A 72,089-nucleotide genomic window follows, 5' to 3' on the forward strand; every position below is an offset into this window, starting at 1 on the left:
TGAACCATGTAAAGGCCAGAGGCAGGGACCCTATTCAGTGGCAATATTTGAACTAGGGCTGTCAATTAATTGCAGTTAATGCATGCAATTAATGCAAAACAAATTAACTAGATTTTTAAAAATAGTTGCAATTAATCACAGTTTTAATTGCACTGTTAACAATAATAGAATACCAATTTACATTTATTATAAATATGTTTGGATGTTTTTCTATGTTTTCAAATATCACAACTACCACACAAAACACAAAGTGTACAGTGCTCACTTTATATTATTATTTTTATTAAAATATCAGCACTGTTAAAAAGATAAACAAAAGAAATAGTATTTTTAAATTCACCTCGTACAAGTACTGCAGTGTAATCTCTATTATGAAAGTGAAACTTACAAATGTAGAATTATTTTTTACATAACTGCACTCAAAAGCAAAACAATGTGAAACTTTAGACCTACAAGTCCACTCAGTCCTACTTTTTATTCAGACAATTGCTAAGACGAAAAAGATTGTTTACATCTATGGGAGATTATGCTGCCCACTTCTTATTTACAATGTCACCTGAAAGTGAGAACAGGCATTCACATGGCACTATTGTAGCCAATGATGCAAAGTATTTACATGCCAGATATGCTAAACATTGTATGCCCCTTAATGCTTCGACTTTTAAGCTCTAAAGTTTTACATTGTTTTGTTTGAGTGCAGTTATGTAAAAAATAATAATAATAATTCTACATTCGTAAGTTGCAATTTCACAATAAAGAGATTACACTACAATATTTGTATGAGGTGAATTTAAAAATACTATTTCTTTTATTTATCTCTTTTACTGTGCAAATATTCGTAGTAATAATAATAATAATAAAAGGTGAGCACTGTACACTTTGTATTCTGTGTTGTAATTGAAATCAATATATTTGAAAATGTAGAAAAACATCCAAAAATATTTTGTAATCAATTTAAATGGGTATTGTATTACTGATTAACAGTGTGATTAAAACTGCAATTAATCACAACTATTTTTTCTCGCAATTAAGTGCTTTTTTAAAATCATTTTGACAATCCTAATCTGAACCCCAAAAATTATGTGATAGTGCATTCTGATTCATAATGGAGAAAAAAAACTACATCCACAACTTTATGGTCATTAACAAAAACGTTGCAAATTACTAGGGAAGAAGGAAAACCATTTTAAGGCATAAAGTGATGCAGGTAATTCCCTTGACATAGCATGTCAGGGACAGTTTCATAGCAGTAAGTGAAAATATCGACCACCTAATGAGACTCCAGTTTCAGGAGATACAGTAGGAGAAATAAAAACAAATTTAAAATAAAAGCTCCAAGAATTCTTTCAACTGAAAATAAATGGCTGATGGGACAGAAGAGTCCATAGTGCGTAAAATAACAAATATTTCAAAACTGCTGACAGCAGGGCTGGACTGCTGAGATGACGAATACTCAGGAAGCTGTACAATATAAACTAAAACGTGTTTTAAGTATCCCAGAGAGACTCGATTTGAGAGAAACCTCATGTCATTCCAACCTCTAGCTGCCGGTGATTAGGAGCATCTCAGTGGTAGATGATGGAAAGTGCATTGGCCAGTTACAGTCAAGCACCCTGGAGGCTCTTACCATCAAAGGATACCACAGAAAAGGCCTATACTAAGAGGCCCCAGTCAGCATTAATTGTTTTGTTAGCATTTGGTTTACTGGCAAGAATTTAAGCCAATGTCAAATAGACACCTGTCTCCTTGCAAAGAGAGCTATTATGGTGTTTGCAGTGGCTAAGCCACCAAACTGAGGGTCAGCACTATAAATATAACACGAGATATCACAGCATGCACAATAAAACAGACCCCAGATTGAAAACTTCACAAGTCATCTGTGTAACTCTGGAAACAGGAAGCCCTAAATCAACACAATGTGATCACTGAAGAAAATAAGATTAGGAAGAGCCATGTGTTGTACCAGATAAACTAACTCATTATTAAATCACTGTAATTTAATAATCTGTACTCATCATAACAGTATCAAGCATCACAAAAATAGCCAAAAGTAAAAAAGATTAAACAATGATCAGCAGACACATGCAAGCTCAAAAGTCTACAAAGAATCTGACTCACATAGGTGAATCAGAGGACAGCCTCAAATAGGTCTCTACAAGGAAGGTGCTGATAAAAATTGACCTACAACAATTGTAATGCAGCAACCTTTTCCACAATCTTTGAAGCTACTGAAAGCTAAATGATAAGTAGAAAAACACTTTTCTAGATATTATGATTTAAATTGTTATCAGAACAATATTAATACATAACCGAAAAAGAAAAAATTAGATTAATATTTTGGTAAGTAAATACTACAAGAGGTCTTAAAAAACCTTTTTAACTAGAAGTCCAGTGAACGGATGTTTGAACACAGCCTCTTCATAATACGTCAGTTCCTAATACTTCCTACAGAAAAATATTTATACCTTTATGAACATTATTTAAAAAAAAAAAAAGACCAAGGGGAAGCAACGGAGATCAGCTAAGCATAGATCTTTTGAACATGACAGAAAAAGAATTCAGAGGATCTGCTTCGACAAACAAGTTAAAAACATTCAGAGCAAGATTTGAAACTTGAAACACATTAAAGGGACTTAATTTTCAGAGGGTGGGTGCTTGGCACTTTCTCAAATTGAGAAATTGGCCTCTTCAAGGTGTCTGAAGTTTGGGCACTGAAAAAAGGAGGCCTCCAAAGTCACTAGTCACTGCTGAAAAATCTTGGCCGCAAAAATTAAAAAGGCATCCAAGAGTTCTGAAAAAGGCAACATGCTGTTTAGTTCTAGTTAATAATATTATCCTTATTCATATGACCCCCAGAACTATGAACACAGCTTTCCCAGAATACGAATGGACAGTCGGATGAATGGCATGCAGCCTATTCCTAGTCAGTCATTTTCCTTCATTGTTTTCCTTAGATTACTTTAGAAAAATTGATCTCCATATTCTCCAATAGGCAACTGCATTATTACCACTGTCTAAAGCAGAATTATAGGACTTGATTCTGTGCCGATATACAGCTTGTGCAACCCAGTGATGTCAATATAAATCAGCAACAATTTCTCCACAGAGATCAGCTTGAAAGAAACCGGTTTTGCATTATGAGAGGGGGTGAGAAAGAATGAACAAGAGACATGAGCAATATGCTACTATAGTCATAGAGAAAAGATAAGAACTATTAGAAAAATAAATTTGAAAGAGTTCTGCTCAGGAAGATGTATATCATAAAGCAGGAATAACTAATAAACACTCACTAATGCATTTGGGAGCTTTTTCAAACAGGAAACAGCATCCAGTTTTATTTTAAGGCTTTATGTTTTGGCAAATACGTGCAATGCATATCATGAGTCTTTAAACAATGTTAAATAATGGTTTGCAGTACATGTTTACTATTTTGATAGGAGGCAGCATCTACACTTACACCGTGTTTTCCTGTGATCAACAGCCATAACATAAACCTGCGTATTGCCTCCAATGAATAAGGGATTTTATAATCAAACATGATTCATTTTGTCTGATATGTCTGCCTAATCTGATTATATAATTATTTTCAGAGCTTAACTGTTTTTGAAAATCTTGGCCTTAATAGGCCAGTCAGCTTTCCAGCTAGGTGTCATTGTTCTTATTATTGAAGCCAGGAGAAACAAACGACTAGGTGTCCCTGTGCTAGAATGATCCATTATCTAATAAACCTTACCTTGTGAGAAAGATGCGCTTCTTATTCTGCTGTGTCTGCTGGTGTATATACGATTCCTTATCTCAGATCAAGAGAGAAGGGAGCAATTTAGAAAGGCTCACTTTTAAAACAACATTAGGTCCACTGAATATACCTAGCAATATTCTCTTTTTTTCAATAGAAAATGCTGGTAAGGCACAGGACTTCAAAGTAGGTGGAATTTGGCCACTATAACTATTTTAGTTCATTTCCATGTCCCCAGCAGGAATCTAATTGGGAGGAGAGAGAGAGCTATGTGGTTTTAGGCTTAGGTTCATTTTGCTGCAAGGGAGAAATTATTTCATCTAATTGTGCGTGTGACAGCCATGCTGTCAAAATAAATTTGTTCAAATGATCATATTTCTAGACAAATTGTTCATGAACACACTTTTACAAAGCAGCCAATGAATCAAGCTACCTTTTGCGTGGCTCAAGCTTCCAGTTCTCTCCCTAGACCTACATCAGACGTCTGGCCTATATTGTAGCCATATAGAGATGCCGAAATGCTGCATATCTGCATCTCCATGCCACTGTGGAAGACAAGGCAGGTGGGTTGTGGTCCTGTGATTTTTTTTTTTTTTTTTTTTTTACATTTTTCAACCAGCTCTAATGATCAAAGAGAGAGATTGTGAATATTTGTGAGAGTCAAATAGCTTAAAGCCTATTTTCAGTTAAAAAAAAAATCATACCCTGCAGTCCTCACTGAGTTTGGCTTGGTCTTTACCCAGGCAACACTAATTGAAGTTAATAGGCCTAACTAATCCTGAGAGATACCGAGCACCTGTACCTCCCAGTAAGGTTAACAGGAGGTACAGGGGTTTAGTACCTTTCAGGCCAAATGGCAATTTTGCCTGAATAAGGACTCAATAAACACTAAGGCATAGAGCCACAACAGGATTTAGGTGCCTAATTCCCATTTTAGGTGAGTGAATCCAAAATGTAGACATCATAGAGATCTTCAAAACCCCTGTTTAGCCCCTGTAGTTGCCTAAAATCCCTTGTTGCTTACATTTTTCCTGTAAAAGTCCCCTACGTGCCTAAATGTATGGGGTATGTGCAATGCTGACTCACTCCCAAGCCTCAGTGTGAGCCTTAAACTAGGTAAAGTTAGGCTTTACCCTGCCTATCTTTCCACTGGGCCTGAAGCTAGCAGTTGTGCTCAAAGCATGCCTTACTTCACACAAAAGGAGGGAGGGCGGAGAGGAGGAGGTGGAAAAAAAAAAGCTGTTTCTTTAGCCCAGTGGTTAGGGCACTCAGTCAGAAATATTTTCAATCAACTCTAGAAGCAGCTATATTTAATCCTTTGAAAATGGAGCTTGAAATATAAGTAGGCTAAGAAAATAACACGACCATATGTAGGTTTAGTATATTGGAGCTAGTGGAAACATTTTTGATAAAAGGAAATTTTGTTGAAATATGCTGTTTTGTCAAAACTGAAACGTATCAGTTTGGACATAGTTTTTGTCAGAAATGTTCTTCTGAGGGGGTGCAGCAGGAAAAGAGGTTCTCAATAAGCTGATGGTTAGGACGCTGCATTAGGATGTGGCAAACCCAAGTTCAGATGTCTTCTCTGGTTGATGCAGCATGATCTGATAAAGCAGGGACTGGAATCTGGATTTCCCACAACCTAGAGCAGCATGCTAACTGCCAACTTCCTAAGTTGAAAAACTCAGATTCTGATCTAAAAATGGATATTTCAACACATTATTCTTTGCAGGAAAACATCTGAAAGTCTTTGGTTTCATGCCAGTCTGGAATGAAAACGAATTTCAAAACTTCAAAAGTTGCTATGAAGCAGAATTTGTCAATTTTATTTAGTACACACAACATAAACTAATTATATGAAGATAGATAATATTTAATCTATTCATGAACCATGGGCACCGTTAGTGATTGGTGAAAAACCAATAGATTTGTCTTGAGATTTATAGTTTCTCTTTATAGATATTCCATCCATACCAAATAAAGGTCCCCATTCAGGATAGCAATTAAGCACTTGCTCAATTCCTATTGACTTCAAAGTACATGCATAATTGCTGTCCTAAATAGGGATGCTTTCCTGAAATAAGGCCTAAACTGAGGGATCTCCTTTGTGTTTTATAAATTATTTTTTCAAAAGAAACAATCTTTTTGAGATGTAACGTTCTTAAAGCAAGTAGGTGAATGTAGTACCCCATTTACATAGTGTTAGCATTGTAGCAATGCATAAAGCTAAATGCATTAAGCAATGCGTTACATCTTACAGTGGTAGCTGTAATTAAAGAATAATCTTATAAAGCCACTAACTATACCTAGTAATACCTACTAAGCCACAAGCTTGTACACATTAGTGAAAGGTATGCATCTCTTGGACAAGTTAATTTGACAGGCATGCAGTTAATGCCACAAAACTCATACAAAGAGATATTCTGTAACTACTTCAATCTATATGTGCATATGAGATTACATACTACTCCTCTGTGCAATGCTTAAGTAAAACAGGCATAGGCTTTTGCTGATGTTTTCAGGATTCTGGGCAGCAAATTAGTCACAGATGGATGCACTGAGTTGACAGGTCATTCACGACAGCAGTTGCCCTGGGCTCTCATTCATCTCCTGGCCTGGGGTCTGGGAAGTCATTTGGCTGGTCTGGTCTCTCTTCTTTTCCCAGTGTCTCTCAAACTGGGCAGAGCTGGATGGGCTGTTTCATTGTGCTAGCGCTATGAATTACAGTTGAACTCAGTATCAAATGGGAAGCAGAGAGAGAGAGAAAAGGAGGGAAAATAATAGGGCAGAAAGGAACACACAAGAGATGGGGGAACAGGGCAGGATCTCACTTGTCTCTGACTGGAGTCTCCACTGGTGTGATGGTGATAACTGATGCCCTCACTGAGGGCTTCACAATGATGTGATGACTTTCAGGATGACAGTGATGACAGTCAAGGACAAAGTCCCTGCAGTGGAGCGGAGGCCTGAGTTTCTTTCCCCTCCTCAGTCAGGCCACACTTCCAAGCAAAGGGCTCTGTATCTCAGGGTTTAGTCCTCTGATAAAAAGCACATTAATATCATGTTCTTCACACTGAGGGTTCTTCCAACCTGCAAAATAGGATTGCCTTAATTTCTTATAATACTCAGAAATGCTCTGTCCTTCCTGCCAGGCTGTTAAAGAATCCTTAAATATACCATATTGCTTTCTCAAAGGAAACACCATTAGTTTCAAATCCTGCTGACATCTGCTCATAGAAAGAACATCCACTCTGTAACCTGTTCAGTAGAGATTTGTTTCAATAACCATATTTTATCCAAAACTGGATCAAATTCTTCAAAGTATTCTCCACAATAGTTAAGTAGGAGTAGACAATGGTATCTGTATCAACTGGATTAAACTTTCTCATCATTTATCAAATTTCCTTGCTTATCAACTCAGGGTTGCTTTTACTCACTACCTCTCTAATTACCCCAAGAGTGCCTGCTTCACACTGTCTGCTATTTTATTTTGGACTCTTCTCCGTGGCACTCAGTACTTTGCTTCCATAAGAAATAACTCAGGGTCCTGAGTGCACTTTTTGATATAAAACAGTGCTCATAAAATCATAGAAATGTAGGGCTGGGAGGAACTGTGAGAGGTCATCCATCCCCCAATATTAAATCGGGACCAAGTAAACCTAGACCATCCCTGACAGGTAGCTGTCCAACCTTTTAAAAACTTGCAATGATGGGGATTCCAAAGCCTCCCTTGGAAGCTGATCTCAGATCTTAACTATCCTTATAGTTAGAAAGTGTTTCTAATATCTAACATAAATCCCTTTTGCTGCAGCCCATTACTTTTTGCCTTACCTTCAGTTGACCTGGAGAACAATTGATGACTGTCATCTTTGTAACAGCCCTTAAAATACTTGAAGACTGTTTTCAGGTCCCCCCTTCTAGTCTTTCCCTGAGACTTTTTCTCACAGGTCAGGTTATCTAAACCTTTTATCATTTTTATTGCTCTCCTCTGGACTCCCTCCAATATGTCCACATCTTTTTTAAAATGTGGTGCCCAGAAATGGACACAGTAACCCATCTGAAGCCAAACCAATGCTAAGTGTTCTATTAGCCTTTTTCACAATTATGTCACGTTAACTCATATTCAATTTGTGACTCACTGTAACCCCCAGATCCTTTTCAGCAGTATTACCACCTAGCCAGTTAGTCCCCACTTTCTATTTGTGCATTAGGTTTTTCCTTCCTGAGTGTAGTAATTTGAACATATCTGTATGAATGTTATCGTATTGATTTCAGACCAATTCTCCAATTTGTCAATGTCATTTTGAATGCTAATCCTGTTCTTCAAAGTGCTTATAAACCCTCACACCTTAGTGCCATCTGCAAGTTTTATAAGTGCATTTTCCACTCCATTATCTAAGTCATTAATGAAAATATTGAATAGTACCAAACCCAGGAATGATCTCTGTGCGACCCTATTAGTTACATCCCTCCAGTTTGACAGCAAACCATTGATAACTATTCTTTAACTATGATCTTTCAACCAACTTTGCATCCACCTTGTAGTAATTTAATTTAGACCTCATTTCCCTAGTTTGCTTATGAGAATGTCATGTAGGACTGTCAAAAGCCTTATTAAAATCAAGATATATCATATCTATAGCTTTCCCATTATCCACTAGGCCAGTAACCCTGTCAAAGAAGGAAATTAGGTTGTCTTGGCATGATTTGTTTTTGACAAATCCATGCTGGCTATTCCTTATAACCCCATTGTCCTCTAGGTGCTTACAAATTTATTGTTTAGTAATTTTGTACAGTATCTGTCCAGGTATCAAAGTTAAACTGTCTGTTCTATAGTTTCCTGGTCCTTTTTATTCTCTTTTGTAAATATAAGTACTATGTTTGTCCTTCTCCAGTCTTTTGGGACCTCACTCATCCTCCATGAGTTCTCAGAGATAATCGCTAATGGTTCCAAGTTTGCTTCAGCTAGTTCCCTGTGTAATCTCAGATGAATTTTGTCAGGCTCTGCTTACTTCAATACATCTAACCTATCTAATATTCTTTAAATTATTCTGTCCTTATTCTGGCTTGTGTTCCTGGTTGTTAATATTAATTGTGTTAATTATCTGGATACCATTTACCTTTTTAGTGAAGGCTGAAGCAATATAGGAATTAAACATCTCAGCCTTCTTGGTGTCATCAGTTATTAGCTCTCCTTTCTTGCTAAGTAGACCTATACTTTCTTTCAACTCTCATGCTCCTAATATATTTAAGAAACTTCTTCTTATTGCCTCTTATATCCCTTGCTAGGTGTAACTCTGCATTCTTGTACTATTCCTTTGTACTCATCCTTAGCAAGCTCAGACAGAATTCTTTACCTGTTTGAAGGGAAATTAAACAAGGGTCTTGACTTAGCTTTTTTTTAGCCTGATCCTGTGCAAGTTCCCAGAACCACTTCTGTTGTGCCTTGAATAGTTTACTGAGAGGACTGGCAGTCCTGGCATATTCTGGAATCAAAGTGCCTCTAGTAATGACGGACTCCCAGAAAACTACATACTTCTGACCCATTAGAAGGGGTTTTCAAATTAATCAGTGCTTGCACTTTGCGATCATGGGATTTTAGGACTTCAGAGCAAAATTAAAAGCCTAAATAATTTACCCATTTTCTGCCTCACTGACTTTTTGCCAGGTACTGATAAAGGAGGAAAAAGCCTCCAGAGTTAATCACAAAATTAAAATTAATTCCCTCAATGTGGTTAAAATGGAACTTTTACTATTATTTCACTCATTATTAAACCAAGCTAAAACCCCATTGCCAACAGATGTTGTAATAATTTAGATAGAATATATGAGCCCAAAGAGTTAAAGGTTTTAACATGACCCTATCATTGTCTAAAATTAAACAGCATTAAATAAGATTTGGGGCTTGGTATACAGAGACCTCAGCCTGGTTAGTAGTATCACAAACACACCATTAAAAAGCCTTTAAAACCTTTCATTAAAGATACAGAAAAGAAGGAACCTGTTAAAGCATTTGAAGTGTAAAGTATTAAGTCATTCTTTCATTTTAATCATCTCCCTTGTCTCTTTTCCCTTCATTTGCAGATGAGTCTTAGAATGAAAAAAACCCCTTATTTGACAATCTTTATAGATGATATAAAAATGGCAATGTCTGGTTTTTTTGGGGGGAAAAAAGAGTTGGTTGAGTTGTGTTGGCGCTGTTGTTAAAATCTGATCCCATTTCCTAGAGATCAAAACAAGACAAACACACACGAAAGTTGAGAGAAAAGAAAAAAAAGATAGAAAATAAAGCTTTTGTCTCTGGTGCTGACTTGTAGGCTACGTCTACCCTTAGAGCTAGGAGTGTGATTCCCAGCTCATGTAAACATGAGCTCTCATCAAGGTAGCATTGCTAAAAATATTATTGTAGCTGTGGTAATCCAGGAGCAGCAGTACAAGCTAGCCATCCCAAGTACATACTCACAGGGTCTGAGTGAGTTTGTATTTAGGGCAGCTAGGCTGTGCTGCTGCTCACCACTCCCTGTGTAACTGTGGCTGTACTGCTATTTTTAGCATGCTAGCTTGATGAGAACTAGTGTGAGTATGTCTAGGCGAGCTGGGAGTCACATCCATCTCTCCTAGGCCAGATGTACCCGTCAGGCTATTTAAGGCATTGCCTTTAATTTCTTCTTTCTGGTCATGACACAGCTCAACTGTGGAAAAGTGGATAAAATTCAGAAAACGTTTAAATTGCAAATTATAATAACTGTTAATGGGAAAAGGTGCAAAAGGGAAACAAAAAGACTTAATTAGTCTAAACGAAAAGGCCTCCTGATATAATTCAAGAACTGTGGTAAACAACAAAAATGTGAAACTGAAGATAAATGAATGAAAATTGGTGTGTTGAATGTTAGGTCTAATTGGTAGACAAAATAAAAACAGGATTGGTTATTCCATCCATCGCTCCTTTTTGGCATCCCTAAAAAAACAACCACTACCACCTTGTGGGGGAAAATAAGAAGGAAACAACTGCTGACTGAAAGAAATGGAAGGTGCTTCACCATCATGATTGCCACCCTCATCATCTCCTGGGACGCACCATACCATCACTGGGCAGTTGTTGTCCTGATCCTGAGAGATGTCCTGAGCAGACTGGGCCAGGGAGAGGGACCCATATGACATCATAACCTCCACCAGCTCTGGCTAAATCCCAAATACCATCTGAATGTTAGACTTTGTTGTTCCCTACCCATTTGTCCTTTTCCTCCCCTACTTTATTTCTTCTCTTTCCTATCCCTCTCTTTTTTCCTTTGTCTAATCAAAGTCTGCCTTAGCTGGCCAAGACCGTATATTTTGCAACACTGTGACCATAGAATCATAGAGTTGGAAGGGACCTCAGGAGGTTATCTAGTCCAACCCCCTGTTCAAAGCAGGACTAACCTTAACTAAATAATCCCAGTGAGGGTTTTGTCAAGCCGCAGCTTAAAAACCTCTAAAGATGGAGATTTCACCACCTCCCTAGGTAACCCATTCCAGTGCTTCACCACCCTCTTAGTGAAAAACTTTTTCCTAATGTCCAACCTAGACCTCCTCCACTGCAACTTGAGACTGTTTCTCCTTGTTCTGTCATCTGCCACCACTGAGAACAGCCTAGCTCCATCCTCCCTGGAACCCGCTTTCAGGTAGTTAAAGGCTGCTGTCAAATCCCCCCTCATTCTTCTCTTCTGCAGACTAAACAAGACTAGTTCCCTCAGCCTCTCCTCATAAGTCCTGTGCTCCAGCCCCCTAATCATTTTGGTTGCCCTCCACTGGACTCTCTCTAACTTCTCCACATCCTTTTTGTAGTGGGGGGCCTAAAACTGGACACAATACTCCAAATGCGGCCTCACCAATGCCAAATAGAGGGGGTAATCACTTCCCTCGATCTGCTAGCAATGCTCCTACTAATGCAGCCCAATATGCTATTAGCCTTCTTGGCAACCACGGCACGCTGCTGACTCATATCCAGCTTCTTATCCACTGTTACCCCCAGGTCCTTTTCTGCAGAACTGCTGCCTAGCTCATTGGTCCCCAGTCTGTAGCTGTGCATGGGATTCTTCTGTCCTAAATGCAGGACTCTGCACTTGTCCTTGTTGAACCTCATCAGATTTTTTTTGGCCCAATCCTCCAGTTTGTTTAGGTCCTTCTGTATTCTATCCCTTCCTTCCAGGGTATCTACCTCTCCCCCCTAGCTTAGTGTCATCTGCAAACTTACTGAGGGTGCAATCTACCCCATCCTCCAGATCATTAATAAAGATGTTGAACAAAACCAGCCCCAGGACCGACCCCTGGGGCACTCCACTTGTGACCGGCTGCCAGCTAGACATGGAGCCATTGATCAGTCCTCATTGATCCCTATGCTCTAGCCAGTTCTCTATCCATTTTATAGTCCATTCATCCAACCCATACTTCCTTAACTTGCTGATAAGAATACTGTGAGAGACCGTATCAAAAGTGTTGCTAAAGTCAAGGTATATCAATTCCACCGCTTTCCCCACATCCACAGAGCCAGTCACCTCTTGATAGAAAACAATCAGGTTGGTCAGGCATGACTTTCCTTTGGTGAATCCATGTTGACTGTTCCTGATCATCTTCCTCTCTTCCAAGTTCCTTAAAATGGATTCCAGAAAGGCAGCTCAAAGCAAAGTCCTAAATAGCTCAATGGTTCATGTTTGCCACATCTCAAAGTGGCTGATAACATTGTGTGCTGAACCTATGTTTTTCCAGCAGTGAGACTGCAAGTGAAAGTCAGCACCAAAGACAGAAGCTGTATTTTCTTTCTTTTCTCTCTCCTTTCGTGTGTATTTGTCTTTTTTTCTGAGCTAGGAAACATTTGATATTCTCTATGTCAACCAGCTTCTAGAGGGAGGGGCACAACACACATTTTTTCCCACTGACTTACACAGCTATTTGCTAGACAGGAGAAGAATGTTGATTCTTAGCACTGGAGGGAATCTTGTGACTACAGACAGCACAGCTAAGCACATACATTAGGCATATTCATTGTGAAATGCAGTATGGATAAATGGTTGTGATTTTGCCATATTAGCAACTAAGGTTCTGTTCCCACTTCCTTTGTGTATCCTCTCAGCTACTTTATCTTTAAAACAGGGGAAAATAATGACTGCCTGATTTCCAACATAGGGATTTGAGGCATCTCCCTCATTGCTGCAAAGTGCACAGGATTAACCCCATTCACCAGAATAGCTGAGGCTAGAGTTTGTGGTCTCTTCATGACTCTAGTCCAGTGCACCTTCCCTTAGTCATGAGCTGCTGCTGTTACTGTAGTGCCCAGTGGGAGCTCTAGCTTTGTATATACCACGGAGGAGGTTCAGTAGGGGCTGGGAGCAGTTGGCCTGTAAAGAGGTCCATGAGACTGGAGCATGCTCAGTGCAGATAGAATATTCAGAAATTTTAGCATCAAGTCTCTAACAAGGTCTACTGAAAACGTATCAAGGTTTATAACTCAGCCAAAATTAGTGAAGGCACCTCTTTGATCTCAGGATTATGCACCTTTACAAAATTTCAAGTGCATGTTCCAAGGTATAGAGGTGCTAGAGCTCGTCAATGAATTAGTTGGGAAGAAATTTGTAACATTGGCAAAACTACCATTTTCCCCTTTAACCTCATTTTTGAAAGGAGCTGAACCATTTTCAGTGAAATTTAGAAAAAGAAAATCAACTAGAGGCAGAAAGCACACATGGAAAATTTCAGCCCAAGTAGTTAGTTTGGCAGTTGTAAACTGAAAACAGAAACTTATAATGGAAAGTGTTAGAGAATCATAATTATAGGCATCACTGCCAGCTTTGCATATAATGTAATTTATATAAAAATAAACTATAAAAGGCTATGGTTGCTGGGTTAGCTTTCTGCAAATTCTTGTTTAAAATTCCTTCAGATTCATTGTTATGTTCATTTAAGATTAAGATTCTGCATGAGAATAATATTAAAATGAACATGTATATATAAAACAGTGGCAGATATTAACAAAATTAAAAAGTTTACCTAGACAGAATTTAATCATTCCCTTTTCATATAAGTAAGTAAATAAATGTTGAGGCGTGGAATCACAATTTTAACTTGATTTAAATAATTCAGTTGACCTCTGGCAGTATCATCAGTTTATCTATAACTTTCTGTTCCTTTCTTCTTATAACAACATTTCAACAATTTCAATGTTCATTTTTATGTATTACTCTTGTACAAGATCTGCCCAACTACTTTACCGTGATTTGAAAAGTGCTGCCAAACTTAATGAACACTTAATGTATTTTCTAGTAACTCTAACAGTAAACTAAAAGGATAGCTCCGGCACTAAAACAATTATAAAAATTAACAGCCCTGGATCATCAGTACTAAATACTGCATATCCATGACTCTTAGATTGTAGAATCCTCTTGTTTTCACTGTACACCTTGTCTTTGTTTGAAATTGTTCTATTGCAAGGGGTGGTAGTTTGTTAACTGCAAATCAGTTGATAACCTTGGGCCAAAATCTGTGTTAGTAACATCCACGTATTTCCACTAAAGTCAATAGGATTGCACCCATGTTAACAGTGAAATCGGCCATTTGTCTGCATCCTCCATCAACAGACTTATAACAGTAATAATTCTTTTGATTATTCCTGTATGTCTTTCATCTTTAATCGTCCCAGTTAACTTTTCCAGTATATCTTGGAGATTAGTTTAAAAGCAGAAGGAAAGTTAAAGTGGCTATGCTATACAAATATCACAAACCAGCCAAGCATGCATGAACTTGACAGTCAGCATCTCACCCTGCCTGTGCTAGATGCAGCTTTTGGACACCCTGTCAACTCTTCCTGAAACACTTTGCATTCTTAATGTTTGCTGCTATCAGAACATATAAAAAGCTAAGATTTAACAGTTTAGTTTGAAAATAGATTGTGTTAGACGAAATCACCTTCTTTAGACACTGCAGGTCGATGTAGTATGTTATCAAGGTCAAGGACCAAAGCTAGCTATTTTTAATGTCTCAAGTTTAACTCCTGTCACACTGTAAGTAGTCTTGAGGTCGTCTTAAATAGATTTAAATAGATTTAGACGACTTTTAAATCTAATTCACTCACAGAAGCAGATTTGTTTAATCAAAATATTTTCTGGCTTCTGCTGGCTTCCACTGGCAGAATCCAGGATAAGGGGCCTCAAGAGTTGGGAATTCTGCCTGAAATGTGTGTGTGTGGGGGGGGGAAGAAGGAGGAGGGGAGGACAGTGATGCAAGACTGATCTAGCTAGCTGGCCAATGAACCCGCATTAGCAGTTATGCTGGCTAGTTAAAGGAACAGAGCCAGGCACCCATGTGTACTGGGAGAGATATCTCCTTATCAGTAATGCTAGGGGTCAAGCTCCTGAACAATATGAATGATCAATACACCTTGTAATTGAGACATACTGAAGAATCTGCCATAGATGGCTCAGGAACTAGCGTGAGGAAAGTGTAGTGTTAAGGACTGATGGGAAATTAGTTGGCCCTCCTGAGATTTCATTCTGAATGACCTTTGCAAGACTTAGCATTTTGCAGTGTAGGAAAATAGATCCTGGATGTTTTTCTTCATCAAGTTGCATCAGTTAGGGCAGTGCCTGCTCTCAGGTTCATATGACATATCTTGGCTCAGATATCCAGCTCTCTCTACCTACACAAAACCAACTGCAGAACATTACATATCAGAATCTTGACATCCATAGTTTTGCACATGCACAACAGCAGTTTACCAGAGGATTAGAGAAGCATCATACCCTTACTTTGTAATTTACTCCATACAACAGGTCAAATCCTGGAGTTTCTATGTAGAAATTTGGCATAAATAAAGACTGAGAGCCAGATTCCGAGATCCTTAGTCATGCTGAGTAGCACCTTACTCAGGAAGTAAATACATTTACTTCAATAGGGTTGCTTCTGGAGTAAACTGCTACTCAATGTGAGTAAGGGTATCAGAATCTGACCACAAATAAGGATTACATCAGGATCAGATTCTGATATCCTCCATTTCAGTGAGTGGTGCCTACTCTGCAAATAGTCAGTGACTTCACAGAGTAATGGTATGACTTAAGGGGGTAGATTTTGGCACCCTTTACTCATACTGACCTTATTCAGCAGCAAAGTTTCCCACTTTAACTCATATTGAGTTACTCCATGAGTGGCCTCATTGACTTGAATTATTATTATTTATTGGGACTATTTACAAAGTAAGGTAATACTCAATGTGAGTAAATGTGGCAAAAGTGTCTACCCCAACAAACAAAAAGCTTGTTTTTCTCCATTCACCATGTCTGATTATACGAAAAAGCCTGTTTCTGATTTGACTGTCTACTGGCTGGGCATTTATTTCAGCTTCACTGACACACTGTATGAATCACCAGGGCTATTTCCATTCTAATAATAATTGCTTTTAAAAAGTTTAGTTGGGTATGCTGCATAGTTGTTTTAAACTTTGATTTTGTTTTAAAACTACAGCATGACTCACTTTGAAAATCACATGAGTCTTGGAAGCCTGAAAAATATTTTTAAAAACCCCCCTAAATCTTTACAGTACATTGTTACCGTGCTATGGGTGATGCTTCTAGGCACACATACATATTCCTACTTCTCCTTTTAAGCCGTTATTATGGCTATGTCCAAGAACCACTTCATATGAGGCAAAACACTATGATTAATGTAACAGCATTAAGTTTATAGGGCCAGGCGATCCTTTGTTGTATGTGTGCACTGGACAGCTTTTTCCAGGGCAATCAATGCATTCAGTAATAATGGGAAAGGGGATTTTACTGAGACACTTGCTTTTCCCATTACTCCTTGGCCATGATTTATTGTCATTTCATGTTCACTGTATTGAGATGACTGAGGTGTAGATTGTTTCTTTTGTCCTGGAAATTTATGAGAATTGACTGGGATACATTTGTTTGGGGGGTCAAGCCTTTCAGAATGAGCAGGAAAATCTGCATAACTTCTTCCCTCCTTTCAAAGCTGTTGCAAACTCAGTTCAAAAGCACTTCTCATTTAAAAACTATGGAATGTATAGTTAATTATATTATGTGTAAACTATGAAAACTATTTTATAAATGTAATTTTCTTGAGTCTTCTGTTTCTCCAAAAGTATAAAGACTAAGTCTTAAAGAATCATTTTTATATTTGGCTTTTATAGCGATAATCTTTCTTTACAAATGTCTTATTAAATTCTACAGCTTGCACTTTATCCTGAAATTCTATCCAGTTATAAATACTATTCATGTATGCTACAAGATAGTTTTAAACTTTGTAAGTTTTAATCCCTTTTAGTGTACTGTATATACAAATAAATATACATATTGCATAAATTTGACATAAGGCAACATTTTCTTTACACTGTACCCCCAAACAATATATTACATATCAGAAGTGTGATCTAAACATACACCAATTTTTCATAATTGTAGATATCAATTAAATAGCATAAAATATCTCAGTTATGGGGGGTAACTCCTCAACTATACACTAATGAGAATTATATGAGCAAATCATACAGACCTCAGACACACTTTCATAATTACATCCAGTCCCCTGCCTAGTGGATATATACTGTGTGTTAATTTTATTTAATTCTTTCAGCATGACTGGCCCGTGAAACTTGTACTTTGATTTACATGGAGGTATCTTGATCCCACCCATGAGATTCCTACTGAAGTCAAGCAGGATGGGACAAAATGCCATTATGTTTATAAATGTTGCCATCACAGATTTACTATGGACCTAGGATGATGTAGTCACAGTCAGGTACAGTTCCTGGCATTACTACAAACTTCCTGTGTGACCTGGGGAAGTCACTCAAATACTTTTGAAAATCTAGCCCTAAGTGCCTAAAGATGCAAATAGGTGCCTAATGAGCTTTTAAAAAGCACCTAAACAGGTTAGATTCAGATCTTCAGAGTTATTTAGGCACCTAACTCCCATTACCTTTGAGAATCTGGACCTTAGTACATAACTCCGACAGCATAAAGAAAGGTTGAACAAAATTTATCAAACTGTTTTTGAATTACACAAATTTAAAAATTATCCCAATCGGAAAAAAATAAAAGCACCCTAATATATATTGTTTTGTTTTCCACTTGCTATCTAAGAGCTTGTTATCATGCATTCAAAGTGTTCGTAGGGTTAAATTTTCTTGAAAATGTGTGGGTCAGCTACATCTGAAGAAAATATGTTGCAATTAATCAGTTATTATATAATGCTTTATTATAGACCATTTTGGGTCCAACCTGTCCCTCATTGATTTCAATGGGAGTTTTTTGGCCATTGACTTCAGTAGGTGTTGCATGTGCTCAGCATGTCTGAAAATCAGGTTCCTGTTATTTAGGTGATTAAATAAGGATTTAAGAGTCTAACTTTAGGCTCCCATGTTTGAAATGTTTGGTCATTGTTAGCTTCATTTTTCAGATAGGCTAATTAAAGCACAGAAAAGTGCTATGACTTGACAGGAAAGCACAGTAGCCTACTGCATTAGACACAGGCTGCCGAACCAAGAAGATGCATTCTAATTCTAGGTCTGATACTTATTTGCACTATAGAACCAAGAATATATAGTTTAGTCTTGAGTCTGATACTTTTGTGCACTTCGATCAACCTATGGAGTGGGCAGTGAGGCCCATGCATGCATGGCTAAATTTAACTGTCTACGGAATATGCATATGATGTCAAGTGTGCATTGAATGATGCAGAGCTCCATGGGAGCTTATTAGCTTTGCTAGCGTCACTTGCATTTAGTCTGATTATCCATAGCATCACATCCATTTAAAATTTGCCTACACAAAAAGAAAGTGAAAAATGTATATATGAGGAAAATTCCAAACCAAAAACTCTCTCTTAAAAAAAGTTAATATTGGTAAGTGGCAACAGTGTATTTACCTATCACATCATTTACAAAATTCAAGCTCATAAATGCAAAGAAATAAATAGTTATGACCACACAATAACTAAATACTTTGGGTCAACTCCCAGATAGTGTAGATTGGCACTGATTATATAAATGTATATACCAGCTGAGGTTCTGGCTCAACTGAATACATAAATTGATTTGGAAGCCTTTGCTGGTATGTACACTGACTGATAATGTTTAAACATTAAGAATTGGTCAATATCTTAACCTATGACTACCTGTATCATCAGGAGAGTTCATGTAATTTTTGAGCCATATACAATAGGCTGTATAATGTCCTCATGTTGTATTTGCTCACCAATTCCTTTGAGCTTTATAGAATGACAGTATCTATTTAGTACTTTCTTTTAAATCTTATATTGCCTTTTTGTGTGTGTGATGTGTCTTTCAGTGTGATGATCTCCTTGTTGCTGATTGTGTCTCCTGTTTGGAGAGTTTTAACTTTCGGTTTTTTAAAGGTTTGTATTATTCTCTGAAAACTAACACCAACTTTGGTCATTCAGCATACTTTCACACCAGTGCATGTTTGCAAAAAAATTGGGGTTATATGATCATACAGCTCATATGTACACATACACCTCTGTGTACTAGGGGATTTCTACACATAAGATGACTGTACCCAAATGTGAATCACACTTTCGTGCATGCCCATTTGAAAATGTGCTCCATATTTAGGAATAGAAACAAGAGCAGGTAAAATACATCCCAAAAGGCATGGTGGATCTTTATTTCCATGCTGTACAATCCTGATCAATCCTGAGGACACTCAGGCAAGCATGGGCCCTTGAAAATCAATGGATCTTCTGCCTCAAAGCCACTTAGTGCTTCTGAATATCCTGCTCTGTTTGTATTTGCTTTTTTTTTTAAAGACAGATTACTTCTCTAAAGTTGTGACTTTTGTGCACCCATATCCATAATGCAATAAATGTCTATGGATCTCTCTGAGAGATCATCATAAAGACTACATTGCTAAAACTGACACAAAACATAGCATAGGTTAAAAATTAGCAAGCAAATGTTTCTTCAACTAGTGTGTGTAAATAGCATACATTTACACTAAAATATAAAACTCTGGCATCTTGTGATCTGTACAGCTGAACTGAGATAGTTTTTCTTTTTTGTAAGAAGGATGTCAAACAAGTCTGTTTTTCTGTTTTCAGATCAGATAGTAATGACAAGCTATCGCTTCCCCAGAAAAAAATCAGGGCCTGATTTTATTCTTTAATTAAAAATCTTGAAAACAACCTAAATCAAGAATAATAATTAAAAAATTGCTCCATTTTCTTTAAGTGAACAGATGAAGCTGAGAGGTACTTAAATTACGTTATGTACATTACATATGGATTTCTATAGGCCGTATGACCATAGAATCTTACTGTTTTCAGAGGTCATACTTGTCTTCTGTTATTGTTTTGCACAGACCTAATCAGTCTAATGATAATACTATACACACACATGGCTCTGCGGTACTTAGGCACAATGTGTCTAAGATACAAACTATGGCACTGACCCAAGTAGGGGGTACTGCAGAGCTTTACCATCACATAGGGAATTTGGGGAGAAATTTTGCCTCAGGGATGTAAAATCCCTCCCTGAGCAGTGCAATGAAAATGGTGACTGCACAAGATGGTGCAATCTGCTCCCCTCAGTATGCTCAGGCTGCTCTTTAGGTCAATGTGGACGAGGTAAGGTCATGCCCTCAGGGACCGCCATTCTGATAGGCCCTATACAAGCCTGCAGTGGGCAGGGTCTTGTCTGTTTCACCCTGTCTACGTATCTGCATAAGAGCTAATCACTATTTGGCCCTGAATGAGGACTGCAGGTGTGGGCCCTCACTAGCTGTCTTATTGATGGAGAAGTTAATAGCCAAAAAGTAGGGATCACTGAGTTCTTTTTCATTGTTTTTAATCACACATTTTTCTTGAAGAAGCATTGTTATTATGTATTGTGTATCTTGTATCCAAAATGCACTGAGTAACCTGCAGAAAATTATAAAAATAAACAGAGATATGAGGCCCCAGTCCTGTAATTGCCTCCGTATGGGTGATGTGGGGAGGTCCAGCACCTGTAGAACTAGGGGCTAAGACCTTAACTCTGGAAAAGACATGGGTCCCTGGAACCTGCAAAAGGCTCTAATGAACTTAGAAGAAGTCCAAGAGGGACTAAGGGTCCACGCAATGAATACCACTGACAATTTGGGGCCTCAGAAGAAAACAGATGAAGGTAGGGAAAGATAGGATGCAACAGCAGGTAGTGTTCAAACAGAGAAATCAGTATGCATCTTATTAATGACCTGATTTTATGTATATTCTTTTCTTAATACCTATATTAACATCTCTTTCAGAAGAGAACTAGGTTTTCTACACCTTTCTGGAATAAGGAAGAAGGATTGGGAAATCATAGCAATGTGCTTTTGATGGAATTCTGCAAGCATGAAGATTTTGCTATCAACTAGGAAAATGTTTGGAGCACAATCTTCCATTCTTCATACAACCAAAACTCTCACTGGTGTCACCGGAAATATTGGGTGAGCAAGTAATAAATAATCAGATGATTTTTTTTTATCATTACAGTTTATATATTTATTTGCATATTTTTTCTTTTTTCGACATAAGTTTTTACTGCCTAAGGGAAAAATAAGGGAGTTATTTAGTGTCCAAAAATAATATTTGTAAATTTCCATAAATGGTAACCAAAGACTGTACAGAGAATTGGATAAAAGTGCCAAATCCATATTTCAAAGCTAGAATATTGATTTCAAATCTTTTTAAAAGTTGTATTTTTATTAAAATATATATATGAACATTTCCCCAGGATTACAATAATAGAAAAGTGGTAAAAATTAATCAAAGGAATAAAAGGAAAAAAATCTTATCTATTATATTTTAATGGAAAACAGCCAGATTATAAAAATAACTGTTCAGCCATGATGTAAAATCTACAAAAGAAGTCATATTTCAAAAGTGTTAACTATTTAAAAGATCAAGGTAAATACATTTACCATTGATTCAGTCCCCTCTCTTTAATTCAGAGCTTTGATGTGTGAGGCCACAATTCTGTAAGAAAAAAAAGCACATGCCTGACTTCAAATATGTGAGAAATCTATTGACATGGTGATTCAGCGCCTCAGCTTTTGAACCTTAGAAAAGGCACTACATTAGATCTAACTGTGAATCATTCAGTTTGACCACTGAAGTGGCTGACCATTTTTCATACAGGTGTTTCTATAGATACATCATGACACACCTGAACTGGTTTTCAAGTGCTGGATTTTTTGAAAAAAGGTATTAAATATTTTGTATCAGATGAAGATTCTCCCTTGATTCTACAACAACACCTCATTTGTTAGTGCAATTTGTATCCTGGGGTAGGACAAGATTTTCAAAAGCACTCAGCAGTAGCCTAACTCTGCTTCCACTGAAGATAATGGTAACATTTCCATTGACTTTAATGGGAAGACAGTCAGCTCAATGCTGAATGATCCTGTAAATCCCACCTTTGGTCCTGAGCTGCACTAAATCAGTGATCATCCCAGATGATGGGTGGTGGAGGAAATATGATAAAGTTGGACCAACTGATTTAGGTAAAATAAGAGTCAACTCTTCCCACTTCCTCTCCATCTACTACACCTTTCACCCACACACAGAACTCAAGCCTGAAATGAACTCCTTCTGAAGTTTTAAAAGTCTGGTAAACTGTTGTTTAATGTGTGTTTCAATTTTGGATTGACAGCAACTGGTGCCAAAAGGGTTGGCAGCAACTAATGTGTTGCTTGTTCTTACCGAATAAGAGACGTTATTACTACAGTCATGCAGGGTCAAACAGCAGCAGGCCGTACCAACAATTGCAGCAGAAATCCTGTTCCTGAGGGATTTCCTTTGGAAAACTCTAGAGATTTGACTAATTTGAGATAAAGATCCAGACTTTTAGGTTTACTTGGCCAAGCCAATTGCTAAACCTTAAGTCTCATTCATCAAATACATAAGACCAGCTCAAACGACGAAGATACACACATGTATCAGAAATGGTCAAAATTTTCCACATTTTGATTTTTTGTCACTTTTTAAAAAATCTACTTTCAAAATTTTGACAAAAAAGGAATTTTTAAATATTTGCATTATTTCTTACTCCAACATTTTGACCAATAACTATAAAAGATCAAAACAAGCTCCTTATTCTCCTAAACATTTTAAACCATGAGCCCCAGGTTCTGTGTGTGAAATTTGTGACCATTCACCAACTCATGAATGCAGTATTGTCTTAGAAATATACTCACATATATTAGAATCAGAGTGTTTAAGGCCAGAAGGGACTACCATATCATCTAATCTAAGAGCCTGTATATCACAGGCCACCAGAACCATCCAGCACCCACACACTAAACCCAACACCAAAATGAGACCAGAGCATTGCGGCCCACAGGAGACTATACTATTATGTGCCACAGGCCGAGAATAGGGAAGACTGAGAAGCACTAATTCCTGAGACCCTCGCAACAGGAAGAAAATGATTAAGTGAAATAAACCTAGCTAATCCTGGCAAGTGACCCACATCCACATGCTGCACAGGAAGGTAACCGCCGCTCCACTGCCCAAGGTCACTGCCAATCAGACCTGGGGGAAAATTCCTTCCCAACCCTACACATGGTGATCAGTTAGACCCTGAGCATATGAGCAAGAACCAGCCAGCCAGGCACCTGGGAGAGAGAATGATTGATGCCACCTCAGATCCCTGGCTCACCTTGTCCAATGTCCCATCTCCAGTGGTGATCATCCCTGTGGATTCAGAGGAAGGAGATAAACCAAACCAAACCAAGAATACATTTGGGGCAGGGGAGGGATATCCCTTGTGGCCAACTGAAACCCTGAACTTTTAGGAACATAAGACATAAACCAGAAGTGAGTCCCAGGTTTGCTGAGCCTTACCCCTTACCATCACAAACAACCCTGTTGTACATTCACACTCATAAATTTTTCCACCTCTCTCTTAAAATTAATTAAATTATTTGCTCCCATAACAACTATGGGGAGGCTGTTCCTGAACCTCACCCCTCTGATGACTTGAAACCCTCTTCTAATTTCCAGACTGAATTTGTTCATAGCCAATTTTTATCCATTTGTTCTTAAGAGAACACTGTCCTTTAGCTTAAATAGCTCTTTACCATCCCTGGTATTCCCCCCGCCCCCCAATGTATTGATAGAGAACAATTATATCTCCTCTCAGACATTGTTTTGCTAAATTAAACAAGCCAAGCTTTTCTAATCTCCTCCTGTAAGATAGGCCCTCCATTCCCGATTATCCTAGTAGTGCTTCTCTGCACCTTTTCCAGTTTTAATTCATCTTTTTCCAACATGGGTGACTAGAACTGTACACTGTATTCCAAATGAGATCTTACCGATGCCTAGTACCGTACAATGGCATTCAGACTTCACTATCACTACTGGCAATGCCTTGCCTGATACATTTTAGGATCACATTTGCCTTTTTCTCAACTGCATAATATTGGTGACTCATAGTCATCATATGATCAGCCCACACACCCAGGTCTTTCTCCTCTTCTATTGCTTCCAGTTGGTAAACTCCTAGCTTGTAGAAGAAATTCTTATTATTAGACCCTACGTACATGACCTTGCACTTTATACTATTCAATTTCATCCAATTTCTATTACTTCAATCTTCAAGGTCATCCACATCTTCCTATATAATATTCCAAGCCTCCTCTGTATTAATGATGCCTTCCAACTTTGTATCATCAGCAAATTTCATTAACACACTCCTGCTTTTTGTGCCAAGGTCATTAATAAAAATTTTGACTGAGATAGGTTCCAAGATCCATCCACTAGTAACCTCCCCTTCAGCCCAATAATTCACTTTTCAGCACAACCTGTTGCCTTCTCCCTTTTAGTCAGTTCCTTACCCACCTAACATTTCTTGTAATGATCCCCATCTTCCCTAATTTAACTAATAATTTCCCATTTGGTATTGTGTCAAATGCTTTGCTTAAGTCCAAGTTTATTAGATAACCACACTTCCCTTATCTAAAAATATCAGTGATTCTCTCAAAGAAAAAAATCAGGTTGATCTGGCATAGTCTAAACTTTAGTAAACCCCTTTACCATTTACCTCATGAAGTTAATTATTCTTTCCTTCACAATATGTTCTAAAGCCTTGCATGCCACTGAGGTCAGAATAACAGGTCCATAATTGATCTGATCACTTTTCCCCCCCCCTTTCTTAAATAAAGGTACAATGTTAACTATTTTCCAGTCATAGGTTACTACTCCTGAATAGATAGATTCCAGAGGGGTAGCCATATTAGTCTGTATACAGCAAAAACAATGAGAGTTCTGTGGCACTTTAAAGACTAACAAATTTAATATTTGCAGGCATAAGCTTTCGAGAGACTTCAGCTCTCTTCTTCAGATGCAGTAATACAGAAAATACAGAACTCTCATTGTTTTTGCTGAATAGGTAGAGTTATTAAAACTCTTTGCTACTTGAGTAGCAATCTCATGTGCCAGTTCTTTCACTAATCTGGGATGGAAATTATCACCTTTCCCTCAGCTTCCCAAATTTGAGCACATTTAGCTCTTTACCTTTTTCTTCCACCTCAGATGTGGTAATGTCCATATCTAGACACTCATTTCTGTCTACTGTACTGCCTGTATGCCCATGTTCCATATTATTATCCTTATTGAAAACTGAGGGACAGGATTCATTTAGTTTTTGGGCCACACCTAGATTATCTTTAACCTCCTTCTGATCCACACTGCATAACGGCTCAACTTCATCCTTCCTCATTTTCTTTTTATTTATATAACTAAAAAACCTCTTATTATGTATTTAATTTGCTTGGCAAGAGCTAATACATCTTGACTTTTAGCAATTCTGACTTTATTCCTACATTGTCAAACCTCCATAATGTTACTTTTTTTGTTGATCAACCCCTTTTTCCATTCCCTATAAGCTTTCTATTAACTCCTAATTACCTTTTTGAGGTGGTTATTCGTCCATTTGGGTCTGGAGTCTTTCCTGACAATTTTTTCCCTTGCTTGGGATGCAAAATTTCAGATAGGTTTTGTATAGTTGACTTCAAGAAATTCCAAGCCTCCTCCACATTTAAGTCATTGAGCTCTTCAGTCCAGTTGACTTCTTTAACTAAATTCACTGAATTTCCCAAAGTCTGCCCTTTTGGAATAAAAAAATCATAACTGATGAACTGATCTGAATTATCCTTCCATTCCTAACTGAAAGTCAACTTTTTACTTGCTGCTTTGATTGTGGTTGTGTATTCAAAATCTGGGTATAATGAAATGGGGACAAAATCAAAATATTGAATAATCCCATATTTGACTGTGAGTAAAAGACTTTGAACATGAAAACGTATCTAAAAGAAATGGAGCAGGAATTCCAAGAGAGCTGTTACAAAACTGCAGCAGGATGGCTCACCCCTTTAAAGGGTGGAGGTCTGTTGCTAGACAACCTGATTACAGAATGAGGCACACCTGGGCTGAATCAGGTACTTCCCTATAAAAGTGGCTGAAGTGAAAGGGGAGGCTCAGGAAGCTGTGGTAGAGTCTCAGAGAGTGATGAAAGGCTCCTGCAGGGAAGATCCTAAGACCAAGGGAGTTGCCTCAGGCAGGAAGACCTGAGAGAGATCCTGTCCAAGCAGGGCAGAGAATGGAAGGGTCCCACGCAGGAAGAGCTGGGTGGAAGAAGAGAAAGCTTGTGCTGTGTGGTCTTAGGAATTGACTTTATTTGGGGATTTTGAGTTTTATTTGCAGTTTTATTTTATATTAATAAACGTAGTCCCCAAGGAGGGGTAATTTTGACCCAGGAAAAGCCTAAAGGGAAGTTTTATTTGAACATTCCAGGAGGAGAAAGTGAGGTGGGCTGCCTACAGCTTCACCCTAGGCCACAAAGTGGTGCATGGGAGGTCACCAGCCCTGTTTCTGAAACCGTATTCGGTAAAATGAAGATTGTGTCTAATAATGTGTTATATTTTCTCCTCTTACTTCATACTAAATATGTTGTCTTCAGCCAGCATCAGTCTGAATTATCATGAAAACATGAAAGAAGTTGATTGGAAAATATTTTTATTATAAAATGTACAGTATACTGACCTTAACATTATAAAACACAGTAATGTATCAGAGTCTTTTAAAGACCAATAATTTATAAAATGAGACAGAGATCATTGTTATTCTTTCTAGTCTCAGTCTGATTTAAAATTATATATAAAATATATAAAGATTGAACTCAATTGGAGCATTCTTAGTGGCTGGAAAAGGTTAATTCATTACATTAACTAATGTCTGAAAGTCCTTGATCAGAAATAGATCACTGTTATTTGCTAAATTAATCTTTGATCTGGAAGAGCAGATAGAAGAGTTAATAGAAAGGTTAGCAATCATATTCTATAAGGCGAGGTTATGTAAAAGCACTGCAGGGGACAAAGAAACTGATGTCTCTCCAACAACATAACAAAGCACTTTTATCACTGTCACTCATTTATTACAGTTAATACTTCTTTGGTTTTTTTAAGGTGCTTGTTAAGAAAAGGCATAGTTTTGAATTATCAATAGGAATGTGTACAGTACATTGTTCTCAGGTGCTGTGGAATGCCATGAGAAATCATGTTATATCATGTAAACAATTTAGGCACTTTCTCAAATGTGTTAGTCCCCTCGTTTAGGTATTTTTGTTGTCTATTTCTGCTGCAGGATCACGTTCATTTTGAAAGCAATTGCTTATGAAAATGAGCTTTACAATCCCACTTTTCTGCCCTCAGTACTCCGGCTTTGCTTACAAACAGTACTTTCCTTGCTGCACTTTCTTGGCAGACTGGGCATTTGTGTCTAGTCAAAGGAGTTTGTTTGAACTTTAGAATATGTGAAGATAGGTCGTTTTTGAATCGCTGCCTAGTATATTTTTAGCAGTGCATTTGTAGAAGCCTGCATCCCTTTGTGTAGATTGCTGGATGATTAACGACCCCTGAGGGTGAAGGAATTTGTTTCCGTACAGACGGGACTGCGGTCCTGTTGTCAGACGCGATTTGTCTGGGAACTCCCATGTTATTTCTGCTTTGGGAATTCCAATGGCCATGCAGTTCAGCTTAACTGCATTGCCATGCCTGGCGTAGATGACTGGTGCTGGCTCACTGGTGATCCGAGGAGGGTAGGCTATCACTATGACTGGGACATTCATAATAGAGGTGCCATACTCAGTCACTGCCTTACACAGGTAAGTGCCCCTGTCAAATACAGAGGCATTGCGCACGGTGAGTGAGCCATTCTCTAGGAGGGAGAAGCGGCCTACAGCTTGAGGGCCATCCAGTACCATCCCATTGGGCAGTGTCCAAGAGATGTGTGCCCGATGGTTTGGCTGGGTGATGCAGTGGAGCTGCAGAGTCTCCCCATTGATGATGCTCACCAAGTTGTTGTACTGGTTGCTGATTTCTGGCTTGAGACCCACCTTCAGGAAGACAGTCCTCTCGGCATAGCCGCCCGAGTTCCTGGCTGTGCAGCGATAAGTCCCAGCGTCCATTGCAGAAAGGCTGCTGATGTGCAATATCCCATCCCTCTTGTGATAGAATCTCTGCAGGTGGCTGCCGCTCTGCAGTTCAGTGCCATTGGGAAGTATCCAAGATGTGCTGGGCTCAGGGTTCCCATGCACTGAGCAGTTCAGATTGATACTGTGCCCAGCCGTGGCAGTGATCCTTTCACTGACTGGGTCCCTGAAGGAGGGTTTCTCCAAATGATCGGTGACCAGGAGCTGCACAATCAGTCTAGCCTCTCCCCCTTCGTTCCGCCCGATACACACTAGCTGCACTGAGTCTGTCTGCCTCACTCCCTTGATGTCCAGGGTGCCATTGCGGTGCACAGTAATTCTGTTACCATAGTAGGGAGCAGGCAGGATCACCCCTTCTGGGAAAGCCCACAGGACCCGTGGAGCCGGAATGCCTTCAGCTTTACAGTCAATAAGTTTCCGGCTCCCCCTCATGGCTGTTTCCCTCACAGATGTGATTGGGTTGGGATGCCCATTGATTTTGGGAGGCTGAACATTGACATGGATCCAGACTATTTTCCTATCTTCCCCAGCACTGTTCCGCACCAGACAAGTATAATTGCCACTGTCAGATCTCTGGGCCTTTTGGATGAGAAGGGTGCCATCACCATACACATGATATTTGTCAGACAGGAGAGGAATGGGCCTGTTGGTTGGAGAGAGCCATATCACCCTGGGGGTGGGCTCACCTTTGGCTTCACAAGCTACAGTGACAACATCCCCATAGGGCACATTGATAACAGAGAAAGTTTTGTTTCTGATGGTTGCAGGCTCAGCCACCACTTTGACCCGTATTCTCATCTCATCCTTCCCAATTTGATTCTCAGCATAACAGGTGTAGTCCCCTTCCTCTCTCAGCCCCACATCATTGAAATATAGTGTCCCATTGTTGAAGACCACATATCTCTTTGCTCGGTTTCCACTGTCGTCTGACTGCATGAAGGTGTTGATCATGCTGCCATCTGGGAGGCCCCAGGAGATCTCGGGGTTTGGCAGACCAGTGGCTACACAGTCAACTTTCAAGTCCCCACCAAACATGACCTTGTGGTTATTCGCATTTTTGTGTTCTATCTTGGCAGGTCTCATCATCACGTTCACTTTGAGAACCACATAGTCATCTCCAATCTTATTGCGGGCCACACACAGATAGTCTCCTGCATCCTTATCCGTGATTGCATGGACAACCAAAGTCCCATTTTCAAACACTTTGATTCTGGTCTCCAAGCTAATTTGGGGAAAGAAAAGAGAATGTGATATGAGCTGCAAAATCAGTTTTAATTCTTTTATTATTTACTGTAACTGGCAGAAAACCCCATTAAAAATGCCAGTTATGTTAGGCTACTGTTATGTAATTAGAAATTTTAACAAATTTTTACCAAAAAGCAAATACAAAAATAATTCTGTTCAGTTGCAACCAGACAACTTTCTCTGAACTTAAATTGACCCATCTACTGACTTAAGGATTTTTTAATTTATTCTATGACTTTTAATGGGGAGTGCATCTACAGAACTCTGTAATATTCAGACCTGGTAACTCTGAACATTAAATTATATACACATGGATCTAAACATGTATAACTATGGGGAGACAGGAATGCTATATCCACGTCAATTATGAATGAATGTGTGCTACTTCCTAGGGATTCCCATACAACATTTTTAAACCTTCAGAACAATTTCAAGTAATAAATTTTTAAAAGTTATATATTGGTACACAAAATGAATCACCTTATCATGGATCTCTTGATGGCCGGGGGGAGAGACTTGTTGTTACACAAACTATACAAAACGCCATTTTGTTGCTATAGCTAAAAGGTATAAAAATATACTGGGGATAGCGCTCACAGCCTGCCTAAATATTAAATTTGTCAACATGAAATATACTGAGATAAACTTATTCACTAATCAGGAATGCTATTTGCAAACTATCTGCCATTATCAGGCAGCAAGCACATTAATGCCAACATATCTCTTCTCACTCTATCAGTGGATCTCAGTGAATGAATGAGTGGCATTTTACAGATCTGTGTGGAAAATTATGTTTTGGGGAAAACACATTGGTATTTATTGCAAATTTTGAGGGAGACTATGGTAGTGGAGGTGTGATTTGACCTCATGAGCAATATAAACAGATTTCTCTCATGAGCACCTACATAGAGTTGTATTTGCACAGGTCTAGTTACAAGCCATTATTAATGCTAAAATGACAGTACTTATTTAAATAAATAAACGTAGGAGGTTTTATTTCTCCAGTACTGAAATTGTGCTAAGGTCATTTCTGTCCAATGGGTCACAGGGTCAAAATGTAATGGCTCACAATTGAATGGGGATCATCGGATGGGGGCCAGAGCAGAAGAGAAAAATGAAGTAAATGAGGTCAGTGTATATACCTCCCTCATGATGTTCAGAGACCCCAGAATTTGGTCAGAGTAATCATTTGGGATGTGAGAAACCCATGTTCAAGTCTCTGTTCTCCCTGCTTCACAGCAGGGGCTTGAAGTTGGGTCTCCCACATCCCATGTGACCATCCTGTGTAAAGTCACTCTTGCTCTGGTCTACTGACTAGTTATTTATTTATTTAGACAGAGTGGAACAGTTCCAACAGCGGGGAGGAGAGTAAGAAGACTGACTCAATAGGCTGGTGGTTAGGACACTTATCTGGGATGTGGGAGACCCAGCTTCAGGCCCCTAAACTGCCTGATTTGGAGCAGGAAGTCAAACCTGCATCTCCCTCCCCTTAAGTGAATGCTCCGACCACTGGGCTATTGGCTATTCTGGGGTGGATCCCTATCTCCCACTTTTTTGCAAAAAAAAATTCAAAAGGTCTCATTTTTGTTCCAAAGGAAAATGAAAATAAATTCCAAAACCCTGACATTTTTCATGAAATGACATTGTTGTTTTCCAGGTAAACCTAGGTATATGTGCAAACACAGGAATTAGTGTAATGGATACAAACAACTTGATTTACAGAAGTTCTGAGCATCCACAGCTCCTTTGGAATTTGACTGAAGTTGTGGGTGCTCAGCACTTGTAAAGCGAGGCCCAAATATGCTCAAATGTACCAAATTAGACCTGTTCAGTGATTTTACAGCATAACGTTACACCATATATTTTCAATACCAGGAAAAATGGCCAGTTTTGTAAAGATGTACCTATATTTACACCGCCTATCTTTTTCCTAAACCTGTGATATATTTTAAATACTAATATTACATATAATATTTGGGAAAGATCTATATTTTCATAAGGGAGTTAACAATGCTCCATTTAGTCTGGGGTAATCTTGTACAATAAGAACTCAATGGATCTCCCCTTCCAACACAGAACCATTTTATAACAGTCTCCCTCAAATCCATTAGTCTCTCATGTACCAAGAGGAAGGACTTTTCTTTGACAAACGGGTATCTATGCAGTACTAGGCAAACTCCAGGTATGCAATTAGATGTCACTGAAATGCTGGATGACACAGGAGAGACCTATATAAAAACTCTTTTGCTGCCTGGCTCTCTAGAACACTGGCGGTGTGATAGTAACACTGAGTTTAACAACTGATCATTTAAATTGGACTTTTTTTTTCATTTTATTAGTGTCATTATTTTAAAGTAGCTTTTGCTTTGGAGTTGTCTATCAAGTCAATAACAAGACTCCTCTTTATTTCAATGGGTTTCAATTCATGCAGGGCACAACAAATAGCAATCTACCTGTGCAGAGAATCAATCATCCTTTTTGAAGGCAGCCTCCATAATATCCAGGGCCAGGGATCCCCAGAAGCACTGCAGTCCAGCTGCAGGGTGCTGCCATAGGTTACATCTGTTCTTTGGGGGGAACTCGCAGTGATCTTGGCATTTGAGGATTGCTTCTTCACATAGAGCCGAACCGTTCTCCTGGCTGCCCCCACCATGTTGGCCGCAATGCACTCATAGCTTCCACTGTCCTTGGGGGAGACATTGCGTATATAAAGAGTTCCATTGGGGAAGACAAATAAATTCCCATTGACAAACTGGGAGGGTCGGATCTGGGTGCCATCAAAGAGCACCCAGCGGATGCTAGGGAGGGGTGCTGCTTTGGCAGTGCAGTGAATGTTAATGTTGTGACCAAATGGCAAGGAAATGTTCTCCTGTTTTTCCTGCTGGATGATCGGGGGTAACGCCGCAATGTGAAGTCTCACAGCTATGCTGTCTGCTCCTGCAGCATTGCTAGCTATGCACTTGTACACTCCTCGGTCCAGAAAGGTTACATCCTTGATAGACAAAGTTTGATTTTCATGGAGCATTATCCTGCCCTCAGCAGCCGTTACTGTCTGCAATATCTTCCTGTCAGGTAAAATCCATGAAATATGTGGGCTTGGGATCCCACTGGCCTGGCATTCCATGGCCACCGCATCTCCAAAATAAACCGTGGCATCTCGGTAACGGGAAACTAACATTTTGGGCTGCTGAGCTACAACTGTCAACAGGACAATCATTTTATCAACCCCATGCAGGTTCTGAGCAGTGCACAAATACTGCCCACGGTCTTGGAGTTGAATATTTCGGATAACGAATGTGCCATTTTTCAAGACTTCAAACCGTTGTATCCTTGTGTTTGCTGTCATCAGAGCTCCTGGAAGGATCGGATGAAAGAGAGAAAATTGGAAGGTTTTGTTTTTCAGACAGACAACATTTCACTGAAAGGCATTTATAGAAATTTCTCTATTTATTTATTAAAAATAATGAAGTAGAATCTAGGAGTGAAGTGAAGGGGGAGAACAGACTCCCCAGTTAAGAATGATCCATATGGCCCACATTACGCCTTCTGATATACTCCTGTGGCTTTAGTTGAAGAATTTGGCCATTTTGTTTTTGTTATCAAAACTAATAATTCAAAAAGTCCAGGACTTAAAAGCAGTGGAAAAAGGTTCTCAGAGTACTATATGCTCTTAATAATTTGGGGCATCAGTTAACCTCTCACATGATTTCCAGGAACATTTTACTGAAATACCTAGACAGATGACATAGAACTCTGAAGCACTCTCCTAACCAATCACTGCCCCATGGTTCCTCTAGCATAAATTCCAACCTAGGAGAACATGCAAACTTGGATGCCTCGACCTCTTAAAGACAATTTTGTTTTCTTTTGTTACACCCCCCCCCCCCCCCCCCACGCGCACACACACACACTGTACATTTTTTAGAAGGGGGTAACTTTTAATATTAAAAAATGGGTAGCCCTTAAGAAGAGTAAAATATCCTAGTGGTCTGAACTATTAACAGGGATAAAAGTGTTATACAGTGTTTTGGATCATTACTGTACAATACAATACTATTGTGTTTTTTTATATGCAAACTATTGTATTTGTCCTCTTTTACAGTTATATGGGAGATTAAATGTTTAATTAGCTTACCTGTGGAGACTTTTGTCCAGGTAACAGCAGGCTTGGGCTCTCCTACTGCCTCACACGGGATAACAGCATCTGTTTCAGCAAGCATGGATAAGCTGTGAGGACCTTTTGTGGTTATTTTAGGTTTTTCACCGGGTGCCCTGAAGTTAGTTGAAGACTGAATTACACTAGAATTGTTTGGCATAATTTTTTCCAGTTTAGGCACAAATGGGACTTTTTGATTAGTATTATAAAGGACACTTCTGAAGGACTGAATGGTAGAGGATATTTGAGATCTGATGCTTTGAGAGATGAATGATGGAGGAGTGCTCTTCAAAGTAGTTGTGGCTGGTCGTGTGGTACTCAAGGTGTGGGACAATGGAGGTACTGGGACAGCTGTGGCTTTTAGAATGGTGCCTTGCAGTGTAATCCCAGAAGTTGAGATTTGGATGGCTTTCTTCGCATTTGTATTTACTGGGGCAAGTGGACTAGGCACCATTGGTTTAGGATTCACTCCTAAGCGTGACAATGTCCTGGTTCTGTTAAAGACAAAAGTGATTCGAGGGTTGGGGTAATATGGGATTCCGTGACTTGGTAGACCCCCAGCTGTGCCTCTGCTATCAGGAATATAGTTGTTTCCAAAAACTCTGGAGTTAACATTGTATTTGTTTTGTCCCTGATTGCCAAACCTGCTTGGAGCAAGTGGGTTAGGTCTGTATAATGGAGTGGCTGTGGTTGTAGTGATTGGCTCTGTCTGAAGGGCATAGGTTTTTCTGTCCTGAGATGTGTGCGCAGCATATGCTGTTATCTCTGGTTTGTTGGTATACTGGAAGGGCTGTTGAGTTATAAAATGATTAAATGATCCTGGTATTATGGGATGTTGTGGCCTTATTGTTCCCCTCACTGGAGTAAGCTTTGGAGGTCCCACAGCCAGTTGCTGGTTTAAGATCGGTATCATTCCAGCTGACTTATGGGGAAAGCTTGGATTTAGCAATAAACTATTGTTAGGTCTACTACCAAATGTCTCTTTAAATTGCTCTTGTTTGTGTTGTGCATTAATCCTGTTCTGGTTTGAATAAGAAATGGAAAATACATTTTGTCTTGTGCTGAGTGTGGTTCTTGTACTGTCAGTTTCAACTCCTTTGGTTTCTGGAAATCTTATTTGATTGAATGTGGTATTTTCCTTGGTAGAAGAATGAATAGACAAATGCAAAGTGCTTGAAACTGATGGAGGAGGAGTGGCAGATTTTGTAAATGGAACAAAATCAGTGGTTGTAATTGGAGATTCAGGTTTTTCAGTTGTGTATACAGCAATTTGATCATGATCAAATGCATGAGAGTTGGTTTCCTTCTTGTCCCAGAAAGATAATACTGTTTTTGTCCAAGTTTGTACAGGAACAGTAATTTGTTTCTTTGTTTCTGTAGGTATGAAATGTTGAGATCCCATTGTGCTGTAGGGAAAGGATACAGTCATGATTTCTCTTTGCTGAGTTTGTGTGGTTACTGTTGCTGTTTTTAAAGATTCTGAAGGCTTCTGAAGTTCATCTGAAATTGACAGGTCCTTAAAACTTTCCACAGTGCCAACAGGAGCAAATGAATGCAGCGCAGTGGGAGGTATTGGCTGAGATACTCTTGGGCTGATTCCATTCCCTCCAACTTTTGATGCAAGAGGGAGGGATTCTTCTTGAAATTTTGGATTCCCTGAATAACCAGGGCTAAGCAGGCTATTAATATACTCAGTGGAAACTGAAGTGCTTGTTTTTTGTGCCTTACCATCTGTAACTTCATAACTTGTTTTAACTACATTTTCTTCAGAAGACACATTAACTAAGGCATGGTATGACGCTGTTGTCTTCTGGTCTGGTTCTTGGGGCAAATGCAACTCCGTATCAGAGGCTGTGTTAAGTCCACCATATGGTGATGCAGTTGTGATAACTGCAGTCACAGGACGTACCAGGGTATCAGCAGCATTAGAAAGTGTCAAATGTTTTGTTTCAGGTAGAGAAACAGTAGGCCTAAGGGAAAAAGCTGCCTCTGTCTCTCTGACTTTGGTCAACCTCTCTAAAACATTTGCATCTGTAACTAATGAAGCAAACACCTCTAAATGATTATTTTTCTCAACTTGTATTTTAGCATCAGTTTTATGATCATTCTCAACAACAGTTCCAGGAGAACTTTTAGTAGTACCTTCTATTTTAGGTGTTTTTTTAATAACAGGCATCTCTTCTGTAGTAAAAGCAACAGGAGGAATAGGCTTTGGTCTTTGACGAAATCTGTTTGGTCTTAATCTCCTTCTTCCATAAGGTCTTCTTCTGGGATGCTGGGTAAGCAGTGTATAAGAGGTAGTAGTCTTTCTAGAGGGAGTTGTAACCTTGGCTATCGTGGTCAGATTGCCAAATGAAGCAGCAGTTGTAATCCACTCTGTTTTTTTAAGAGGCGCAAGGGTAGTTGCCAGAGTGAATGTGGAGTCTGATTTTGAAATAGTCATGTTTTCCTGTGCAGCTCCGTCAGAGCTCCCATAGCTGCTACTAGGCAGTCTTCCCTGAGTCTCTCCATTCCTTTCAGTCTGTGGTTCCTCACTGGTATTGCCATTGTTTGGCGTGAAAACTTGAACATTTATGCTTAAATCAATGTCTGTAATTTTAGTCTGATCTGTAGGTACCTCCACATGCTGATGCTTTATGACATTGTCTCCAGTAACAAAATCCTTAAACTGAGAAGTAGAAGAAGACATAGCAGTAGTGGCTATTAAATCTATATAGCTGGTCTTATCAACCTGAGAAGGTGTGGAACTTATGGAATCAGTATCTGCAATACCCAGTTCATTGTGCTGTGAATCTGTCTCCAGGGCAGTAGGGAGATTTACAACTGCCTGAGGTTCTGCAAGGACAGTAGCATCCATTGATAGCTCAGCAGAAGCAGAAGTTTCCTTTGTGGTATATGGCATTGTATCTGCATTTTCCATTGTATGCAACTGAATATTGGGTAAGCTAGTTATTATTTGTTCCTCTAGAGGCTCTTCAGTGACAGCATTAATGCTTTCTTCTGCTACCGGTGAATAATCAGTCTTTTCATCGATACGCTGCTGATCATATGAGTGATGTGAGTGTAAAGTTGGAGAGATTGGAGGAAAGTAAGTAGCCCACACAAAAGATGGCTCTACAGTGCGTATACTTGCACTTGTTTCTAAAGACTGGAGTTCTACAGAGGGCTCATTTTCTGTGCTCATTATTGTGGGTTGAGCAGAAGTTGTTTGATCTGGGCTATAACCTTGTGCTATAACGGTGGGGGAAATAGTGATTGAGATCATCTCATCCTCACCCAAGTGTGATACATCTGCAGAAGAATCTTCCAAATTGGCTGCCGTTTCTACAGCGGGCTTCTGTGGGGGACTGGCCATAGGAGAAGGAGTTGTAGTGGCTTTCTGCAGAAGTGATGGCAGTGTAGTTGTTAAAGAAGGGCCTGCTGCTACTGTTGTTTTAGGAAGATTTTTCCCACGGACCTTTGCCAAAATGTTAGCCCAGTGTTGTGGATTAATCTGTTTGTTTGACATATTTATTCTCCTTCGAGATTCAAATACCCTACGGCCTTCTGCAACATTGCTCTCTTGGGTTCTATCCGTACCTTTCCATAATTTCATTTTTCTCCTGCCTTTCTTGTGTTTCTTTACCTGAACCTTGGGGATGAGGTCATATTTTTGATTAATGGATGCTTTACGGTCCTTCGGATGGTTCTTTTTGTGCTTAGACTCAGCTGTGACTTCTGCTCCTGATCCCCCTTCATCTTCTATCACCCGCCCTCTTGTTTTTGTGGAGGTTTTCAAACCTGGACGCCTCTTCATTTTTATTCTTTTGGATGATCTGTCAGACACCATCTTATTCACTGTTACCCTGACAGTAAACTGATCTGATCCCTGCTGGTTGACAGCCACACACCTGTAATACCCACTGTCACTGACGTGGCTCTTTGGAATAAACAAAGTGCTGTTGTGTAACACATACCCTTTGGTGGAGTTTGACAAATGATTAAGCACACGGCTGCTTGGAAGTATCCAGCTCAGCTGTGCATCTGGTATGGCAACTGCATTGCAGGGCAAAACTATTGAGTCCCCTACATTTTTTTCAACCCTCATTACATCAGAGTCAGCTGGCTGAATGACTGGAGGCTGTACTGAAACTCTGTAGGCCATTCTGTCTACATCATCTCTCACCTGGGCAACACAGTGGTACAAACCAGAATCAGTGTAACCTACTGTTTTGATCATTAACTGGGTGCTGTTAATGATGGAAAACCTACTGTTTTTCTGATTAAATGGAGCTGTCAGCTTACTCCCATCTGGCAGCACCCACTGGATGGCAGGACTCTCTGATGCTCTCACATTGCATCTCAGTTGACAGTCTGAGCCTTCAATAACACTCTGGGCTGTCTTTGAGTTCTCATGTTGCTCTATCATCACCCAGCTGTGTCTGTGCTGTCTTATGTCTTTCATCTGAATTGTTTGAGAAAATTGGGTAAAAAAAGACAGCATCACTTTCTTCCCTGTGCTCTGGCGTCTGTTTAATTGGATGTTTATCAGCGGTTGCATCACCCAGGCAGGTTCAGCAAGTATTTGAGCTTTGACACCTGTGTAATAAAGGGCATCATCATCTGAATCTTGCTGGTACTGATAACTTATTTTAGGGTCTTTGCTGAGCATGAGTTCCCTTTGTAATTTAACAGGCACTTCACTGTAATAAGCTATAAGTTTCCATAATTTTTCGTAGCTTTCTCGTTTCATTGGGCATTCAAAATCAAGTGAAACTGTAGCATTGATATCAATTTCCTGAGGATTGATCTGGTTCCACTGAATTTGGGCAGCGTCTGTTGGTTTCTTGATTTCACAGTTTAGGTTCACTGTGTTCCCATGTTCATCAGTCATATTTAGAATAATGTTCCATGGAGATAGCTGAAACTCCTCCAAACGAAATTCATAACTGTCCCTATCTTCCTCATCATCAGTGCTGCTGTTCTGTTTCAAGGGGGATTGAATAATAGGTTTCCTACAGGAAAGATCTTTCAGGTTTTGAATATCTTGTTTTTGTAGTTGTTTGGGACTGGTGCACTTAGGGCAGAGCTGTCCTCCTTCATAAGCTTTGTCCTTCTTGCACTTTAATACACCTGGAAGAAAAAAAAAAAGAAAAGATACATTCTAGAGAACAACACAGAATTCTGACATAGAATTCTAGCATTTCTCAGCTACATGAATGTTTTAAAAAACACATGATATCTCCAGTCAAATTTTCAAAAGGGGCCACTGATTCTGCATGCCTTAGTTTCTAGATTTTCAACGTGGGGCAACAAAGGGCCTGATTTTCAAAGCTGCTGAGCAGCCACAGCTCTCATTTACTTTAATGGGATGCTTAAATGCTCAGAATCTCTGTAAATCTGACCCTCCATTTCTCAAGTTGGGCACCCAGATATCAAGGAATCTAAGGCCACTTTTTAAAATGTTGCCTATATAGTACAAGTCAATTTTTCATGTCTGTGTCTGCGCTGTGCCCACAAAATGAGCATGCACACTTTTGCACACAAGCAAATGGGTATTTGCTCAAGCAGAGCAGATTAGCTGTGCCTAACTACCTATTTACTTGAACGGTTACCACATTTTGCATATGAAAAGATGTACTTTCAAACGTGGAAGATACAATTTAGGCTTCAACATTTGAAAAATTGGACTTATATCACTGTAGCCTCAGGAAGGTAAATGTCACAACTAGTCAAAAATTTTCTGATGGAACCATCTTCTGTTGGAAAATGCCATTTTATCAAAATTAAAATTTTCCCCAGAAATGTGTTGGTTTTGATTTAAAAAATTGAAACAAGGCTTTCTGATAATGTCAAAACATTCTGCTAACTTTTTCAGAACAGAAAGTATTGATTTACCTTTTTTAAATGACATTTGTTTAGAAATGTATTTTAGTTAAGATTATAAATTTATATTATAAATTTAAAATTAAAAGTCAAAATCGAAATTAAAACATTTTGATTTTATTGAAATTTTTTTCAAAAGTTTTGTTTTGTGGTAAATTTCAATTTTTTTTAAATTCTTATTTGGAATGAAAACAAAATTTCAAAATTACAGAATTTCTCATTATATGGAAATTCTGGTTCCTACATAGCTCCTGTAAATAAAGTTTTAGGTAGATCTGTGTGATTAATGGATTTTGTCAGGTCACTGGCAATTCCCAAAAATCATGAAAAAAACATTTACATGTTGCACTGAAAATTAAATTTTTTGGTGAATCTAAAAGTAAGAAAAATCAAACAAACAGATTTCTTTTGGGTTGAGTGAAACATTTTGTTTCAATATTTTGTTGTAATTTTGACCTTTTTTAAACCATTTTTCTTTTTAAAAATAAAATTAAAGGACATTTTAAATAAAAAAATATTTGAAATAAAAATCAATAGGTTTCATTTTGAAAATGTCAAAATGAAACTTTTCTTTTTATTCTTTTTTTTTGACTGAAACACCTTGGTGAAACTTACACAAATCTGCAAAATGTTTCACTGTTGCTGAATCTGTTGAAAATAAATTTGTACAAAAAGTTTCACTCAGATCTCATCTATGGAATACCAATTTCAAAAACAAGATTTTGTAAAGTTTGGAGTTTCATGTTTCCAATATTATGTAAACATTAATTACAGCACCATAACTATGAAATTAGATTCTGTTCTCTTGTAAGTTGATGACAAAAATGGGAGCATACAAATGGATATGGTGAACATCTGTAGCAAGCTTACACAGAGCTTTCAACATTATCACTGTGATTTATGTGACTCCATTACAATAGTCAAGGCCAAATTGTGAAAAATATCCAACAAAGTGGAATGGTTACTTAATTATTACCTGTTTGCAGTAGCTTTATTAAGTTTAAAAGAGGCATATTTGAAACAAGTTTTAAAATGTTTTTTTGCAAATCATTAAAAGTTCTTCAGTCACAAACCTTTAAAAAATATTTGTACAGTTTACTTGAGAATTGTAGCACACATTCTTCATTCATCAAATGTTCCAGCAGATTATTTATAATTAGGCTGAAATGGAATTGACAGGGATAGAGAGTAAAATGGTATACATAATTACTGAGGAAAAACAACACTTTAAAATGTATGCAGTTCCCTACACTGTAAGGGATTAGGGTTTGTGTTCTACATAAACATTTTATGCTTATTTCTCAATAATAATACTGGATTTATGTGAACCTTTCCACTCTGTCTACCACAATCCATTTGCTCTGATTGATTCCTGTAATTTCAAGCTATTTGCCAGGAGCAAAAACGGCTTTATCAGCTTCTCCCTTCCTTCAGCAGAAGCTAACTATCTCCACAATTTACATGTAGGAGAAGTTAAAAAAAAAAAACAAAAAAAAAACAAACAGGAAAAAAATGGGGCTATCAAAGTGATGAAAGGGAAAGTAATGAAGACTTTTTGACTTATTTATTCTTCCTATTGTTTGCTAGGATTCTTCCCTTAATACAGGTTAGCAAGACCCTTGTCCTCAGGTAATTGTTCCCAACTGTTCTGATTACTAGAATCCCTACTGCTCCCTCCAAATTCTATTTTGAAACTCAGTGTAAACAAAAATATACTGCAGTTATTCTGGGGACAAGAGTCATGCTGACCTCTAGTGAGGGAGCAGGGATGGGTATATGAAACAGCAGTGAAATGAGGAAGAAAGATAAAGGATGATGATAGGATGTGGAGAAGAAAGGCCCAAGAGAGTTTTAAAAACTTTTTTTATTTAAACAATTTATTGATTGTCAGTTTGACATCACTTTTATGTAAGGCTCTACCCCCGCATTCAAATTTGGAGTATTTATTTAGACTATCAATTATGATTATTTTAAAAACAAAATAAAGCATCTCAGCCTCAGAGTTTATTTAGCCCCAAATTAGTTGTTGCCCTAGAAAAAGGAAGCATCCTTAAACCTCAAAATGATCATTTTAAGAAAACTTATGCCCATACCCTGGCCCATCAGAACTCCTAAGGAAGTCAGTGAAGGATCTGTAGAAAAATAACTGAACATAAAAGTTACATCTATTTGAAAATCACAAAGATGACTTCTTTACTACATCCAAAAGTAATTTCCAGCAGTAGCATGCTGGTTTAGAAAACAAAACTAATCCAATAAAAACTGTGGCAAACTATTGGGAGGTACGAAAAGAGCACTTAACATAGTGGTTAAACCTTGTAAATTAGTGCAAGTGCAGAGGAAAGCTAATTCCTCTAAGGGGAAATGGGACAATTTAAAATAATTTGATACATCTACTGATGTGTGTAAAGGACAATTTATCAGACTATTAGAAGGCAAACTATCTAAATACAAAGCAAAATTGTTTTAATCCTATCAGGTACTCCTCCCCCCTCAGGTCTAAATTAATAAAGTTCTACAACACAAAGATCTGTAATTATGTGACCCCCCGCCAACAAAGTGCTACAAGCTACATACTATATGAGGAGATCTATGCCACCAGAATCTGATATGATTTATTACATCTGCTCAACCTGCTTCCAAGTGCTATAAATCTTTTGATGCAGCTCAATGATAGCAGCCCCCACATCTTATCACTCACCCTGCTCAAACCTCTTCAGTTGCATCAACCTTCCTGAGAAAAACAGTACCTTCTTGTTGCCCTAGTAGCTACAGCAGCTCTTGCACTCTCCTATGAGTCCTCTACCTGTTATTTTTCATGCTGGTAGAACTCCAATCCTCAGCTATGTGAGTTCCTGACCTGTCTTACCCTTCCCAGTATTGCAGCTTTTTTGATCCTCCTCATAAGACTTCCAACTTCTGTTCTTCTTTTCTCCTTCCCAGAGATGAGGGTTGCCTGAGTGACCTACTGCCTGGTGTGACTGTCCTCCCAATCCATTCTTTAATTTCCTCTGTGTTAACTGCAGCTGAATTAATTGCAACAAAGCCAGTCCCTTGGTGCTTGCACCAAGGATATATCTTATTTCTCCAGTAATAGAGTGTGCTCTACCACCTTTTCATGCCAATTACAACTTTTAGAAATCCTGCGTTTTTACTCAGTTGTGCCAATATTCTCTCATGTATGAATAGAGAATTTTTGTTTGAGATTTATAATTACTTCTCCATCACATTACTTTTTGGAATGTTTCTTGCTGGCAAGATAGTGGAAAAACAGAGCAATCCTTAGGGAAGTCACCATATACAAGCAGTATAGCCAGGAGAAAAAACAAAGGGCTTCATGTACCCAGCAGAAGAAGGGCTTATTACTGCAATGTTGTCACAATAATGAATGAAATAATCATCGATTTTTTTCTCACCTCCAGACTTCTGATCCCATTCCAGGAGCCATTTCAAGCTGCAGTCACAGGACCAGGGATTCCCATGAAGGTAAATATTCTCCAGGAGTGGCATTCCTTGAAACATTCCTGCAGGCAGTGTCCTAATGATATTTTCAGACAGATAGAGGTGTTTTATGGTTGACAGTCTGAAATAATCAAGGACTGTAAATGTTGAAAATGTGTTGGGATGAAGCTGTTGGAGTAAGTTTCCTTCCAAATGGAGCAATCTCAGGGAAGTTAATCCATTAAAAGCATTTGGGTGGATGAATTCAATTCTGTTGTGGTCCATGTGCAATCTCATCAAGCTTGAAAGTCCTTGGAGAGTTTGGCCTGTTAGAACTTTCAGCTTGTTGTAGCTAATTTTGAATACCTAAAAAAGAAATAACTAATAGTGAAACAGAGAGCAGAATGACAGAATAACATCGGCCATTAATGAACATTATTAATCATGACATTATTGTAATTCAAAAGCTTTCAATACATTTGGAACAGAAATGGATAACTTATTGGACAATAAACAAAGCATTAAAGAAACCTACTTATGTCAGTCTTTTACCATTGTATAACTTGTAACTTATTATATTTAGAAACACCTGAGTATTACCTGTAGAGACATGAGATCTTTTAAAGCCCCATTGGGTATATTTTGAATGTCATTTCCATGAATCATGAGCAATTCCAGTTTTGTAAGTCCTGCAAAGGAGTTTTCAGATATGGACTGTATGCTATTAAACCTGGGGGAAAAAACCACAACATATTCAGTTATATTTCATGTATGACAACTCTCATTGATTGCTAAGGCTACATTAATAGAACCTGACTTTCTAGGAAACATTGGATGCGTCCTCAAATGTGCAGTTAAAGGACCAAATGTTACTGAAACACTTTTATAAAGCCAAGTGTACTTAGCCCATATTTAAATTCGATTTTTGATCTCAATTTGTGCTAGCTTAGCTATAATTTAAAATAAAAGCAATGGAAGTTTAAATTCTAAGAGATGTCAGTACATTTTCCCATGGAATTCTCATTATGGAAATGGTATAAGTTAATGGCATATTGCCCGTCTACGAGAGTATGGAGACTGGTAAACTAGCAACGTTGCCAACAGCAGGTTTGCCAACAAAGCAACTATCAATAAATGAATAAAGATTTGTGAAAAGAGCTATTTAAAAATAGACATTTGCTAAGCAATTCCAGAATCAGAAAACCACACTTACTAGCTGAATTGCTTGCCCTGCTGTTACCATGTGTAATTGGATATTTAACTCCTGACATGAAGTCTAGATTCTCATCTTCCAGTTGTAAATTATTTGAGTCTAAGAAGCTTCCTTTTGAGAAGTAAGGGAGACAGAATTTGCTATCTGAAAACAACCCATTTCAACTGTCTGGACTGACATATCAGATCCCATTTGCCAATTTGGGCGCCTTAAGTTAGGATGCCCAATTCTTCATTTGGGCACACAAATGCCACATGCAGGCATCTATGGTGCTGACCTGAGAACTCAGAACTCTAAATTAAACACCCAAGTTTTAAAATTGGATTTTTCATGCTTTCTAATGTTGTAATGCATTATTTTTCAGGTAGAGTGGAATATCAGGTTCATGTAGGAGACACATTTAGATACTGAGATGTATGGTCTTGATGAATTTGCTAAAGATTTCAAGCTTTTTTAAAAGGCATTTTTAGTCCTTTCATACAGGGTTGCCTGATTGGCAAATTAACTAACTGTTTTGTACCTTCTATTTCTTGATTTCAAAATAATCCATTTCCATTTGGAAAATAATGTTTTTTTTCCTAAACCTATTGTCCTTTAATAACACTTAAGAAAATTTTCCAGTCTGAAAACAAATGCAATAGCAAACATGCATTTACTCCCTAGCTCAAATATTATCTGCACTGATGAAAAGCTAACATTAAAGTATAGCAAGGACCATTATAATGCTACCATAATTAAATAAGGCACATCATGTACTCAGTTAACGTTTTCAAAAATGACTAAATGGATTATAAGCCTATGTCCCATTTTCGACAACGATTTAGGACTCACCTTTTAGGTGCCTGAAGATGCAGATAGGCGCCTAAGTGGGATTTTCAAAAGCACCTAAAGAAATTCAGGTGCCTAATTGCCATTGAAATCAATGTCCAGATTAAAACTCTCACCCAAGTACCTAAAACACTTCTGAAAATGGGTCTTAGGCCCCATAAATCACATAAGGGCTTTGAAAAATGTATTCCTGCTCTACAGGGTCAAATTTTCAACTAGGAGTGCCTGAGTTTAGCTAATAATACAAGACACACATTCTGTGGGCATAAAACAAATAACTGCTTATAGACATGAATATCTGTATACCCAAGTACCCTTTTGCACAAACACTTAACTATTCTGTGCTTGTACATATGTCCTCTGCATGTGCAGTTCACTGGTTTAATGGGAGCACTGTCTACAAACTCAATTTAGGGGCCAATGAAGAAATAATTAGCTCAGTGTGCTTTTAACAGTTTTTAATAGACAATGCCATTACAATGAGTAGATGGATCATGTTATTATTATTAAATATTTGTCTAGCACTCTGGATTTACATGGCAGTTTACAGAAATAAAAAGACATGATCCCTGCTCTGGAGAACTTAAAATCTAAATTAGACATAGGAAATACCGAGAAGTAAGAGGAAGATGAGGGATGAGAATTGTACGAATACAGATATAGGGACCATAAGTGGTGTGTGTGCATCTTGAAAGACCAGACAATTGTATTTGAGAATAAGGTCGGTCACAAGAGAAGTAACAGCACTAGAGCAGAGGCCAGTTATGGAAAGCTATCTGAAACAAGTTTTTAAGGAGGGATTTGAAAGGGAGGGGATGATTTGCGCAGTGGAAAAGGAAGGTCATTCTGGGCATAGGAAGAAAGGCAGAAAATGAAAAAAGGAAAAATATGAAGGTTTTGAGAACAGCTGGCAGAGCATAGATCATATTGTGAGGGGTAGATAGAGACAAAGACCAGAGAGGTTAATTTTATTTACAGGATACTGGACAGGTTGAAGAGGGAGAAATGATCAGGAAGGCCGGAGAGAAGGAAGTTACTATAGATTATGGAAGACCTAAGGGGTTTGGGCTAGGAAATTAATGAAGGGGTCTTCGGCAGCATTCCAACCATCAGTGTTGCTGTGACTGTAACTGCAGAAATTCTACCAAATCCTCCTTGCCTTTCTTTGGCGCAAGGAAACTTGCCATTAATGACATTAAGGACTCTCAAGAAAAGCAATGTTTTATGTCTGCACAACTAGACTCAATCTCTATTATTCCTGTTCAGTGCAGTTACGTTGAGTAGGATTATGAGTTCATTCTACCACAGTAAGAGGTAGTGTAAGAGGTAAAGAACATCTACCCAGGAACATGGCTCTACAGTTCCACTGCTTCTAACGTACAAAATAATAGTAACAATAAGAAAAACAAAAAAGAAACAATGAGGAGTGAAATTAGATGGAAAGAGCAGAGGAGAGACAGAGAATGGCAGGGCTAGACACAGACAGAAGAGGAGAAAGAGAGACCATAAATATACATATAGTCATTCTGAACTTGGAGTGAGTATCTAGGCGTTTAAATAAAAAAAATAAAAGGGAGATGGAAAATACTATAATTGAGAGGTAAAATATATGTGGCTGACCTTTTTCTATTCTAAATGAATACATACCATCAGATGGAAAGAACTGCAAGCTGAAACTAAAATAAATATTCTGTTTGGAGAGAGACAGGCACATCAATATAAATGGAGTTACCGGCCCTGATCCTCCAATCCCTTATGTCTGTTTTACACCATCGTAATTCAGAGTTACAATGGCATAAACCCAACGTAACAGCTGCAGAATCAGGATCACAATTCATTTTTTAAAAAGATATTTAGTCAAATTCACTGGTGTCAAACTGACAATGCAAACAGTAGTAAACTCTTCTAAATCATCAGGTTAAGTTGGGTTTATGGCTACTTTGATTCACCAGAGCAGCACAAAGCAATCAAACCTTATAGGTGAATTGTATGAGTGCCTATACGTGGGGGGAAAGAAATACTTAAAGAACCTGTTTGCAAGGAATAATTCAGCCATCAGAAAGATTAGAACCCTTTAGCTGATTCATGTACCTCCTTCAAAATTCACTAAGCAATTTATGAAACAATGAGCATGATTCTCTGGTACTCTGACCAATTTGTGCTGCTTCAGTAGTGCAAACAATCATAAACCTGATGCAAATGTCTTCTGAAGGATTCTCTTTGTGCAGGGGAATCCTCCGGTGGTAAAGGACTGTTGTACTGGCTCCTCTCAAAGGTTAGGAAATAAGAAGTTGTTATCCACTGACTGAATATGGTTAACAGAGCTATATATCAACTATCATTATCATATATCTTCCCCCTTGATCATTATATGATGGAGAAGTTGGACCACACATCCTCAGCTGGTGAAAATTGGTATAACTCCATTATCTATAATGGAATTACACCAGATTATATTCGCGGAGGATCTGATTTATAATTTTAGCACTTTCCATCACTCATTTAAATCAGTCTCTCCAGCCTCATAATCATTTTTGTTTCTCTCCTCTAACTAAGTTTCAATTTTCTGATATACTCAAAGGTACACAAGTACTTCAGGTATAGTCTCACCTGCGCCATATAGAAAAGTGCAATGGGCTCACTGATCCATGATATGACACTTTTGTGCATGTAGCCAAAAAACACATTGGCTGTTTTTGCCACCATGTTATATAATATCCTCATATCCAATGTGCTGCCCACTCTGACTCTCAGATCTTATCTGACATTACTGTATTCCAGTTATCACCTTCATAGTGACTAGTTGTTCCCCTGTTTCTAATCTACTTAGGGGCATGAAGACTAGAGTTGGTCAAAAAAGTTTTGATGGAACAGTTTTTCATGGGAAAATTCTGCTTTGTCATAATCTAAAGGTTTTGTGGGAACATGACAACATTTTTGACTGAAAAATTTCTGAATCAAAATATTTTGAAATTTCTGGTCCCTGTAATATTTCAAGATTTTGCAGTTAGGATGAAAACAAATTTTGAAATGTTGTAATATCTGGCAGGATGGACATTTTGTTTTCTGACCCGCTCTGCTGAGACTGAAAAATCTTTCCACTCATGTCAGCTGATCTGGTCCAAGTTCAAGGTCTGTGTCAGTTTTCTGTCCTCACTACTGTTTGCAGCAAATCACAGTTTAATAGTATCTGGAAACATAATTAATGCATAGCTTAGCCCTTCTTCCAGGTCACATTAATAGAAATGCTAAATAAAAGACAGCGAAGTACTGACCCCTGGAAACTTAGATATATTTCCATTTATGTTACAGTTGCTTTACCTTTAGCAATAAATATTTGCTGCAGAAGAAACATATCCGAAATAGTTTCATTCTACAAGTCAAAACATACACAAATTCTGAAATCCTCCTACTACTTTTACTGCATTAGAGCAATGCAGGAGGAAAGAATGCAGGTTGAAAGAATAAAGCTGTTGTTTCAAATATTGTCTGCACCATGACCTAAAGTAATCAGCTATTTTTAAGATAAAATTCTGCAATGCTTTACAGTGATTTCTACTTGTTACTTGAGGAGTCTGTGGGAGTGAAGGGGAGAGTGAAAAATATACAGCAGCACAATACTTGATCCTACAGGTAAATCTAATGAAACAAATGAGAATTGTGCCTGTACAAAGCCTGCAGGATATGGAAGCAAGAAGTGAAGGAACTGATCTTACTCCTGCTAATTTCAAAGGGATGACAAAGAGATGAAACTAAAAGAAAGCAAATAGATAGACCACCAACAGTTCTGAACTCTGGAGAGCTGATTTACACTCCAGTCAGTCCCACCTTAGTCAGAGCTATAAATCACAGACGAAGGCTCTTGTTTTAATTACTATTTGTTACTGAAGGGCCAATGATGTGCTCATGGCTATAAAGGTAAAAGTGTGAGTGGTGGGAGGAGAGATGTATTACATCTAAACAGACAGAAAGAGATAAGACCAAAAAACTGGGAAACCAAGAAGAGGTACCGGCTTGCATGTCTTAAAACACAGGGTATGAAATCCGGACCCCACTGAAGTCAATGGGAGTTTTGCCATTGACTTAAATAAGGTCAGGATTTCACCCAAGTATCCTACCTCTCACTCTTCTTATCTAATATGTCAGCTCGGAGAACGCACTTGACTCAGGTGAATTAGTGTTTGTGGGTCTTCTGTAAAGAGCACTGAAGAGGGTTTTAAATGGGGTGACAGTGTAAGCCTAGAGCTTTGGGATTAGACCACAAATGTAGGGTTTGTCTACACAAGCATTTTAAATTGGATCACATCAATCTGTTTTGAAAGCACTTGCATACGTATGACACAACCCATCATTGCACACTAACTCTGCATTTATCGGGAACTCTGGAGTGCTTGACTTTGAATTTAAGAGCGTTCATGGGAACACTGGGAATACTGCTGCAGGGATGTAGAGATTAGGAGTTGCTGCTGATACCGGTAGCCCGCATTGTCCAGGGGCTGAAGGACATGCTTGAGTCCCAATTATGGGCCTGCAGGCCTAACGGGATCATGATGTGCAGGAGGACATTCTGACTCAGGAATGTGGCCATGGGTTGCATCTGCCTCTCTCTCTCTTTTTCCATGCTCTTCTTCTCCATGGTGAGGCTGTCTTTGGCCACAACCACACCCTCCCTGGCCACGATGACGCTGTCCTTTGGCACTGCCATGATCTTCTGGAAAAACTGCATTTCTTTCTCTCACTGGGTCCTCGTGTACAGCCTCCACCTCTCAGCCAGCCTGGTTTTCCTGAGTGAGTTCTGCAAACATCTCATTCAAGGTCTTCCTGTCCCCCCGCCTCAGGCTGGCCAATCTGTCAATAGTACAGGCCCCTGTCTCTGGTGGTCTGGTTTGTTGCAGGTGCTGTGGCTGTGGGAGCAGGGGTTTAAAAACAGTTGTTTGTTGTTCATATAGCAGACAAGTCATGATCTCTTTTTTTAATATGTATGTAACTTTACCTCCCTTAGACTCTTTCCATTCTATGGGGAACCTCAGAGAAGGCATGGTACTGGATGCATTTGGATTTCAGTCTACTGTATCCACATTCATGCCGTTAGGGGTCAGGTGGGGCGGCTGGAACTATGTTCCAGGTTTGTTTTTGTAGTTTTGTTTGTGCACTGGAGATGCTTCTGTGGCATCAGAAACATTGTAAAAGGATGCATGGGGGGTTTGCTGGATAGTAATCCCCTCTACACGCCCTTGAGGTTGTCCCGACTCTCGCTGACTATGCTGAGGCAGACGACAAGGCGGCTGAGAATGGTCTAGGCAAAGGACAAACTAGCAAGATCTCCTGTGAAGTTATTCACCAGGATCATCTCCCCAGAAGCTCTGCAGGAATGGAAGGCTCTTGCAAGCTATACGAAGGGGCATGGGCGTGTGGCTATTCCCTGTAACGTGCTAAGCAAAATGGAGCTATTTCTCAGTCTTAAGTTCTGCTACACCTCCCCTGAAGACATGGGGAAAGTGGAGAGAAAATAGATAGGGTCCTGCAATGATTGACAGCTAGAATGCACGGCACAGAGTATTTGCATTTAATCTCTTCATCCCTGGAGCAGTACTTCCAGCGACTCCCATTAACCTTTTAGATTCAGCCTTTTGGCACCAAGAACACTTCACCCAACAGTCCAGCTCTCTTGAGCCCTGCAAGAGCCCTGAGAATTTTAAGCCATGGCACTCAACCCAGAACCCATGAGGACAAGAGGAGCCAGAAACAAAGCATATACAGGTCTCTAACTTGATGCACTCCCTGTCTCCTGGGGAAAAAAAAATTGTATTTGAACTGTTCTTAATGTTGCACTTTGAGTTTTGTTTGCACTGCTGCAGTAATTAAAGGTTAGTGTATAGATGGTTACTTGAGAAGATTGGTTAGTTAAATGTTTCTCCAAATACCAAGATATTCTTATTCCACTGGTTTCATTAAAACTTAATTATTGGGTTTTTATTGTTCTTCATAATATAACTGTTCACAATAAATCCATGAGTCATGATTGCATATAACACAGAAAATCCTTTAAATAAAGCTGAAATAATTCAGAGCATTTTACAATAGCATATAGGAATGTGGAACTTCAACCACCCACACACAATCCCTCACAAACTGCATCCTCACACCCTCCACGGGCTAACATGTTTAGGCAGGCGATTCAAGATACGAACAACAGGCATCCCTGACAGCATACCCCCAGCCTGTTTGTGGAACTCCGTGGCACGCCTTGAGGGCTGCTGAAATCTCCGAGCAAGTCCCCACACCTCAGCCTCCTGCCCTTCGGTAAAGCTTTCTCCCTGGCTCTCACAAATACTGTGCAAAACACAACATGCTGTTCAAATGGCTGGAACATTTTTTTCCTTTTGATTCCATAAACAGCCCCATCCACCTTTCAAGTGGTCAAATGCACACTCAACAACCATTCTGCAGCTGCTCAGGTGATAGTTAAAATGTTTCTTCCTTCTGTCCAAGTGACCTGTGAATGGCTTCAGTAGCTAGGGAATCAGGGAATAAGCCCAGTCACCCAGAATAACCAGACAAACCTCCAGACTATTAATGTGGATAGTGCTCCTGGGGCAAACTGTCCTTTCTCCATTAATTTAAATAGTACTGCGTTCTGAAAGATCCTAGCATCTTGGACACTCTCAGACCACACTGCATTTATGTCTGTAAACCTGCCGCAGTGGTCAACCATTCCTTTGAGCTCTTTGGAGAAATACCCCTTTCTGTTTATAAATTCTGTGCCCAGAGGGGTGGGGAATGATAGGTATACGGGTTCCATTAATTGCCCCAGTACACTTTGGGAACCCCACGCATGCAAAACCATCAATAATCTCCTGAGCGTATTCATGCTTGTCACCATAGCGGCATGGAGCATTGTTGGGTCTGTGTGGCTGACAGCAATTTGAAAATGGCACACACCAGCCGAGAAAGGAAGTATGAGATGGAGACAGTGGAAACATGGGAATTTTTTAAAATAAATTGAACCTATCTGATGTCCCAAAATTCACAGCAAAAATCATCCCCGAATCCTGCTGCTCAACTGTGACGCAAAGAACCATGGGATATCCCTGGAGAATGCTACGCCCTCAATTGGCAGCAAACTGTGCCGTGTGTTCATCTCATGTGAAATGAAAATGGGACAAGTATTGTGTGTGTATGCTATTGGTGAGACTTGAGTACTGTTAGTTTCCTGACCCACACGAAAAAGCTTCCGATTAAACCACTCTGTAGAAAAACAGTTAGTGTTTTCAGCCTATTTCCCATCTATGCACAACAAAAAGCTTGCACCATTGGCACTGAACAACCATAGGCCAGATAATCAGCTAGTGTAAATCAGCATATCTGTGTTAATTTCTGAACGTCAACTGAGGATCTGGCCCAATAATCATAATTAATAACTACAGTTGTGCAAATAACATTTTGCAGTTCACTGGCAATTCTGAAAATTGGAAAAATAGTTTCAAGTACAGTTAAGCATTTTGTTTAAACAAAATCAAAACATTTCATTTTAATTTTGACCATTTTAAAATGTTTTTATTGGATTTTTTTTAAAAAAAGTTAAAGGACATTTTTCAATGAAAAGTAAATTCAAACTGAAAAATCTAAATATTTTGTATTGAAAATGTCAAAACTAAATGTTTTGATTGTTTTGCTTTTTTTTTTGACTGAAACAAATTGGCAAAATCGACAGGAATTCACAAAATGATTTGGTGTAGCTGAATCTGCATTTTTGGCTGAAAATATTTAGGCCCAACTCTAAATATTTCACCCAACTCTAAAAACAACAGCAAATGCACTTAGCATCATGATTTGCAGTATATGACTAAGGTAGTCCGAAGGTTAGTAAACCAAGACTACTGTAATAAGGACTGAAACAGAATTCTATATAAAAGCTTGATTAAGGCTTGTTTTCACTAGGTCTGGTTCATAAGAACTAAGTTCATTCACAAAATAAGGGATAAACCAACCAAATAATAGAGAGCATATCTCTCCTCCCTGTAGTAAAATCTGCAGGCGGGGCCTAAACATGAACTCCTACAAAAACCATTTGGACTGGGAGATAGGGTTTACCCCCATCTGGTGAGGAACGGGCCATGGATCTGGGGAAAGGAGGTGGGGAGTGCTGCCATGGAGATGTCTGATCCTCATTCCTTTTCCATACTAGGAAGGGAACCCACCTATAGATGGTGCCCTCTGTGAGCAAATCTTTGGGGAAAGATCTCCCCATAGTTTCTATAGGTAGAGCTGGTAGAGATGTCTATAGGTAAGGTTGCTTAAAAATTTCCATCTAAGATGCTGTTTTCAATTGTTTATAATTTTGCCAGATATTAATTGTGTGGTCTGAAATTTTCCATGTCATATGTTTGCCTTAGACTGAATTATTTTGTAAGGTTTCAGTGGAAAAAAATAGTATGCAATCTTGTAATTAAAGATTGTATCACAATGCATATGCACAAAGGGGAAATTAACTTTTCACAGGCAACCTTAACTCTGGCATTTCCTAAATTTTGAGTGCTTGACTTTGCAATCTGCTGCCTTGGTTTACAATTCAATCTACATCCCACTCATCGCCTGTGGTCATGAACTTTGGGTAATGACTAAAAGGATGAGATCGCAGATACAAACAGCGGAAATGAGGTTTCTCTGCAGGGTGGCTGGGCTAACTCTCCAAGATAGAGTGAGAGGCTCAGCCATTCGGGAAAGCCTTGGTGTAGAGCTGCTACTCCTCTGGATCAGGAGGAGTTAGCTGAAGTGGTTTGGGCACCTGATAGGCTTCCTTTGGAACTATACCGGACACGTTCCACTGGGAGGAGGCCCTAAGGCTGACACAGGACAGACTAGAGGGATTACATCTCCTGGCTGGCCTAGGATCTCCCAGAGGAGCTGGATGATTGCAGAAGAAAGGGAGGCCTGGTTCTCCCTACTCTTCAGGCTGCCACTGCGACCCTCACCAGGAAAAGCAGCAGAAAGAAAGAAAGAAAGAAAGAAAGAAAAGACTTTGCAACCGTATTGTTCTTTTAGCACAGATTTTTGGATGTAATTTTATCTAATTACACTGGCTCCTGTGAACATTCAATAATTTTTGCATTTTCCAATCAAAGGTTCACCAACAGTTTTAGGGACAACTGGAGGAGTGCACACATGGCAGAATAGAATTTGACTTCTTTTCGTTTCAGCTTGTCTGGCTACAACTTTGAGACAACAAGCTCAAATGACTTCCTGGGGTACCATATCTGTTTCATGTAATTTAGGATTTATTCCCCATTTATTTGTGCATACAGTTTATTTTCTAAATGGGGACCATTAAAAATGATAGTGATAGCAGATGGTCTGAAAAAATCACAGGCCAGATCTAGGCTAATGCTGTAGTCCTTTGCACCACTGGAGCAATGAAAGCGGGTAATAAATCTGTCCCAACTGGACACACCTTCCATATTGTGTGAGTTATATATTCTCACCTTCTAATCAATAGTTGTCAGTAGGCCTACTCTAACTGAATGGACTTTGTTAACACCTACCCTCCCCATTGTTGTTCCTTACCCTTGGATGTATATTAATACCCCCTATCTGATTTCTATTTCTTGCATCTGATGAAGTGGATTGCAGCCCACAAAAGCTTATGCCTGCAGAAATTAAATTTGTTAGTCTTCAAAGTGCCACAGGACTCTCGTTGTTTTTGCTGTATACAGACTAACACGGCTACCCCTCTGGAATATATTATTCTGTGAGTAGTCCCATTGATTTCATAATGGGCAATGGAAAGACTGTAAAAGCTATGCAAATATAATAGGATGCCATATATAAATAGGTCCTCCTCTAAAATGAATACTATTTGATGTACAGAGATTCTTTTTTCAGCTTCAGTAGAGCAATTACATCAACATCCAAACTATCACTCATAAGTTATAGACTTTTTCTGGTTTTGAATATTGTTTTGAAGTTATTTTCCAAAAGAGATGTGCTACCAGTGCAGCCATCAATTTCTCATTGGGTGCAATATTTCTCTAAAATACGTCTTATTCCAGATATGATACAAAGTGTTACCTGCCTGGATACTGTATTCATGCAAAAATTCTTAACAGAATATAATCTCAGGAATAATATTCATCTGTATAGACTTGAAAGCATTGGATTTGTTTTATCAATGCTCATAACATGTTATTTAAATTTGTGTGTAACATTTAATAATAATTCCCATTGCAATAATTTTTGTTGGAAAAAATATTGGATCTTGAAAAATGAGGGTTGACCAAAATATCCTTGTTACCAATGACTCTGATGTCATTTTGAACTACAGCAGTTATTAATAATCATCCACAATTGCAATTCTGCTCATCAAGGATACACAACACTTTCACCATACAGCATGTGTGCTGAGCGATATAGGATTAAACACAGAGAATGTAAAACTGTTCAGTAAAATTGCAATACAAACCCCAAATTGATTCTTTCCACATGTTTAGAGATTCTTGCTGGCACTGCTGCCAAAGATCGAAATGTGCAGTGAACTTCAGTGGGAACGTAACAGGCACATGGGTGCGGACATGGAAAAGCGATTTGTGGAAGCCCCAGAGACACAATCAGCACCACGGATAGTGCCCCCAAATTTGCCCTCTTTTGCATCTTCGCAGTTGTCTTCATTTCGCTGTACCTGTTTTATTTGTAAAAGAAAATGTTTTTATCTTTATAAACACATTTTTAGAGCATGATCACTTAAATGATGGCTTCTATAGGAACTACTTTTGTTAAGAATTCCTGACTGATCTATAGAATAGAGAAAATGTAGGAGAAACTTTGTACAAATCTATTTCTATGCAATCTGATAGCAAATATGGTGTGAAAAGAGTTTTTCTTTCAAGTTATTTGCTATTTCAAAGTCAAATTTTTCCCTCATTTCCATTTTACTATAATTAAACTCATTTTCTATTTTCCTATGGTGAAATATTTTATACTTTTGGTTTACACATATAACTTTTATGGGAGAAGGCATTCTCTAGTAGTTTAGGGCAGAGAACTAGAAGTCATTATATACTTTACCACTCAATTTCTGTCTGATGTTGCTATGCAATGTCATTTAAGCCAAAACTTTCAATGGGAGCTATGGATAATCAGGACTTCTAAAACCAACCCATTTATTTAGAAGCCTAAACATGGAGGTAGGAGGAAGTTTAAGCACCCAGGTGTTAAAAGTTTGACCTTAACATCTATAAAACTTAAGCAAACATTTTCAGACTTGGGTTCCAGAAGTTAAGCTCTTAAATTCATATTAAGGCACCTCAATAACTATCCACATTTTACAAAGCTACTCAGAACCTGCAGCTGTCATTGACTTTGAGGATTTAGCACATTTGAAAATCAGATAATTTACTTGGGTGCCTAACTATAGATTGAAGAGACTAGCTTCAGGCAAACAAGTTGAAAATGTTAGCTCTAATTGTTAGACCTTTATGAAGTGCTTTGAGTTCTTCAGATGAAAGGTGCCACAGAAAGACAACTTATTAATGTTGTTGTTATTGTTGTATAACCTAGTGTGACAATGAAGGACACTCATCCAAGTCTATAGTGGCATGTGGATTTCAGCTATATCAAAACCTCATCCAGTATTGCCTACATCAAACTATTATCCTTCATATGAAAGTCAAATTTCTTAAATCTACAGAATATAAAAGACTGTCATTCTTTTTCTACCAACATGATATGCAAGCCATTATAATTCAAAGAAGAAACTCATCATCAAGATGAAAAGGTTTCTCAAATGTCTGTGGTCAAGTTAATAAGACAGTTACTATTCTCTACAAAAATACTTCATAAAGTGTGTAAGAACTATGCACTTATTTAGGTGTTTCCTTTAGTGAAAGCTGTCATGTTAAAATACCTTATACATTTCATTTTCTTTTGAAAAGTAGTAAACTTCCATTTCCTTTTAAATAATTCTTGCAGGAGTCAACCATAAGTTACAACAAGACTTGCTAAGCAAGATCAAGAATCAAACTTTTAAGTGGGAAATTATAGACTCCATCAATTTTTTCTCCAATTAAGAACAGAAAATGAATGACAATAATGCAAACTATACTTAAAACATTGAAATTGTTAAATTTAGAATAATTCTTACTAATAATAAACCTAATCTGGAATAAAACTTATTCTTCTTTCAGTGCAGTACAAGATGACTTTTTTTAAGCATTCTAAATATTGTATAGCTCAATAACAAAAATAATAATAATAATAATTTTTTTTGGAAAGAGAGAGAAATCAGAATCTCCACAATATATTTATTAATAGAAAGGGATCATTTCATAAATTTAGGGAACTCACGGGAATGCCCTTAAAGATGCACTGCTCTTTTGATAAGATCTTTTTGGAAGCCCTAATAAACCTGCCAACAAGCAGCTTTGGGGCAGAGGGGGTAAAGTCAACACCACCACCAACAGCAAAAAGGAGGACCTAAGGACCAGATCTCCAAGAGTATTTAGGCACCTTACTCCCATTAAGAGTCTAAATATAATTAAGGATCTGGGACTAAGTTCCTAAGAGCCAGAAGTTTTAACTGATATAGGATTCATTTCTTTAACAGGAGTTGCATTTACTATAACCTCAGTTTCATGACTCATTTCTGATGTTTTCATCATTAACAACCATTTCTGTAACTAATAATGCTATTTTACTTTTCAGTTATTCCCCAAACGTTCACTGAGACTTACAACACTCCTGTTAACCAGGAAAACATTATTCTCATTTTACAGATGGATTAGTGACTTGTCCAACATCACAAAATAAGTCAGTGAGAGAGTAAAGAATGGAACGCCAGGACTTCTGACATCTAGTCCCCGGCTGTAACCACGAGACCAATGTTTCTCAGACATTGAAGTGCCCAGTGGAAGAGCCTGGACCCCTGTAGAGACAGGCGTGGAGATAGGTTTTCACAAGGGGCTGCTGCCACATAACATGAGAGGAAAACAGGAATAGAGACTGGAAACATAAGTGGGTCTGGGGCTGCCAGCCACCACTAGGAGTCAGCAATGGGAAAGTGATGTCCAAGGAAGCAGAGAGAATAGGACCAGGTAGGTTTCCAGCATGTGAAGTGGACCAAGGAACCAAGCAGGTGGCCACTATGTGCCTGGGAAGAGGCAACCAAATAGCTAGGAATGGAGTGCAGGAAACAGGCTATCGGGCGGCACGTCTAGGGGAGTTGGGAACCAGGCAGCTGAGCTACTGACACGGGGACGGCGCAGCTCGAGCCCCTTGTGACCATGTGAGCCCATCACTGACCATGAGGGGGTGGAGGCAGGCGCACTGGTACAAACTGAGCTGAAAGCTGCACAGCCTCCTTCACTGGCTCTCCACGGACCTGCAGATCCAGCTGTGACTTCGGGGCGGGGGGGGGGGGGGGAGAGAGAGAGTTTTGACTGCGAGAGCAAAGGCCCTACATCGGCCTCAGCTTTCCGCCCCCGCTGGGGGGTGGGGGAGGCGCTGATTATTTCAGCAGCAGGGATTTGCTGGAGCTGCTGCAGGAGGCATCTTAGGAAGCCCGAGGCTGGCGGGGGGGAGTCCCTTCCCTTCCCTTCCCTTCGCAGCCTCTTTCAAGGCAGATGCTTCCCATTAGGGAAGAATTCCCCTAATTCACCGAGGTCGAGCAGAAGGGAGTTAATTCACTCCACAGCCGAAGAGCGAGCGCCGAACACACAAATAAAACCAGCCCCAATCGCCTGGAGGCGAAGCCCCCTCCCCATCCATCCCCCCCTCCCCGCAAAGCTGCCTTAGGCAGCGGTTCACCTCTGCACCCTGGGCCCTTTAAGCAGCCCGGGGACCAGCAGAAGAACAAAAGGAGAAGGGGCTGAAGCGGCGTGCGCTGGTTTGTGTTAATCAGGCCGTTCTCCAAGTCCAGTTCTCCCCCCCCCACACACACACCCCTCGCCCCCCCCGGGGGGCTCCTCTGCCAGGACGCAGGTATTGCCTCTTTGCACCGCAGCAAAGCGACCCACAGGCCGCCGGAAGGCAGGGGCTGCCAGAGGCGTTACCTGCAGGTGGGCAGAGGGGGATCACGCCAGGCCGGCCGCGGCGCCCATCCTCCGCCGAGGCTGCCACTGGCTGGGAGCTCGTCTCGGGGACCGCCCGGGGATGTGCTCGCTTGAGCCGCTGCCCGCTCCGGCTTCGCGTCTGCTCCTTCGGTGGCAGCCGGGGCTCGGAAAGTTCATCCCAGCCCAAAGAGACCCGGCTCGGCACTGGGCTATCATCCCTCGTGCCTTCGCCCGCCGCGCGATCCCGGCGGGGGAGCCATGGCTCCAACAACCAAGCAGCCCCCCGAAATCCCCCGGCCTTTCGTCGGTCCCCCGGCCCCCCTCCTGTCTAGACACAACCGATCCCGAGAGCTCTGGTTGCAAAGCAAACGGTGCAAGTCATTCGGTCGCGGCAGGCGGCTTTGCGGCGTTTCCCGGCACCAGGCACTTGCAAGACATTAACCACTTCTGCTTCGCCCCTGCCCGGGTGGGTGTTCCCTTCGGCAGCTGGCTCAGCCTCCCCCGTGCGGCAGCCACGGGCAGTCGCTCCGACGCGGGACGAGCAGGAAAGGACGCGCGCCGCGCTCGGGAGTTCTCCTGCTCCTCCCTGGGCGGCGTGTTAGGGGCTGGGAGCGAGCTAAGGGGAGGATGCGGGAGAGCGAGCTTAACGGAGGTGTAGCTGATGTCCTCTGAAAGCTGGATCTTGCTGGGGAGCCGCTGGCAGGCCAACAGAAACAGCAGGCCCGCAGCTCACGGTGTGAGGGAGAGCGCTGTGAAAAACTCTATCTGGCGCCTGGCTTCCAGACAGGTTTTGGCTCTGAATCCTTGAGTTATACTGTGTATACTCAGCCAGGGTAGACTGGGACGTCACACCAAAAAATCCAATTTGCTGCTGTACTGTAATGATGGGGAACGCCATATCTAGCACCCGGAGATTGCTGGATCCAGCCAATTTTTGATCCCAGACAACCAAATCGTACCCTCAAAATAGGCAAACAATGGAGCCCTCGCCATTACACACCCGCACTCACATTAAAAAATAAACGAAAATCCTGTGTCCAGTTCATCCTTCAGCAACCAAACTGTCAGATCGTACTCGACCTAATCAATATTTGGCTGAATCCCTGAATTCTGCCATATAAATAGACAAGTGGAGCCCCTGTCAACAGACCAGAAAAAGAAAAAAACGCAAACCAAAAACAAAGAAACCAACAAAACAGAGGCCAGCTCAGCCTGGCACAAGAACAGGTAGAAACCTGTCTTTTGCTACCAATCTTGGGATTTGAACCCTTGAATTCTACTAGACAGAGAACCACAAAAATAGACAACATCGCCAGAAAATTGTAGAAACGGATTCCTTCAGGGGAACAGCTCAGAAAAAAAAAAAAAAAAAAAATCTGATCTGGCACTAGGCTCCATCTACCATACATCCAGCCAGTGTTTGGCCTTGAATCTCTCAATTCTACCACAGAAATAGACAACTGGAGTTACTATTATTTCACCAGAAAAATCCAGACCCTGACTTCCAGCTGGAACGGCATCACAAAAACCCATTTTAGGCATTTGGATCCTGTCATATCCTCCCATTTTTAAATGGTCAATATGCAGCAGGTGCCAGTCCAGCTAAAACCCCAGACCATTATGTATCTATGGCCCAACTGCACAGCAACTCCAGCATCTTGATATATTTGAATCAAGTCAGTTTTTGGTGCCAAATCCTAAAATTCTAATGTCTAAATAGAAGTATATTCACTGATATTACATCATAAAAATCCAGATTTCAACTCAACCTGGTGCAAGACGACTGCCACAAAGAATCATCTTTGACACCTGACACCTAGTGGATGAGCCAATGCTTGGCTTTGAATTCTACCTTATAAACAAACCCAACTCATTCTTGTTCATCAGCATAGCAAAACCTTGTTTCCAGCATCTGGATCTAGCTAATTTTTGATACACCGCCCAAAACTGTATTTTCCAAACAGACTAATGAGCAAAATTTCAAAAAGAGTTCAGGGCCACATTATCAATTGTTCAGCTCTTTTGAAAATCTTGCCCCTTACTTTAGTATCTAAAGAGGAGCTGAGCTCTTTTGAAAAATGAAGCTCAAAAAGTATATCCACTGCTGTTGCACCAGAAAAAAATGCTGTGCCTGATCATCCTTTTTCAAAAGCACTAGAAGAACCAATTTACAGTATCTAATCCCCATAGGAATTTGCTAATTTATCACCAGACTTTCTCCCCAAGAATTCTAATGTTTGAAGTTAATGTCAATATGTAAGAAAAATCTGAATCTAATGAACTGTGATTTCATAAATCCACAGACAACAGATCTGGCCCTTTGAAGAGAGCCAAATTTCATCCCCAAATTTTATTTTACAGTCCCCAAGTACAAAGTGAGTTGATTTTTGACTGGACAGCATTTAATGTTTTAAATAAGTGACTTTTACAGTTAATACAGGATTTTTTTGGGGGGGAGGGAGGGTGGAGTGGGGGGTTAATCATTTGTTGAGGGTTTTGTGTGAACCTGAAAGCTTTTGAAAATGAAAGTTACATGTTGGTCCTCTCAAAGGCAACAGTGTCTAGCCATTTAATTTTACATTTACTTGCACCATCCTACAAGTGGTTATGCTATTGATCCTTAAAATAGCACTGGGAATGATGATATTATTCATTAGAGGAATCCATTTAAAATGAAATGGTATCTTAGTTTCTATTGCTTGTACCCAAATAACAATCCTCTAACACTTTCCCCTGCTTCTGATGGCACTAGTGCAAGTACAAAATCACTATTTGCACTATTAGCTTTTCTTGTCCATTATCACAGAGGCTTTAAGATACTCGCATCAAGTCCCAACAGTTGTCCTACAAATGAGAGAAGCTATCTAAATATCCCAGTGGTATGCAGAAAAGTTAAGTTTAATTTAATCTTTTATATCCATTTAAAGCCAGCCGAATGTCCCATTTACTTTGGAAACCATTAAACACAAAATAGATTGTATTACAAGATCCAGTGGCTGGAAGTTGAAGTCAGCAAAATTCAAACTGGAAATTAAATATAGAATTTCGACAGTGAAGTTAATTAGCCATTGGAACAGATTACTAAGGGATGTGGTAAATTCTCTATAACTTGGGTTTTTTAGCCTAGGATTGGATTTCTTTCTCAAAAATATGCTGTAGTCCTGGCACAAGTCATTGGACTAGATTGTCAGTAAGCAAAAGGGGATAAAACTATTAAAACAACAGTTTAAATCCACAGTGTTTAAAGACTATTACTATCTTGTATGTCATAAACAACATTTCAGCAGAACAATTTTCACTTCCAAACTCTAATATATTTAATGTGGATGTGCATGTTAACAGTTCATGACCTAAACCACATCCATTTTGACAACAAACAGCCCGTCCAACTCTACTACACACACTTCACTTACTGCAAACTTGTAAGGATTAGTTGAATTCAGATAGATCATGATATACCTGGAATTATGGAAACACAAATCCAGAATTTTCTACACTTGATGCCTATTTAGACAGCATGATCAGGGAGTTCAGGGTAAAATTTGGCAGTGTAGAGCAAAAGCTAGGCTCTGGATAGGGCTTTGGCCACATTCGTATGCCTTTGCATCACTGTCTGGCTTGTTCTTGTGTACTCCAAGGATGGGATCCACAAAGATGCCTAAGTCCCATTTTTAGGCATCACTGTGATCCACAACACTCTCACTTGGCTGCCACCTAACTTCACTCAGTGCCTAAATTTGTGCAGTAAAAGTTCCCGAGGCGCTTATGTTTGTGCCTCTGAGCATGTGCACTGTGGCTTCACCCAGGTGCCTGTCTCCCACTGAAGCCCCAGAGCAATCCACGAACCGGGGGTAACATAGGTGTTTACTGCCTAAGTCATGTGGGGGGGGGCTTGCTCTGGTAAGTGTGCTCAGAGGCCTCCTACCTGAGCAGCTGCAGGTGCAGCAGCTCCCTTATAACCTGGTGGTTAGGGTACTCACTCAGGATGTGGCAGACCCCACGTTTAAGTCCCCCCTCTGTCTGATAAGTTATTTGAACAGGGATTTACCACCTCTCAGGTGAGTGCCCTAAACACTGGGCTATAGTCATTCTAACTCTTTCCACTGGCCCCATTAATACATAATTAAATTGGAACAACTTCAATAGGAGTGATTGAGGGAGCCTCTGCATCAGAATATTCTATAGCCCAGTGGTTAGAGCACTCACCTGAAGTGGCCAATTCCCTTCTCCTCATCAGGCAGAGTGGGGATGTGAACCAAGGTCTCTCACGTCCAGGTCAGGACCCTAACTACTAGTCTAAAGGATACAAGGGAGGTTCCCCCCGCCCTGGCTGTTCTGTGTGAACTCGACAGAGGGGCTCAATCTGGTAGGTGTTTTCTGAGCACACCTACTAGATCAGGCCCTGTATATGACCCAGGGGGCCAAATGCCTATCTTTGCCCAGTTTGTGAATCACAAGCAGGGAAATAGGTGCTTTCCAACAGCCTGAACTTAGGCGCTGAACTCCAAGAGAGGGGCAGGGCTTAGCACACCCTTCTTGTCTGCATATCATACTGGCTAGCTTTGGTGGAGAGCCCTCTAGCATGCAGATTGTGAATGGCATCCTAGGGCACCTACCTCTCCCCATTCATTGCATAGAAGCCTAGCTGCCTAACTCAGGCCTGGTCGATCTCCATGTTGCTCCTGTAATTTTCTAGGTGCCTAAAAGAGGAGCAAGCAGTGGGGAGCCCTCGAGGGAAGGGGCAGAGCAAGGGCAGGGCCTCAGGGGAAAGAGGTCGAGTAGGAGTGGGTCCTTGGGGAAGATTGGGGATGGGTCCAGCTACTGGTGACACCCCCACACGTCTCAAGAGTATCTGGTGATGGCACTCCAAAGGCGGCAGGCCGCACACCTGCAAAGGGAGGTGTGCTACATCCTGCATTTCTCGCCCTGTTGAATCCCATTTTTTTTCAACTTGAATTGCAAGCAAAGGGATCAAATTTGCAGGGAAAAACCCAGCAGGATGAATAACCACTTCAAAAAGGTATTAGGCGTAAGAAGAGAGTTTATAGGGAATAAAACAAAGGACTGATTAGCAAAGAAAACTACATCTTGGAGGCGAGAAAATATAGGAATAAAGTGAGAATTGCTAAAAGTCTAAACAAATTAGCTCTTGCAAAGGAAATTAAATAATGAGAGGCTCTTTTAGTTACATGAATAAAACGAGATTAAAGGAAGGATGGGGTAATACCATATGACCAGTGAATAGCTAATATCATGCCTATATTTAAGAAAGAAAAAAAAATATCAAGGCAATTACAACCTGTTAGTCTGACCTCAGTAGTATGGCAGCGTTTAGAACAAATTGTAAAATAATTAAATTCATGGAGGTAAATGGTAAAGGGGATGTAAAACAACATGGGTTTACCAAAAGTAGATCATGCCAGACTAACCCAATTTCCTTCTTTGAGAAAATAGCTGATATTTTTAGATAGGGAATTGAAGGTATCTAATATACTTGGACTTCAGCAAAGCATTTGACACAACACCACATGGGTAATTATTAGTTAAATTAGAGAAGGTGGGTTCAGTACAAGACCCCCTAGGAGGGATAAAGAGCTTGCTAAAAGGAAGAAGAGAACCAGTTGTGCTGAAAGGTGAGTTTTTAGACTGGAGGGAGGTTACTAATGGAGTTCTTCCAGGATCGGTCTTGGGACCAATCTTATTTAATATTTTTATTAAAGACCTTGGAACAAAAAAGTAACAGTGTGCTGATCATGTGCTGATTATACAAAGTTGGGAGGCATCATCAATACACAAAAGGATTGGAATAATATACAGGCAAATCTGGGTGACCTGGAAGATTGGAGTGATCGAAATTGAATAGTACCAAGTGCAAGATCATGCACTTAGGGTCTAATAAAAATTTCTGCTGCAAGCTGTGGTCTCATAAATTGGAAGCTACAGTGGAGGAGAGACACATGTGTGTGTTGGTTGATCACAGGATGATCACGAGCCACCAATGTGATGCAGCTGCAAAAAAAGCCAAATGCAATCTTCAGATGTATCAGATGAAGCATTTCCGCTAGAGATAGATAAGTATTAAGGCCACTAAACAAGGCACTGGTATGATCTCATTTGGGAGAATGTGTACTACTCTGGTCACCCCTCTTGAAGACAGATTCGTTCAGACTGGAACAGGTGCAGAGAAGAGCTGCTCAGATGATCAGGGGAATGGAAGGCCTATCTTACAAGAGGAAATGGAAGAACTTGGCTTGTTTAGTCTAGCAACAAGAAGGATGAGGGGATATGATTGCTCTCTATAAATACATAAGTGGTAAGCAGCAGGGAGATTGTAGAGTTATTTAAGCTAAAGGTCAATGTTGGCACAAGAACAAATGGTTATAAACTGTCCATGAACAAATTCAGGCTGGAAAACAGAAGGTTTCTAACCATCAGAGAACTGAGATTGTGGTACAGCCTCCCACTGGGAGTGGTGGGGGCAAACAACTTAATTAGTTTTGAGAGAGAGCTGGTAAATGTATGACTGTAATTGTATGAAGAGGTTGCTTGTGATGGTAGGGGGCAGGGTTTAGCAGCCTTTTCGGACTCACCTCCAGCTTATGTTTTATGTTCCATTCATGGGGTGGTCCCTTGAGAGTCCTTTCCAACCTCAGTAACTGACCACAACCACTCCAGTTCTTCTTAACTACCAGCATGCTTTATTATATTTACAATCAGCAGCCTGCTTTCCCAGTTGCTCCTGAGGAAGGGTCCAGCAGCAGCCAGTTCTGCCTTCCTTCAGGTTCCCTGCTCTCCTCTAGCACTTCCTTTCTGTTTCCTTATATAAATCTAGCTGCTGGGGCTACTTCCACACCATTAGCTATATCTCCACTCAGTTAATTGTCATCCTTTGCCAACTGCCTATGTTTCAATCAGAGCTCAGTTAATATAACCTGATGGGGAGTTGAGTAACAAAGTGATGAGTTAGCTCCCGACTCAGCACACCTGGTTACAGCTCCTAAAAGTGCATGCTTCTGGGTTTCAGCCAACCACTTTCAGGGGTCAGGAAGGATTTTTTTTGCCCTTCAGGATGAGGTGGAGCAGGGCTCTGAGGTGGCATTGAGCATTTTCTCTCTCAGATGAGTGGCTGGCTGGTTCTTGCTCACAATCTAACTGCTCACAGTATGTGGGGTCAGGAAGGAATCTTTCCCCAGTCATATTGGAAGTGACCTGGGGGGACTTTCACCTTCCTCTGCAGCGTGTGGGTTAATTGCCAGGATTAGCTGGGATTATCTCACTTAATCATTTCTTTGCCACTGCAGGGGCCTTGGTCACTGGTGCTCCTCAATTCCTCCTATTCTTTCATGGTGGCACATAATATAGTTTCCTGTGGGCTGAAATACTTTGGTCTAATTTTGGATGTTGGATTTCATGTGCAGGTGCTCGGTGGTGTTTGTGGACTGTGATATACATGAGGCCAGACTGGAGGATCTAGTGGTCTCTTGTGGCCTTAAGCTCTATGACTATAAAATTGTCAAAACCAAATGTTTCAAGTGACCTGAACTGAACTGTTAGCAAAATTTTCTGAGATTTTTACTTTTCATCCTGCTTTGGGGTGCTAACACTTTTCAAAACCTCAAACATTCTCATGGGACAGGAAAACTGTTTCCCACTCAGCGCTACCTAGAATTCACTGCTGTTTGGAGAAGTGCTGGGAACTCTGAGATTGATGCTCAAAAGGCATTGCCACTGAATCAGCTGAGTGCAATGCTAGTGTGGACGTGGGAGCAAAACTAATGATGCACTAAACACAAGTCTGCATGGCATGTAGGGGACATTGAATTGTGTGGTTGACATCTAGTGCAAAACAATTAATACAACTCTCTAGTGAAAACAAGCCCTCTGATTAACAACTCTTTGATATGTATGAAATTCATTGTGCTCCCTTCAGAGATGCTTGTCAGCATTTGACCTCTTATGACTTGAGGAAGGAGTAGAAAGCAAAAACAGCTTTTATTTTCTGAAGGTACAGGACTGGTAAACCACATATTAGCTTCTTAGGTGTATTTTCTTTTCTTTTTTTCTTTTAGAAAGTACACATGCAATTATTTTGTATATTTGCTATAAAAGCACAAGCAGAAATTGGACAAAAAGAAGGGTGGATATTTTCCAAATTTTCAACATGTTGGGGCAGATAGGTTACTTTAGATTATGTCCTGTTGCATCTTGTTAAATTTAAGATAATTGAGATAATGCAATGTTGTACAAAACTGCAGAAGCTGGGTAACTAAATGAAATGCTCAGTATGCCAGCATATTAGAAATCAAAAAACTCTCACTGTGTTTACTGAATATATGTATGTATAGCACACATCCATCACATATCTTTAGCACACTGTGTGTTTTTAATAAAATATGTTCATTTTATTTACCGTTCTGGGAAAATCTTGTGTTTTACCAAGTATTCAAGGAAACACAATATAATGCAATAGATTTTCCTGTTACATAAACTACATATGCACAGTTCAGGTTTTCAGCATGTTTTATGTACAGACATATGTGCATAACAAACAAGCCCTGATGGTGCTCCCATTGAATCCAAATGGAAGGATTTCACCCTATATCTGTAATTGTTTCCACTATATCAGGGTTCAGAACTCAAGCATTAAAATCAGCTCCAGGATATAACTTGGTATATAAGGTCACAGTGTAGGAAGATTTCTTATTATATCATTTGAATTTTCAGTGAAAATAATTTTTGCTCCTGTAAGTTATGGATATGCCCAAACTTAACAATGTCTTCATCTGGCAAAGGGAAACTTGGTGGAGAATAAGCCATGATGTGAATTGACATCTTTAGTGTTTAACTGAAAAGCCCTATAATATCTAAGCTATTGCTTCACCCATCTGAGTAATGGAAGCATAAGTACTCTCAATCATCCTTGCTCTGAGGGTGAAATCCAGCCTTCCCTGCACACAGACCAAGTAAACATGTATTCTTTAGAGAACTAAACAGGGATTTTAGGGGTAACACAATCCATCCCTAAACATATGATCAAACTACAGGGCTGTAATGCAGCCTATTCGTGGCTGCTGATTCCAAACTATGGAGTGGAAGACTTGGCTTCTGCCTTTTGAGCTCTTTGTGGGTGTAGTGATCCAGCCCCAACATTCCCTTCCAGCAGCTGCTTGTTTGAAGCCTGCATGGAATCATCTCCTCCCTGGCATGCAGAGAGTGTGGAAGTTCCACTGGAGAGCTGCTCTGCCCCTGTTCCCCCATGCAGTAGGGAGCTTGCATAACACAGAGTGCTTTGCCCTGGCCCCCTGCCAGTGGGTTTAAATTAACCATAAATGCCTGAGAAGGTGTCTACATTTAACTATATGCAGCCCTCTTTATGCAAGTAGTTAAGCAAGAGTAGATCGGTGGGAAAATGGAGCTTTGACTATTGTTTCTTCCCAGCATATGTTAAATGGCACCTGGAGGAAAGATTATGTTTTCTGGCATTAGCACATTTCATCATTTGTAAAGACTTGGCTGGTGAATATTGGTTATGAAATGAAGCTGCCACATGCCTCCATGGTTGTCAGGTGAGATACTCAGTTACAAAGGGAAAGTTGAACCTAGAAGTGACTTCTAATACAAGTTGTTTACTATGAAGACCTGCTACTCCTCACCTAATGTCATTTGAAGGGACAAGACTTTTTTCTTTTTTTTTTTTTGACATGACAGGGGAATTACTGCAGGTTAGATTCTTGCCTTGGACAATGATCATCAGTGGCATCATCCAGCCTTCATATCTGTGAGACTCAGGAGGAAGTAGCTACTGTCTCCCACGCCTCAGACAGTCCTATATTAGAGCCAATTATGCATTTTTAAAGTAATCTGAAAGGTACCTGTCAATACCTGAGTTCTGACTCCTGTCTCTCTGGCAAGGGGTGATACCAACTTTAACTGTTAATGCATGGCAGAAAGCTGCATCCATTACTGTGACATCAGTCTCTGGGGAGCCACACTGAGATAGCTTAATTAGGGCAAAACTGCAAAGAATGGGGCAAGCAATCCCTCCAAACCTGGTGGTTTTTTCTAAAACTTAGATTTACCAAGCCAGCAACAAAAAGCTTCTCATTACCTCACTGGTTATTCAGAAGCCAAAACACAGTTCCCTTAAAGCCATCCAGCCCTCTGGCTTCCATACAGACAGCCAAGTCAAATATGACGAGGATTACTGAAAATCTTGTTCATCATATAAAAATGTTCTACCAATCCCAAAGGACCGGACACACCAGGACAATGAATATTTCAGATCTTACTCAAATACATGCTCACAGACGATTCTTATAAACTAAACTAATATTTATTAAAAAAGAAAGGAGAGAGAGTATTGGTTAAAAGATCATTGCACATACAGATGAGAATAAAGTCCATAGGTCAATTTAATAGTAGATATGGTAAATTGAGTTGCAAAAGTTCTTTCAGAAATAAATTCATAGGTTATAATCCAATAGACAGTCAATGTGCAAAGTCTGTATGATTTATTCCATGACACATAACAGGGTGAACCACTTTATAGCTGGGATCTTTAGTTTTATGATTTGAACTTTCCCTGATGAAATCCAAGCAGATCTAAGATAAACAGGATCAAGTCCGAAGTTTCCTTTATAATCCTCTAGCAGGCCATGATAGCCACTTGACAGCAGACATCACAGTAGGCAGTCCTTCATCAAGAATAGTAATTACTTGTGGCTTTGAAGTAACCTCTATATTTCCTAGGCATACACTGGTAATTAGCTGCATTGATCAGCATATGGTAAATATCCATTCAAAGGTAGCTTACTATACACTTTAAAGAGACATAAAACAAAGACATTATTACACCCAAGTTTCATCTAAATGTTAATATTCTCTTTTGATCTCAAGGTCAATAGAACATGGTAAAGACAGGAAAAGTAGTTTACTATTTACCAGCTAATAAAATCATGTTGTGAAACTTCTAACAGGGAAACACAGACAAATATAATTGGTAGTTTACTCCTAACTTCTAACAATACACACTATTATTTCAAACACTTGGTTCTACTAACGTGCCTTGGCTAGTTATCTACAAGGAATGCTCTAATTACCATTTGTATTTCCTTACAATATGTTTTTTGAAGGTTGATTTTGGGTCATTCAGTCTGCTTGTGCTTAACCCTTTCTGGCCCAGTGTCACATTTACATTGCTGTGGAGTGTTTGTGCATGGCTCAAATGGGACAAATGAAAGTGCTGGTATTAACTCTCTCATCCACACCCATCAAAGGCCAAAAAGATCCATTTCTTCTCTGTATTCTAGTCAGGTTCTTATGCTGCACTCCTCATCATTGTATGTGAGCATCTTTCAAAATGACAATAAAGTAAATAAATAAATAAAACCCAAAACACTCTTAGGAGTGGCTTATTCTGTGTCTTCTTGTAGTGGCAAAAACTGCCACCGTGGTCATTTGGGACGGCCCAATCAAAGTTTAGATTGGAAAGTGTTCAGGTCTGAAGTACTTCCCAGTAACTGCAAGAGTTCATTCTAGAGTCTTAGGCCAGCCCCCAAGAAAGCGCTGTCATATAAGCTTCACTCTTGCAATAAACACACATATTCTTCCTGAGAAGTGGAGCTGTTGAGATGACTGAGGTCAGAGAACCTGTGGCAATCTTTTAGGTATTCTGAGCTCAGACCATTCAGCACTCTTGTCTCTCTCTTATCCTGCTATAACTGCCCATGACTCTGTAGTCACTTCTGATCTGCTCAGGATCATACTTCGCAGTATCATTAGTGCCCACATTGATGAGTGCCATGGAGTGGTAGTTAGAGGGCTGGATGATCCTTGAAAATCCCTCTGTAACGTCTCTGATTTGGACCCCTGGCAGGCAGCACACCTCCTGGGATGGGTGCCTTCATCCCCCTCAGAAGGGAGTCACCAACCACCACTACCCTACATTTCCTCCTGGGAGTGGTGTCTCTGATCCTCCCAGCCTTGGGGGTACATGGCTTCTCCTCCTCCATGTTTGGGAGAGATTCCTCATCACTCATTGCCAGGGCAGCATAATGGTTCTTCATCACTAGGGTGGGTGGGTTGAGAGTAGGGGTGTAGCACTGCCTGCTGCCAGAAGTAACCAGTAGCCAGTGTCCTCCCTGTGACAGAGCCACATCCTCCTCCCCCGATGGCATGACAGCAGTCCTCTCTAGCTGGATAGTTTTCTCAGCCTTGGACATCTCCATATGAAGACTCTCAATGAATTCCTCATGTGCATGGACGCTCCTTAGCTTAACCACTTCCTCCTGTACTTTGTGAAAGAACGACAAAGTTCTGTATCATTTGCATATTGTTCGCATTTCAGGCCATGAACTCTTACCATTTTTTCTAATGCTTGCATCTGAATACTGGACAGGACCAGGAGAGATTAGAACTTGTGATGATCCACACCAGGGCTCTGGTTTCAGAGTTGCAATTTTCCATCACTGTCCTCTGGGGATTCCAAAATATATTAGAGCAGTTCTTCTATCTTACAGTGTGACTGGATTGCCTCTCTGCCACCCCCTTGTAGCCCATCAAGTCACCAGTCACCCAGCTGGTAGGTCATTGTGTCTGTGAGTTCCCAGGCTGCGGTGCCTTGGCTGGAATCTTCAATCCTACCCTTTCCAGCGTGCTATGATCCAAAAAACAAACAAACAAACAAAAAAAAAAAACCCAGGAACAATCCCCTCCCCAAATTAAAAAAGAGTCATAGATGAACCCTCAGTGGGATTCATCCTTCTACTCAGGGCTTGTCTTAACACAGTCCATATTTCAGCTGATCCCCCAGGATCTGGTCCTCCCTTCTAGTAGGAGGTTTGTCCAGCTGGTAAGCCAGCTCAGTCTCTGGCTTCTCTCACATAAGCAGCAGTAGAGCTCTACTCTCATTCCTGGGAAGCTCTGAACTGGCCTTGGTCTCCTCCTTTTAACTCCCCTCTCCATGCCTGACATTGGTTGCAGGTGTAGCAGGGCGGGGCCAGTTGGGTCCAGAGGCTCATATTACCCTCTCATGGCCAATGTAGGGCCCA

At 39.8% G+C, this 72,089-nt stretch overlaps 1 protein-coding gene across 1 annotated transcript; it reads right to left on the minus strand.

The window, feature by feature from the left end:
* Positions 1-26,772: 26,772 nt before the first annotated feature.
* MXRA5 (matrix remodeling associated 5) lies at positions 26,773-55,663 on the minus strand. Its single transcript, XM_067560991.1, has 6 exons — positions 55,458-55,663; positions 43,558-43,687; positions 42,933-43,323; positions 33,631-38,763; positions 31,949-32,849; positions 26,773-29,472 (listed from the first exon to the last, which is right to left on the minus strand). Exons 1-6 carry the CDS (start codon positions 55,661-55,663, stop codon positions 27,564-27,566), a joined length of 8,670 nt encoding a protein of 2,889 aa, XP_067417092.1. The 3' UTR covers positions 26,773-27,563.
* Positions 55,664-72,089: the final 16,426 nt, after the last annotated feature.

This window comes from Emydura macquarii, unplaced genomic scaffold, assembly GCF_026122565.2.
Source record: "Emydura macquarii macquarii isolate MOO-44397 ecotype Brisbane River unplaced genomic scaffold, CSIRO-AGI_Emac_v2 contig_2362, whole genome shotgun sequence".
NCBI classification, from domain to species: domain Eukaryota; kingdom Metazoa; phylum Chordata; order Testudines; family Chelidae; genus Emydura; species Emydura macquarii.

Bases quoted from the DNA above. Each gene is read 5' to 3' on its own strand.
- MXRA5 (XM_067560991.1), bottom strand. From the start codon at position 55,663: ATGAAGACAACTGCGAAGATGCAAAAGAGGGCAAATTTGGGGGCACTA. The intron at 43,324-43,557 runs GTAATACTCAGG...TTTCTTTTTTAG, and splicing joins AAGATCTCATGTCTCTACAG to GTATTCAAAATTAGCTACAA. The intron at 29,473-31,948 runs GTAGATTGCTAT...TCCCCAAATTAG, and splicing joins ATGATTGATTCTCTGCACAG to CTTGGAGACCAGAATCAAAG.